Here is a 71,012-nt window from a genome sequence, read left to right as displayed (position 1 = left end):
ATCTCCTTTTGCCTCCCAGCTGAACTTCCTGCTTCCATTTTTGCTCTGATATAATGTATTTTACATACGTGTGAGTTGACTAGAGCAACAAATCCAGGAACACTCGTGTGTGTGTAAGAGAGAGCTTTACATCAAAGAGTAATTGTATCTTAAGAAAACAGCCCAGCCCAGATCAAGTCCCTAAGTCTGGCATTTGTCCCTATGTCAGATACCAGTCATAATTTCCTCTTCAGACTCACACCACACATGCAGTGATGCCAAATGCAGGAAGATCACAGGCCTGTGGGTGGGAAGTCTTGTGGATCCAGTGGTGGCGGAAGTATTTCAGCACTGGCGTGGGTCTCCATGTGGCTCCTCCAACTCCAGGGCTCTGGCTGCCATCAGCTTAGCTCCATGTGGCTTGTCAATAGGAATAGGAACATGAAGGAGAGAGAGAGAGAGAGAGAGAGAGAGAGAGAGACCCACACCCACCTCTTTTGATGCCAAAATCAAGAGAGAAGTTCCCAGAATCCTCATGAGAAGGCCATGCCCACAAGGAGGGATAAGTCAGGCTGTGACCTGATTGACAGGTGAGACTCCACCCCTTCATTCTATTTATCAGGTTGACATGAAATGATGTTAACTAGCACAACATGGAAGCCAGAGGGACTTTTAGAGCAAATCTGGTCATGCCAGTACACTGCTTAATGCTTTAGTAGGTTCCCTCTGTCCTCAAAGCGAAGTCCAAAGTCCTAAACATGGACTAGAAGGCTTATCCATCTCTTGTGTCTCTGCTCAGGCCTCCTGCTCGGGTCCCGTCCTCCCTACTTCCTTCACACCACCACACACTGTAGTTCTACACTAGGCTCCCAAATGCGCATGTGACGGTCCCACTGCTGTCTTCTACTTGGGATCCTTTGCACATGCCATACTCCTGACCTTGAATGCTATTCCTAGCCCCCTTTCTGATCACTGTTTCATCTTCCAGGCTTTTCCTAATGACACTTTCGCAGGAGGAAAGTCTCCGTAGGGAGACTAGCTTAGGTCCATCTGTTCTCATGACACCTGGGAAGCCCACAGGTCTTCATAGAATGTTTGTTTTGAGTCGGTGACCATGAGGGCATTCTATCTTTGATACAGAGCATGAGTGCCATGAGGTGAGACTCCTGTATGCCTCGATGGCTCTATGCCTAGCAGAGGGCCCCTTGCTTACTAAGCGCTCCATGAACTTTGCTGGGTGTGGAAACGACTCTCCTGGGGGCGCAGAATGCCGGAGTTGGCAGTGGTGGGGTGTTCCTGGGGTACAACTTAGACTTGCTGTGGGACCTGGAAGAGAAGTCATGTTAATTTTAGAAGAAAGTCCTCACCATTTATAGACCTGGCTCCAACCTGGTCATGCTGGTTGCCAGCCCAATGGGCACACCATCTGCGATGAGTCTTACAGCTCCGCCCGTGGGCTCTGCTGAATGTGAACCTGGAGGTGGCTCCGTTTCTTGCTCTCGTGAGAGGAGATACCCTGAGGCTTGTAAGCAGTAACCATTTCTCTCTTTCTCTGTCTCTTCACATTGTGGTCTTTGAGCCTCTCTTGACCTCATACTTGGAATTGTGAGTTTGGGATTTAGACTGTGATGGTAGCGATTTTTAAAAGTAAGTGACCACCACACTCTCTGGTGAGCCCTTCTTTGGGGTGTCAGTCCCGACTCAGCAAGTCCATGGACAGCAGAACCACACTGCTTGTTCCTGAACCCGCTGCACAGCTGGTCATGTTTGAGCCCACAGTGGCCCCACTGTGTGAGGTTCACTCCTGAAAGCTCCCCTCTTTCACGGCCCCTCCCACTTTACCAAGCAGCCGTCCTTTTCCAGGGACTGGTCTCTCCTGATCACTCCAAAGCATGTGAGACGAAGTCTCCCCAGACTCCCTTCTAAGGAGCATTCTGTCTGTGCTTTATCCAAGACAAACGTGTCCCTCCTTCTGCCAGGCCATGGTTCCTTCAACATTCCTAGCCAGCACCATCGTTCAAAGGCACCGATTCTTTTCTGGTCTTCTTTATTCCGTGTCCAACTCCCACAATGCGTATGCGGTAACTGAAGATACTCGGGCTTGGGGCAGGCGCACCTTACTCCTCAAAGTGACCTCCATGGTGGTGCCGTGGGTCACATACACGTTGGGCAGTTAAGCACAAGGTCAGCAGTTTGAAACTACCGACATCTCTACCAGAGAAAGATCAGGCTTATCTATTTGTGTAAACAGTTGCAGTCTCAGAAACTCACAGGGACAGTTCTACTCTGACGTCTGCAGTCCGTTTGGGTGGGAATTGACTCAGTGGCTGTGAGTTCTTTGTGGTAGGTGTATATTATCTCAGATCGGCTGCCAAAAATGCCAGGTGGCCGGTGATTGTATTCTTCCCCTAGGTCGTCTCTGTAGGAGAGACAAAGCACCTTGTTCAAGCACGCGTTGTAAGTCACTGGTAAAGCCGAGACTCCAACTGGCATCTGCCTGGCATTGGTGCCCACACTCTAGCCCTGTCCTGTGCTGCCAAGGGACTCTAGAATGCCGTAACCGATTTCTCGCCATCTGACGGTCGTCTGAAACTGTGTCTCAACTTGCACGTGAGATGGCTTTTCAGAGGAGGCTGCTCTTTGCAGCTCTCATCAAAAAGCCCATGTTGGAGTCAACGTCGGTCTTGCTCCAGACTTTCTTGCCTTTACAAGGGCATTATCAGGAAGCCAAAACACCCACAGGAAATCCCTTTGATGACATCAAGGAAGCAGCATGTAAAAACAAACAAACAAGCCTCTGCACATACATTTAACTGACAACACCATATAAAATGTTTATAGAAGCACGATTTAATCTTATAGAAGAGCCCCAGTGGCATAGCCGTTAGGCATTAGACTGCAGTCCGCATGGTTGGCAGTTCAAAACCACCAGCAGCTCTGCAGGAGAAAGACTGGGCTTTCTATTCCTGTGACCAGTTAGTCTCAGAAAGATAGAGGGCCCAGCTGTGAGTCAGCACGGACTCGGTGGCAGTGAGTCTGGGTTGCATTTTGGTGACATCGTGGGTTTTTCGTTGGCTGCTACTGCAAGATCAGCAGTCAAAACCACGGCCACTGCAGGAGAAAGATAGGCTTTCTACTCCCTTGGAGACTCGCCGCCTCAGAAACCCACAGGATAGTTTTATTCCATGGCAGTGAGTTATTTCAGATGATCACCTCCAAAAGTTTTAAGCCTGGCAAATGCTTGTCAAAGAGGGCAGGCTTTAGAATACAGTCCACATGGTGGAGACAGTGGAGGAAACAGGTATCTAAGTCACTCAATGAGAAGCTTCTCTCTCTGCAAGACAGTCTTCTGTTTGTCTGAAACCAGCTTACCAGTCACAAAAGAATCCAAGTCCAGCCCAGCTTTACTCCCCTCCCCCTTCTGTAACTGCTCAGACCACCGTTTAGTTCTGATCAGGAAGGAGTATGTGTGTGTGTGTGTGTGTGTGTGTGTGTGTGTGTGTGTGTGTGTGTTCAGGCTGTGATCTTTCTCTCTTGGAAAAAAATTTTAACTTTTACAAAAAAATTATTGATGTCCAAGTTTTCCTCTTGTTTGTGGGATATCATACAGACAAATAAAGGCGTACTCTCTGTAGATGCCCGGTCCATCTCATCAAATCTGTGACAGTACCCCACTGAGCCTCCCACACATTTCCTTATTGTTTTTGGGTGTGAACAGAACCCTTTTCCCTTTCTTTACAATAATGATGTTAGAAAATTGTTATCTTTATGAAATGGTCTAACTTTGCTGGGCTTAATGTTCTCTACGTTTGCCTGTGTCTTAAGGTGTTTGACGACCCTTTCGTCATTGTTTTTAAGGATGCATACTGTTCCACTGTATGAATGTACCAAGGTTTGTTTATCCATTCCTCTCTAGTTGGGAATTTTGGCTGCTTCCAATTTTACTTTTTGCTCTTACATACCTATTATAGAAATGGCTGCAATAAACATAGGTGTGCTCTCTGCAACATAGCCTTTTTTCTTTTTAATGAATTCATTGTTAAATAGTTTATTGGATGCCCAGCTATCAATCAGATTAGTGTCTGGGGTCTCAAGTGCTTGTATTCAAACAAGCAGCCATCTATACAATGAGTCAACTAAGTCCACACCACAAGACGCACACCAGCTCGTGTGATCCAAAGACAACAATAACAAAATACAAATATGACTAAGAGAAATCTCTCTCTCTCTCTCTCTCTCTCTCTCTCTCTCTCTCTCTCTCTCTCTCTCTCGACCAGGCTTTCCACCCCGGTCCACAGTCACAGTTTTGGAAACCCACAGGGGGTGGCTGTGAGTCAGCACTCGATGGCCGTGAACCTGGATTTTGGTTTCTTATGTACGACAGAACAAGACACTGCCAGCTCCTGCGCCTTCCTCACCACCGTCGATATTTTCGATCCCACAGTGGCTCTGTTGCAGCCCCACTGTGTCAATCCAGCTTATCACTGGCCAAGACCCACCCCTCGTGGAAATCCTTAAATTAGCAAACCAACTCCATGCAGGCTTCCCGCCATCAAAATTATTCAAAACCCAACTTACGTGACATGATGTGCTTCTTGTTCATCCTTTACCCAAATTAACAACAGAATCCCTCTGGGAGTTCCCCTTGTAGTTGTTAGTGCCATTGAGTCAGGCCTGACCCCCCAGGGACCCGGTGTCCCACCGTCCTGAGTCATCCTCACAATGGTTGTTAGGTTTGAGCCACGGGGCCAATCAAATGTGCGGGACGAAGCCTGCCACCCGCGCTTTCAAGGCGCATTCTGGCTGACCTGCAAACCTAGACGCGTGTTCTCTTGGCAGCCCACGGTACTTCCCGTGTTCTTCGCCAGCACCACAATCCAAATGCATCGATTCTTTTCTCATCTTCTTTGCTCAATGTCCAACTTCCACATGCATATGAGGCAATTGAAAAGAACAAGGCTTGGGCCTGGAGCCCCTTAGTTCTGAGTGGCATCCTTGCTCTTGAATATTGTAAAGAGGCCTTGGGCAGCAGATTTACCCAAAGGACTGCATCTTTTGAACTGTCGACTGCTGCTTCCATGAGGTTTCATTGTGGATCCCAGCAAGATGAACTCCTTGACAACTTGAATCTTTTCTCCATTTAGTGTGATGTGACATATTGGTCCAATTGTGAGAAGGTTGTTGTTGTTTTATACTCTATTTTAATCTATCTTGAAGACTAATCCTTGATTTTCTATCAGCAAGCAAGGCTGTGTCCTCTGCATATCACGGGTTGTTAATAAGCCTTCCTCCAATCCTGATACCACACTCTCTTCAGATAGCCCAGTAATTTGCTCAGCATACCGATTGAACGAGTTTAGTGAGGATTCAACCCTCTGTACTGGAAACATGCAGTATCCCCTAATTCTGGTCACACGGCTGCCTCTTGATCTAGGTACAGGTTTTTCATGAGCACAATGAAGTGTTCTGGAATTCCCATTCTTCTCAAGGCCATCCAGAAAAGGTTATGATCCACATAGTTGAAAGCCTTCATGTGGTGAATAAAATGCAAGTAAACATTTTTCTGGAATGTTCTGCTTTCAGCCAAGGACCGTCTGACATCAGTAATCATATCCCTTGTTCCACATCCTCTTCTGGGTCCGGCCTGAGTTTCTGGTAGCTCCTGTAGATATGCTGCTGCAACCATTGTCGTCTGATCTTCGGTAAAATCTTACTTGCGTGTGGAATTAATGATCTTGTTCAATAATTTCCACGTTCTGATTGGTTATCTTTCTTTGGAATGGGTACAAATATGGGTCTTTTCCAGTCAGTTATCCAACCACCTGTCTTCCAAATTCTCTGGCATGGAAGAGTGAGTGCTTCCAGTACTTCATCTGCTTGTTGAAACATTTCCATTGGTAATCAATTCATCAATTCCTACAGTCTCAATTTTGCCTAATGTTTGAACTTCTCCCTTCAGCACCATTGGTTCTTGCTTATACGCTACCTCCTGAAATAGTGGAATGTCAACAAGTTCTTTGGGGTCCAGTGACTCTGTGTATTCCTTCCATCTTTTGATACTTCCTGCATCATTCAATATTTTGACCATAGAATCTTACAATATTGTAACTTGTGACTTAAATTTTTCTTGCATTCTTATAGCTTAAGATATGCTGAATGTATTCTTCCCTTTGGGTCTTTTGTTCTAGGTTTTTGCACATTTCATTATATTTGACTTTGTCTTCTAGAGCAACCCTTTGAAATTTTCTCTTCAGCTCTTTGATGTCATCATTTCTTCCCTTTGCTTTAGCGACTCTCTGATTAAGAGCAAGTTTCAGAGTCTCTTCTGACTCTACGTTGATCATTTATCTACTTTGATCTTTTTCACTTGTCTGTCCTTTTTTTCACAAACAAGATCTTTTATTTATTATCTTTAAAAGTCTGAATTTTAAACAGATTATTGAACTGGTGACTCATAGCCATCAACTCATGCCACTTTAGCACCTGTCTCATCTCTAGTAGTCTTTCCAGAACTGCCATCTTCCCCCATGACGCTCCATGAGTCTTCCCAATTCAAACGGGCTTCTTCAGCATTTTTACTTTTCTGACAAACACATGCTGGAGAGGATAGGTAGACTGGCCAGCCTTTTCTGTGTCTTTCCCAATGCTGTCTGAATCAATGTATTAACCGCTTCCTTTGAGTCTTTTGGCTGCACCTCTTGAGCCGTGATTTCCATCATTTTCTTTCAGATTTGACCGGCCTGTTGGTGCTGAATCTGATTGTTACATTTCTTAGTAAAACCCACACAGAGCAGATAAGAGCCCACAGTAATGTTGACATCAACACAAGCTTCCATCACGGCCTGCCATTTTTGGACTACAGAGCACATCTTGTCCCACGTAAGACCCATGCCAGGGAAGGTGGTCAGGCAGGTTTTTCCTCGAACGGCCCCAGTGGTTAGCTTGAACTTTCTAAGTAAACCTCACCATTTTGCAGCTCAGCAAGGCCCACCTCAAAAACTCGACCCTTGAGGCCATCAGATGCAACTTTGGTTCCTTGAGTCCTGGTGACTAGCGTTTCCCCACTGTTCCTTCTATTGAGCATAGCTGGGGCCTTTACATCATACCTATCTTTCTTAGAAACGGATCAACCACTTTCTCCTTATCTCCTTTTTGCCACTTTTTGTAAGGCGCTTGTTCTTGCTGACTGCCATGGTGCTGCTCACAGAGCCTAAAGGGCCTTTCCTGTCTTTCAAATGACCTTATGCTTTTGGCTTTGCCCATGAATGATGTTCTTGATGTCCTCCCACAGCTCATCAGGTCTTCTGTTATTAGCATTCAATGTGCCCAACCTGTCCTGGAGATGTTCTGGAAATTCAGGTAGAGATCTTACAAAGGTCTTGGCTTCATCAGTTTGTTGAACTATTTCAGGTGGTTTTCCTGGAGTATTGGTTTTTGCTAATACCTTCAGTGAAACGTGGACTTCTTCCTTCAGCGCCATAAGTTCTTGATCACATGGTACCTCATGTCATGGTTTCATTTCAACCAGTTCTTTTGGGTACAGTGACTCCGTGCATTCCTTCCATCTTCTTCTTATGCTTCCTCCATCGTTTAATATTTTGTCCATTGTAACTTTCAATATTGCAACTCAGGGCTTGAATTTTTTCTTCAGTTCTTTCGGTGTAAGCTATGCTGAGTGTGTTCTTCCTTTTTGATTTTCTAATGCCAAGTCTTTGCAATGCCAAGTCCTTGTAGTGACTTACTTTGTCCTCTTGAGCTGCCCTTTGGAATGTTCTGGTCGACTTTGAGAGACAAAGGTAATGGGTTATTGAAGTAGGAGCAACACCAGCAATCAGTTGATACTATCAAGTTATGAATGACATCAAAAAGCTTCATATAAATGGTTCTCAAAGTAATATCATAGTTTTTTTCATAGACATTCTGACATTCTATTTGTGTCTAATAATTTCACAGAGCAAGTCATTTTAAGGATGAAGGATGTGTTTTGGAGCCCTGGGAGAACTGAGTTCTCACCGAGTGTCTGCATGTGCAGTTCTGTGAGTTTGGGCCATCATTTAACATCTATGAGTTCCCGTTTCTTTAACTGTAAAATGAAAACAGTAATAATGCAGCCCAAGAAAAGAAAAAGCAAACATAAGAGAGAAAAAGAAGGTGGTGGATTTTTTGATTCACATAACTAGGAGCCTATTTGAAAAATCCGAAAGAACTTTGATCTACAGCTCCACCTTTGGTACTGTATTGCGTTGAATGACCCTTCCTTGACCTTGAATTTTGTGAAAAGAAAAACAGCAATTATTAAGTTTATCAGTTTACCATAAATTCATAGTTACCAAGATGTCTACAAAATCATTTTTTAATAAATCATTTTATTGGGGTTTCTTTTAAAAAAAAACGTTTTATTAGGGGCTCATACAACTCTTATCACAATCCATACATACATCAATCACATAAAGCACATTTGTACATCCATTGCCCTCATCATTCTCAAAACATTTGCTCTCCACCTAAGCCCCTGGCATCAGCTCCTCATTTTCCCCTCCTTCCCTCATGAACTCTTGATGATTATTATTTTGTCATATCTTTCCCTGTCCGACGTCTCCCTTTACCCACTTTTTTTCTGTTGTCCGTCCCCCAGGGAGGGGGTCACATGTAGATTCTTGTAATTGGTTCCCCTTTCCAACCCACCCTTCCTCCACCCTCCCAGTATCACCATTCTCACTATTGGTCCTAAAGGGATCATCCGCCCTGGATTCCCCGTGTTTCCAGTTCCTATCTGTACCAGTGCACATCCTCTGGTCTAGCCAGATTTGTAAGGTAGCATTGGGATCATGATAGTGGGGGAGGAGGGAGCATTTAGGAACTAGAGAAAAGTTGTATGTTTCATCGTTGCTACATCATACCCTGACTGGGTCGTCTCCTTCCTGAGACCCTGCTGGAAGGGGATGTCCAATGGCCTATAAATGGGCTTTGGGTCTCCACTCCGCACTCCTCCCCTCATGCACTATGATAAGATTTTTTGTTCTATGATGCCTGATACCTGATCCCTTCGACACCTCATGATCACACAGGCTGGTGTGTTCTTCCATGTGGGCTTTATTGCTTCTGAGCTACATGGCCGCTTGTTTACCTTCAAACCTTTAAAACCCCCAGATGCTATATCTTTTGATAGCCAGGTACCATCAGCTTCCTTCACATTTGCTTATTCACGCACTTTGTCTTCAGCGGTTGTGTCAGGAAGGTGAGCATCATAGAATGTTATTGGGGGCTCTTACAGCCCTTGTAACAATCTGTACATCAATTGTATCAAGCACATTTGTACATATGTTGCCATCATCATTTCCAAAACCTTCTCTTTCTACTTGAGCCCTTGTGAACCCTTGATGATTTATAGATTATTTAAATTTTCATATTTTACACTGTCTGCTGTCTCCCTCCACCCACATTTCTGTTGTTCATACTGGTTGACGGGTGGGTGTTGTACATGGATCATTGTAATTGGTTCTCCCTTTCTCCTCTTCTCCTCCCACCTTCCCCCTACCCTCATGATATTGCTACTCTCATCATTGTTCCTCAGCGGTTTATCTCTCCTGAATTCTGTGTGTTGAGAGCTCTTATCTATACCAGTGTGCATGCTCCAGTCGAACTGGATTTGTAAGGTAGAATCGAGGTCATGATAGTGGGGGGAGGAAGCATTAAAGAACTAGAGGACTGTTGTGTGTTTTGTCGGTACTATACTGCACCCTGACTGGCTTGTCCCTTCCTTGTGACCCTTCTGTGAGGTGATGTTCAATTGTCTACAGATGGGCTTTGGGTCTCCATTCCAACCCCCTTCGTTTACATCGAAATGGTTGTTTGTTTTAGGTCTTCTGATGCCTGATACACGATCTCATCAACACCTGGTGGTCACATGGGTTGATGTGCTTCTTCCATGTGGGCTTTGTTCCTTCCCTGTTAGATGGCTGCTTGTTTACCTTCAAGCCTTTAAGACCCCAGATGCTCTATCCTCTAATAGTCTGGCACCATCAGCTTTCTTCACCACATTTGCTTATGCACTTATTTTGTCTTCAGGGATCATGTCGGGAATGTATCACAGAATGCCAGGTTATTAGAACGAAAGTGTTCTTGCATTGAAGGAGGGCTTGAGTAGAGGCTCAATGTCTGTCTGCTACCTTAATACTTAACCTATAAATATATGTACATAGACCCTATTGTTATATATTTACATATGTACATGCCTATGTTTATACCTCTATAAATGTCTTTTGCCTCCTAATTCTTTTCCCTATTTCCTTTTATTTTCTGTCTGTTCCACTATTATGTTCGACCTTCATTCACCTCTCTGCACTTCCTCTTGGCTACATTGTACTTGATCCACCCCCACAAGACATTCGATGCCCTCCTTGCCATTGATATTAGATCTTTTGTTGTCCCTTTGTCTCTGGGTTTGTTGGAAAAATCGATCTTTTATGTAATGTATTAGACTCAGCGGAGAGATTATCTAAAACTCCAGCAAAGAATTCTCTGTTCGTATGTTGACTTGATGTTCCAATAATTTTTGGCCAATAATTAGTGGAAGTAAATTAATCAATCAAATAATTTACTCTGGTAAAATCATCAGGACTGGTTTTACTAAAACCTGCTATTCCAGTGGGAGTGTAAGGTTCTGGAGTGGGCCAGACCTCACTTCTTGGCTTCTCATGATGAAAGAATTCATAAAAATCCAAGTGGATTTTTATGAAGAATGGGACAAGTTTCAGGTCGTACAGTCTCCAAGGGTTCACAACTGGGCCTGAACAACGATGGGGAAAAGAGCACCCACTTGTGCAGAACTGGGGGAGGCAGGGAGAGGGGTGGGAATCCCAAGAGGCAAGAAGCCCAAGAACTCTGGAGGCTGAGAGCATGTGGGTGCAGAAGCCATGGGCCCGGAGTAGGCCTGGAGCAGTCACATGCTCACCCGCATGGTGGAGGGAAACCCTCCCCCCCTCCTGCCTCTGACCAGGAGCAGGGCAAGAGAGTGTCCCAGAGCGTGTTCCCTGCCTTTATTCTAGCCCACCCCCTGGCTGGGGGAAGTCATGGTTGATGAGTACCATCATGGGGTTGACCCCCTTGGCTGAGTTAGGCCCACGTGGGTGATGTCATGAGCCTGGGCCTAGCTTGGCCCACCCAGGTGTACCTCCCACCTGACTCCGGAGCTTAAGTATGGGCATGCTCAGTTTGGGGTCTTTATAGGTGTTTAATGGTTGCCTGAATTCTTTCCAACCTCCCCTATGGGGACCATTGCAGGCATGGGAGAGACATCCCTCTCTCTCTAAACCAGCTACCTAATAGGAGCCCCCTCATCAAGTCACTGCTTCTAAGTCAAAGAAATCATCTTCAATTATTCCTATATTGACATCCTTGAGCTATTTCTGAGACAAACTCTGGCTGCACCTGAAAACTTATTGTTGGCTCAACTTAGCACAGGCACAGCTGAGGAGAGAAAGGACATTTTTAAAGGAACAAACACACACATTGTATTAGAGCTTAACTTCTAAGCCTTGGTTTGTGGAAGGCTACAGTTTACAGGGAGACCGTGGATGTGATGGATTGGCGTAGTGCTTTCAACAAGGAGTTCAAACATGCCAGTGGGGAGATGGTGCAGGACAGCGACGTGCTTCATTCTGTCGTCCGTAGAACTGCTGTGCGTCAAGTCCTGTTTGATAGCACCTAGCTACAACAACAGTAGTCTATAGTAAGAACCCACTCTATTTGGGGTTCTATGTCCTATGTCACTATGACCTATCGTCAGCCTCCATTCAAACACTTTGCCCTCAGGCAGCGTGCGTTTGAAAGTGGGTTACTAGGATTTCCCTAGCCAAACTAGGGAGGGGCAAGCTCCACCTCAGGGAGATAGTCATTTCTGAAACAGTCAACCACGTCCAATCAAAAGAGCAGCATTTAGCCAGAGATAAGTTCAGAAGACAGGAAGAGATAGGAAAGAAGACTGCTTGGCAACGGGAAACATGGGTAGGAAGTGGGGTGACCACTGTGGCCAGATGGAGATTGTGATCAATGGTATGAAATAAAATGTGTATGAATAATTGATTGGACATTAATTACACTTCCCTGTGAACTTTCACCCAAATCATAATTTAAAAAATTAAGGTACAGAAACAAAACCAGAGGAAAACAAACGAGTGCTGCTTGCCATACAAAAATCTATTTCCTCACAGTTTGGGCAGCTAGCGGTGTGAATCCAGGGTGTGGGTTCTCCGGAAGGATTTCTATGTCTGTCTTCTCATTGGGGATCTTCTTGCGGCATGACGTTGACCTTCCCTCATTACTGTGTGGGTTTCTGTGTTTGATCTACTTGCTTTATACCTCAAATGTGATCACTTTAACATACACTGTGTCATAACAAAGAAAACACTCTTCCCAATTGGGCTTACATCGACAAGTTTAGGGTTAGGATTTACAACACGTTAAGAGGGGGGGATACAAGTCAATCCATAACACTCTTTGCAAGCAACGCAGGAAACAGACCCCCGGAGACCATCCCAGGAACTCTGTCTGACACATTTATACGTGGGTGAAGAGTGATTATTAGAGAGATGATTGATAAGTAATGGAATCTCTCCTTTCTTAATGCTTCCCTTGGATGGAAGAAGGAAAGTCGGCTATTATATTGACCACAGGTAGCAACATTTCTCATAGGGAAGGAAATGCATTGTTTGAATCAATTGTTTGCCCAGTTCCTCAAGTTCGGCACTTTTGTGGTTATTTGCCTTCAGAATGTTTTCCGTCCCATTTTCTCTTGAGAACTCTCATGTCGTTTAGGCTACTGGAAGGTGTCTTACAGATCACCGACGTTCTCTTTTAGCGCGTTCTCACCCGTTTCTATTTCACATAGTTTCTATTGATCTTTCTTCAAATGCAGGACTCTTTTTCCCTTCTGTAATGTTCAATCTGCTGTTACTCTCATCCATTATATTTTTTAAAAACCCACCTTTTTATTGTGAATTAGGTCTACATTTCAGAGCATCATTTTTGTTCTCAGTAAGTTAAAAATGAATTTAACCTCCTAATTACTTGCCCTGGTCTCCCTGCACTTCCCCCCTCCCTTCCCCCTCTTATAAGACATTAATTTCTCTTTCACTTAAGTTAGCACCTACTCCATCCAGTGTATGTTTATCTCTAGATGCACGATTTGGGTGCTTTATGCTTTTACAATGACTTCTAAACATATGGAACACAGTAATAATAGTAATAATTTAATGTCCTTGTTTACCAATTGCAATATTAACATTCCTATCTGTTTGCTTGGGCCGATCGCAATTGGTGAATCACTCCCCTCCTGTGAGTAAGAGTTGCCTGTGTCTTTGCATGCCTGGTCCTCTTTGATTGGATGCCAGCCATTGTGAAGTGTATCTTGTTCAGTGGTGGATATTTTTTATATGCTTACAAATATTCTCGGAAGCAGTTAAGTTACTTGGAAACAGTTTAATTTCTTCCAGTCTTTTTAAAGATCCCTGTGGGAATAAGACAAGGCTTCTTAAAAAAACCCCAACTTTTTAAAAACTAGTTACATTGGCTCTCCTAAAGAGCGGCCGTCTTGGAAAAGCGCACTGGCAGGTCTGCTCTGTCCTACAGTGCCACTCTGAGTGGGAATTGACGTGACGGCAAGGAGGTTGTTGGTTTGGTTTGGGGTGTGGTTTGGTGGGACAGAAGTGATGTGTTGGGCTTCTAACTGCAAGGTTGGTGGTTCAAACTACCATCTGCTTCACAAAAGAAAGATAGTCTGTCTGTTCCTATAAAAATGTGCAGTCTCAGAAACCCTTTAGGACAGCGGCTCTCAACCTGTGGGTCACCACCCCTTTGGGTGTCGAACAACCCTTTCACAGAGGTCGCCTAAGACCATTGGAAAACACATATTTCCGATGCTCTTGGAACCAAGACACCGCTCCTCTATCCCTCTGTAGGCAGGTCCACCTACATGCAGATACACCCACATATGAGTACCCAGTGTAAAGACTGTTACCCATGCTACACCATGCTTCAAGACAAAATTTCATTTATTTGTTATTAGATATAAATATTTCACAACATATAATTACATATTGTTTTTGTAATGAATCACTATGCTTTAATTATGTTCAATTTGTAACAATGAAAATACATCCTGCATATCAGATATTTACATGACGATTCATCACAGTAGCAAAATGACAGTTATGAAGTGGCAACGAAAATAATTTCATGTGCTCACTCTCCCGACACAATGGCTGGAGCCAAAGTGTGTGAACAAGTAAATGTGGTGAAGAAAGCTGATGGTGCCCTGCTATCAAAAGAGATAGTGACTGGGGTCTTAAAGGCTTGAAGATAAACAAGCGGCCATCTAGCTCAGAAGCAACAAAGTCCACATGGAAGAACACACCAGCCTGAGTGAGCGAGTGGTCCCAAAGGGATCAGTTACCAGGCATCAAAGAACAAAAAATCATATCATTGACTGCACACCTCCATGATAGGATCGCTGAAGACAAATGGGTGCATAAGCAAATGTGGTGAAGAAAGCTGATGGTGCCCGGCTATCAAAAGAGATAGTGACTGGGGTCTTAAAGGCTTGAAGATAAACAAGCGGCCATCTAGCTCAGAAGCAACAAAGTCCACATGGAAGAACACACCAGCCTGAGTGAGCGAGTGGTCCCAAAGGGATCAGTTACCAGGCATCAAAGAACAAAAAATCATATCATTGACTGCACACCTCCATGATAGGATCGCTGAAGACAAATGGGTGCATAAGCAAATGTGGTGAAGAAAGCTGATGGTGCCCGGCTATCAAAAGAGATAGTGTCTGGGGTCTTAAAGGCTTGAAGGTGAACAAGCGGCCATCTAGCTCAGAAGCAAATAAGCCCACATGGAAGAAGCACACCGGCCAGTGCGATCACGAGGTGCCCAAGGGACCAGATATAAGGCATCATGCAAAAAAAAAAAAAGATATAAGTGTGTATATGTATGTGTATATATGTGTATATGTATATATGTATGTATATATATGTATATATATATCATATTAAATGAAGGGGGAAGTGCAGAGTGGAGACCCAAGGCCCAAGTGTCGACCAATGAAGATCCCCTCATAGAGGGGTTTAGGAGAGGAGATGGGTTAATTAGGGTGTGAGGTAGTATCGATGAAGAACACAGCTTTCCCCCGGATCCTGGATGCTTCCTCCCCCCAACTACCATGATCCGAATTCTACCTTGCAGGGCTGGATAAGACAGAGGCTGTACACTGGTGCATATGAGGGTTGGAGGTACAGGGAATCCAGGGTGGATGATACCTTCAGGACCAAGGGTGTGAGGGACGATGCTGGGAGAGTGGAGGGTGAATGGGTTGGAAAGGGGGAACTGATTACAAGGATCCACATGTGACCTCTTCCCTGGGAGAGGGACAGCAGAGAAGGGGGGAAGGGAGACTCCGGATAGGGCAAGATATGACAAAACAACGATGTATAAATTACCAAGGGCATATGAGGGAGGGGGGAAGGGGGAGGGAGGAGGGGAAAAAAAGAGGACCTGATGCAAGGGGCTTAAGTGGAGAGCAAATGCCTTGAGAATGATTGGGGCAGGGAATGTATGGATGTGCTTTATACAATTGATGTATGTATATGTATGGATTGTGGTAAGAGTTGTATGAGTCCCTAATAAAATGTAAAAGAAGAAAAGAGAAAAAAATGATTAGGGCAAAGACTGTACAGATGTGCTTTATATAATTGATGTATGTATATATATGAACTGTGAAAAGAATTGTATGAGCCCCAATAAATTGTTAAAATTTAAAAAAAAAAAAAGAAAATAATTTCATGGTTGGGGGGTCACCACAACATGAGGAACTGTATTAAAGGGCCCTGGCATGAGGAAGGTTGAGAACCACTTCTTTAGTGGATTGTTGTTTTTTTTTAAGTGGGGGCAGAGACATGGCCATGCCTGCTTCCTGGCAGAGTGATGTTTGATAGACGCTTTTGATCACCACAGTCCAGAACGCCCGTGTGAGCATCAGCTGAATGAGGCCAGACATGCCTTGACCGGGAGCCTCTCTCCTGGCTCTGGCAGCATTTCAGGAACAGGGCGAAGGGGGGATTACGAACTCGTTGGATCATTTGGAGGGCTAGGATGTCGACTTGTGGATTTACACTGAGAACATTATGCTCTATATATGCTATATATATATATAGACACAGTCCCGTGTCACCCTCACAACTGTTCCTAGCTTTGAACTCCTTGATGCAGCCGCAGTGTGGATCTGTGGCTCCTCCTCTTTTTCACTGGCCTTCTATGTCGAGCAGGATGCCTGCCGGGGACTGTCCACAGTAAATGGAGTCTCATCGTCCTTGCTTCTAAGGAGCAGTCTGGTTGTGCTTCTTCTAAGGCATGTTTGTTTGTTCACCTGAACATTCATACAGTCCATTTAGCTTTTGTTTGTTTGTTTGTTTTGGTCAATACCATCATTAACATGCACTGCTGATGCAGTCTTCTTTCTCCACTGTCCAGGTTTTGCAGGCAGATGGGGCCATAGAGAACGCTATGTCTTGGCTCAGGTACACCTTAGTCTTGGCTCTTTGACATTTTAAAGAGGAGTCTACAGCAGATTTGTCCAGTGCACTATGTTGTTTGGTTTCCGGACAGCTGTTTCCCTGGATGTTGATTGGGAATCTAAGTAAAGTGAAATTCCTACCTCCGATTATTGTGATAGTGCATAGTGTCCCGGTTGAGGAATTTGGTTTGCTTTATGCTGAGGTTCCATTGATACTGAAGTCTGTGGTCTTTGAGCTCCACGAGCAAGTAAGGTGGGGCTGTGTCACCTGCACACTGCAGGGTGCCGACGAGTCTTCCTTCAGTCCTGAGGCCATGTTCTTCTTGGGGCAGTCCAGCTTCTTGAATGTTGGCTCAGGATATGGTGAACACGTACAACTCTGGTACTACATTTCCTGATTTTTAAACCATACAGGATCCCCTCGTTTTGTTTAAACAACTGTCTCTTGGTCGATGTAAGTCTTCTGAAATTCCTTACCCCCCCCCAATTTTGTTCATAACTTTTGATGACTCACAGAATCAAATGTCTTAGCATAGTCAAAAGAAAAACTTTTTCCCCCCATAGTATTCTCTCCTTTCAGCCAGGATCTGATATCCTTCATGATCTGCACCATTCCTGTCGTCTTCTGAATTTGGCTTGACTACCCGGCAGTTCTCCATATAACCATTTCTGGATCATCTTTGGCAAAATTCCATTTGTGCCTGATAGCAATGCTGTTGTTAAATAATTTCTGTATTTCATTGGGTCCCCTTTCTTAGGAATGGGTACAATTGTGGTCTCTTCCAGTCAGTTGGCCAGGGAGCTGTCTTCCAAACATATTGGCCTAGATGAGTGAGCCCCTTTGCTGTGAAATGAGCTTCTTGAACTATTTCAGTGGGCGCTTGGGCTGCTTCCTTCAGTCCCACCAGCTCCTCATCATGACAAGGTTGGACACTGACCGTTCCCTTTTTGGTACCAACTTCACTAAAACTCACTGCGATTGAATTGAGTCTGAGTTTTCATACAGTGACTGTATACTCTTTCCATCTTCTTTCGACGTTTCCTAGAATCCCTCAATATCACAGCTCGTGGCTTGGCTTTTTCTTTAGTTCTTTCAGTTTGAGAATGCCAACCGTGTTCTCCCCTTTGGGTTTTCTACCCATAGGTCTTTGCGCACTTCATCATCATACCGTAGATACTGGAGTATAAGCCAACCCGAATATCAGCCGAGGCACCTACTTTTATCACAAAAATGGCATCAAAACTGTGCTGGAAAACTCGGCTTATACACAAGTGTATTGGACAGGGTTCTCTAGAGAGACAAACCAGATTGCTAGTAATTATATATAAATATATTTATAAGGATAGATATATAATTCAAGAAATAAACCGTTAAATAATATACAGATAGATAATACAAGAAATTAACAGTTAAATTTTAAAGCAGTGAGATACTAGCAGTCCTTCAAGTTTTGAGAGCTGCCAGTTGCCAGTCCCCTTCTGTAGAGAGAGCTGGGCTATATATACCCAGGCAGCAAACAGCAAGGCAGGTCCCCAACTGTCATAAACTGTCAGTCCCCAGCTCCCGAGATGAACATTCCAATCGTGTGGGCTTAAAGGGACCTCAACTTACAGCGACAGAGTCCACAGGCTAGGCATCCCACAGGTAGTGTACCCCTTTAAACTGAGGCACAGAACAAGCAAGCCATTTATCCCTCTGCCCTTCAGTTAATCCTACTGTGTTTATCGGCCGGGCTGGCACAATAAACTATAGCAACAAGTATACACGGTACTTTGTCTCCTTAAGCTGTCGCTTGACATCTGCTTCGTTCCAGGACACTGGGATTTTTTCCTTCTGCTCTAGGCACTGGACTTTCTGGAGGAATTGCAGAGTCTGTGTGACGTTCAGCTTCGCCTTGTCTTCTTTCCTGACTTTGGCAGCATGTTTCGTGTCTTCGTGTGGGATGTCTCTGGTGTCAGCCCCCAACTTGTCTCGTCTGCAGTGTCTGATGCATCAAATCTATTCTTGAGATGATCTCTACCTTCAAGTGGGAAATGTGTTCAGGGCTCTTGTGGGCTTCTTTTAAGTTGCTTCTTGCCTTGCGTACGTCCATTGACAACCCGCTGCCCAGTCATGATGGCGGTGGCCCCTCTCCACACATGGAGTCTGTTTCCTCCTCTGCACTCCATCTGGGTATTCAGTCACCATATCTGTTGTTGAGAAAAACATCTGCGATGAATAAGTTGCTAGTCGTGCCAACTTTTCTCTTCAGTGTCATTTCTGTCACCAGGGCCATGTTTTTCCAACTTTTGTATTCCAGACACCAGTATTTATCAGTGCATCTTGATTCCTTGTTTTATCAACTTCAGACTACCAGAAGTTGGTAGAAATATTCAGTTTTATTTCTCTCTCTGTCATTAGTGATTAATGAACTCTTCTTCCGTGTAGGCACAGAGATACTATTCTATCACAGCATTATACTTCAGGATAGATTTTGAAATGTTTGGTTTTTGTTTAGTCTTTGTTTAGTTTTGATTTTTGCCCATGAGTACAACATTATTCCTCTTAAATTTGTCATTCTGGCTTGTAACCATAAAATCTTTTTCAAGTGGCCGATGTCAGTCCATTTCTGCTTACTCATGTCCGGGATAGCCACCTATTTTTTTTAGTGCTTTAACTTTTATTATTTTAAACTTAATTTATTCCCGAGCCATGAGTTTTTGCTTCTTCAGTTTCTTCTGGGAAATCTTTTTCTTCTGTGCAACCTCCTCTTCTGGTTTGGGAACGATCTGTTCCTTCTCAGTCAGGGTCATCTCAGTGTGGCAGGGGGAGCTCATGGATGGGTTGATCCGACCATGGGCTCTGTAAGTCCGGCGGCGTATCTTAGGGGCTTTGTTCACCTGGGTGTGCTCAGTGACCAGAGAATCCACATCTACACCCTTCAGTTCAGCATTACTTTCTGCATTTTTAAGCATGTGAAGCAAAAATTCAGCACTCTTTTTGGGCCACCGACCCTGGGTCCAACCCCATTGCTTGGCCTGGGCACACCTGCCAACACCACCATTGTACCGTCGGAAAGGCACACACTGCTTCTGCAGAGTGACGTCTTTCAAGTATTTGGTGGCTTTCCGGATGTGCATGCCTTTGATGGCCTGGGCAGTTTCACGGGTGTTCTTGAAGTGGACCCGGACGTTCGACCCTCTTGATTTGCAGGATTTTGTAGGGTTTTCTGGGTCGAGTGAGTAGCGAACCATCTTGGCAGGTCACCTCAGGCCGCTACAGTTCGAGCGATAGCCACCTTTATGCATCCTGCTTCGTTTCTGACAACTTCAAATTTCCTTCACTTGTAGTGCAGATATTCCATATGCTGCCGATGCATGGATGTTTGCAACGATCTCACTTTGAGTCATGCCACATCAGCAAACGCAGGTCCTGGAAGCGTGACTCTGGCCACGGCCTAGAGGGCACTCGGCTCTGGGGAGGTAGCTCTTCCCACTCATGTGTTCAGGAACGTCCAGCTGAAGGGCTCATCTTCTGGCTCTGAATCAGGACAAAATCCCACTGCTATTCATAATGGTTTTCAGTGATGAATTTTTCAGAAGTGGAGTGCCAATTTTTCTTCCTAGGCTGCCTGAGAAGTTGTACTAGAAGAACATTGAAGTTTAATAAGGTAAAGAGATGGGCTGGTCCCCACACTTTGCAAGCGGTGGACACAGGCGGTACTCAAACCACCGCACTTCCCCGGCCTTGTGTCGACTCTCCTGGAGCCGCAGGACAGCAGGCTGGGTAGATGAGAAGGCACTCTGGGATTCTACCCTCCCTGGCATCTCACTAGGCAGAAGGGCGCTGCTCCCCTCTGACATGAGTGGGTACCTCCATGACACATCCGTCTCCAGCCTCTTCATTAGAATCCGGAGCTCCCTTTCTGGGTCTGCTTCTGCCCCAGCTCATCTCCTTGCAAAATCTCTCTCTCTCTCTTTCTGGCTTGACTTGACAAACAAAATATAAATGGAGCTAAGAACTTATACCACAAAAAGGGCAGAGTGGTGAATATAAGCAGCAGAAGGAGCCCAAGGACCAACTCCGCTCACACAGAACAAAAGGAGGCTTTGGGGAGAGGATGCCAGGATGCTTGTCTCGATTCCCTGGGACTCCCCGGGCCTCCATTCCTGAGCCCTGGACTGCCTCAAATAGGCAACAAACAGAATGGCTCGTTGCCTTTTGCAACGAGTAGAACACGGGTGGGGTTAGGGTGGGCTTCCCAGTCCCAAGCTGTCCTTAGTACCAGAGGACTATTACTTAGGATCAAAGTCCCCCAGTGGAGCAAGTGGTTAATGTGCTTGCCAGCTAACCCAAAGGTTGAAGCTTCGGATCAGCCCAGAGACTCCTCTGACAAAAGCAGCCATGGACAACCCACGGGTCACAGCCTCACTCTGACATAGATGAGGTCACCGGGAGTCCAAGTTGACTGGACCGTATGTAGCTGCTTGGTTGGTTGGATTACCTTGGATAACCAGATATTGCCTCGGCCGACATGAAAATGAGGTATCAGGCATTCACATCTTGGGATGGGTGAGCTGAACTCGCCAACTCCGATCAGGATGCCCAGGGGACAGCAAGGCTGACTGGCAGTGGGAGGGAGGAGAAGAGAGTGGACCATGGTGCCGCTGGTTGGTGTCGGGCGCTGGTGGTGGCCGGAGGACATTCTGGCAGCCGTAAAGCACGCTGTCTCTCCCTGCAGGGGAGGACTCCATCAGCACCTTGGGCCTGATCCTTGGGGTGGGCCTGTCACTGCTGCTTGTGTCCATCCTCGGCTACAGCCTGGCCAAGTGGTACCAGCGCGGATACTGCTGGGACGGTGAGTGAACATTGGACCCCATCACCCACATGGCGACCCAGCCCCTCTACTCCCGAAGCAGTCAGCCGGGCTGGGCGGGCCTGCTAGCTCTCAAGCATGGCTGCATGCAAAGTCACTTCCTGTGGCGGTTGCAGTGGTTGAAGACTTCAGTGGGTGAAGGGGGAGGGGGTGGGGTGGGTAGCAGGGCTTTTAGCGAGAAGAGGTGACTCCCACACCAGAAAACAGCTAGGTTTTCTTCCTCGGGGTTCATAAGCATCCAGCCCAGAGGCCTTTGCGGGTCGTCGGCACATGGCTGGGAGGGGGACGGCTCCAGCTTCAGGTGGCCTCTTTTTCTGGCTCCTGATGTTTCTCCTCCTCTGCCCATGGGGCTTGTGGTACAGCTTCCCTGGGTACCCCCAACCGTGGGCATACCTTCCCCTCTCATGGGACTCAGGGGGTAGTGGGCGGGGAGCCAGGAGGGCACACAGCAATGCTGAGTGGCAGAGAACATTTCCTCGATCTGCAACAACATCAACAGGTTCTGTGACTACTAGGTGTGCACCCACCCAGTGCCATGCATTCTGCTGAGATGATTTCCCCCGAGCTTCCATGCAGAGAAGAAGTGATCATAGCCTCCTTTTTTGGGGTTTTTTTTTCCTAGCTGAGGATATGGGGCTAAAATCACAGGGTGGGCAAGTGGTGGAGGCAGGACTCAAACTCAGGACTGTCTCCTCCCCCAAGGACTCAAAGCCCTTAGGCCCAGGGCTCCCTTGCGGCAGAGTCGGCATGGGTGCGAGGCAGGGGGCAGATATTGAGGGAACCTGGGAGCCTTCACAGCATCCTGAGGCCAGGCACCCAGCTCCTTCTAGACAGGGTTGGGGTGGCACAAATGTCCCCAGAAAGGGAGTGGGCAGCACTCTCTAGAGCAGAGGTTCTCAGACCCTTTCACAGGGGTCACCCATTCATAACAGTAGCAACATTACAGCTATGAAGTAGCGACGATATAATTTTATGCTGGGGGTCACCACACATGAGGAGCTGTATTTTAAAGGGCCGGGAATTAGGAAGGTTGAGAACCACTGGCCTAGAAGTTCTAATTTCTCCTTTTATGTTGTCTTACTAGGGCCGAATTTTGTCTTCAACTTGTACCAAATCCGGTGAGTAGATCCAGGGATCAGATGTGGTTTGGGGCTGGCAGGAGGGCTGGGTAAAATTGAGAGCAAATCACAGACTGAGTCAGACCTTAGCACTGCCCTGCCACAGGTCCTCCCCATGCAAATAGCAGTAAAGGGAGGAGTCAGAGTCTTCCAGAAAACCCTGGAACATAGGCATGGCCAAGAGAGCCCTGATGGCAGGAATCCTCTTAACCTCCCCCGTCAGGCAGGGAACACTCAGCCACTCACTCAGCCATTCACCATTTATTCAGTACAAATGTATGGCAGGAGGTACCATGGTATTAGGCTTTGGTGGTGGTGGGGGGGAGATCAAAAGATGACTGTGCACATCCTTTGTCTTCAAGCAGTTCACAGTTGGTGGTAGAAATGGGTCTGAATAGTAATAATGTCATTTCAGGCACAAGGTGGTGTCAGGAGAGAGGGGGGCAGGTAAGGACAATTAAGGAATTCAGAGAGCCAGCAGCATGAATCAGAAAGGGCTCTTGGGGATGCCCATCTGGTCTACTCTGCTGTGGGGCAGGCCGGCTCCTCCTCTGTCTCGGAGAGATGGGGTAACCCCTGCTCTGGGAGATCCACCAACGAGTTGGTCATCTACAGATTCCCCCCCCCACCCTGCCCCCGCCAGAGGGATCATCTCATGCTCGGCATGCTCTGATCCAGGGAGATGGGCTCCTAGGGAGAGTCTAAGCCCTCAGCCCCCCAGTGTGACTTGGCGCTCTTTCTCAGGAACCTGAAGGAACTGGAGGCAGGCCCACCCTTCACCATCAGCGGCCACATCAGCAGCCCCGATGGCAGCTACATGAGGTTCTCAGACAGGCCTGTCTGAGGGGGAGCCACAGGCGTCTGGAGCCCCAGAGACGAGCGCACACCGGTGGGGTTAAGATCACGTAACAACCGGTTAAATGCACTGCCCTCATGACCGTTTTATGAGTAAGTATAAAAAAGTTACAGTGCAATAAACGACCGAAAGGTAGTTTATTATTTTAGATACTTAATGCCTAACTAGAATAGGAGGTACACAAAGCTAGGTTGTTATAAGAAAGAGTTTTTAAATGTTAATGAAAAATATTAAATAATACCTGCCTGGAAAACAATAAAAGTGTTACTTAAGATTCTTCCATGTTGCTTCTTTTTTCTTTCTTTCTTTGTTTAATCATTTTATTGGGAGCTCGTACAGCTCTGATCACAACCCATACATCAGTTGAATCAGGCATGTTTATACATGTTGCCCTCATTCTCTTCTAGACAGTTACTTTGTATTGAGCCCTCAGTACCTGCTTCTTTGCCGCCATCCCCCCTGACCCTCATACCACCCCCCTCCCGATAGGTTGTATATTGTTGTTTTCATCTCTCACATCAGTTGCTGTCTCCCTTCCCCCATGTTTGTTTTTTTGTTCTTCCCTCTGTAGAGGGGTGGATGGTTATGTGTCGATCATTGTGATTGGTTTCTCCTTTCTTCCTTCCTCTCCACCTCTTCCCCCCTACCCCTCCGGCATCACCATTCCCACTGCTGGATCCGGTGTGTCATGAGCTCCCATCCCTCTCTATACCTCTGTACATGTTCTGATCTAGTCTGAACTGGGAAGCAGCACTGGGTCATGGTAGTTGGGGGTGAGGAAGCCTCAAGGAACCCGAGGAATACAGTGTGCTTCATTGATGCTTCACTGCACCCTGGTGACTCATCTCCTCCCTGTGGGGCCTCTGTGGGGAGATTGTTCTACTATCTACAGATGGGCTTTGGATCTCCGCTCTAGCCACCCTTGTTCTCAACAATATGTTTTTGTTTGTTATGTGTCTGCTGATGCCTATTACCTGGTCCCTATGACTCCTCATGATTGCACCAGCGGTGTGCTTCTTCCATGTGGACTTGTTTCTCTGCTGAATGGCGGCTTGTGTAACTTCAAGTCTTTAACACCCCAGATGCTCTATCTTTTAATAGCCAGGCACCATCCGCCTTCTTCACCACATTTGCTTATGCATCTGTTTTGTTGGGAGGGTGAACATCTCAGACTGCCAGTTGGTTAGAACATGTGTTCTTGTATTGAAGGAGGGTATGAGCAGAGGCCCAAAGTCCATACCCTACCTCAGTGTATTGCATATAAATAATATGTACATGGGCCAATACCTCTATTTTTTTTGTTAGTTCAAGGATCGTTTGTTGGCCTCTAGGAGTGTTTTCCAGTCCAGTCTGTTGGGGCACCATGCCCTGGCCCCAAAGTCTACCTTTAGCATTCCCTGGGGACCTTGCTGCTCCATTCCCTTGCTGTTCCACTGCACTCCCCCAGTGCTTTGCCTCGGTGTGGTGGGATCAGGTCAGGTGCAATTCCCACACTGTGTCTCCGGTGCTGTCCCCCACAGGGCCATGGATCAGTGAGGGGCGTCATGTCTCATAGTGAGGCTGGCCATGTGGTCCTTTCTGTGGACTGGCTGCTCTAATTGGGGTCATCGGCCTCAAGGCCTGATGGGAAATACCTCTATTTTTTTGGATTAATGTATTTACAAATGTACACCACTATGTCTATACCTCTATCCATTGCTTTGCTTCCTTGGTCCTTCCTCTGTTTCCTTTTACCTTCCTCCGGCCCCATTGCCACTTTCCTCTTATTTCTGCCTCTTGGCACCTCCTCTTGGCTAGTTTGCTGTTTGGCATACTCATGTACAGTATTCTCTGCTGTTATCTGAGCATCTCCAGCCGTGCGATTTATCCTTGGCCAGCTTGTCCCTGCCGGAGTAGGATCCCTTCCCTTTAGAACTAGGCCAAGTAGACCACAGTCATTGTGCTTGTGTAAGAACCAGATAGCTTCTCAGAACATATTGTGTTCACCTCTGGAAACCCCTTTCTGCTTCTGCTGGAGGTACAGCAGTGGTTCTGACAATATGTTTAGCTCTTTGAACACTTTCAGGAACTGCCTCATTCACTCCTAACACCTCGTGGGAATTTGGGGTGTGACACAGAGCTGAAAAGAATGACAGCGTGTCCCCTTCTGGCTGTTTGACCCTTTCCCTCATCACATTCTATGTTTGTTGACTGAAGTAACAAGCACAAGGGACTAAAAGCGTAACCTTTCTTCAAGATGAGGTATGGAATATGAATAAGCACAGTACCATCCGTGGCTCTGTCTGTTTTCTTGTACCTGCGGCTAGAGTGAAGATTACCATGGGTGCTTCGAGGACGCTGTTGAGCAGAGGAGGGTTGAAAAAAGAGTAAGGAGTGCAAATTTGTGATTGCCACATGGGGGGGGGGGGCTGCCCGGATGCCCAGCTTAGAGAGAACTCTGATTACAAGTGTCATTTTAACAGCCAAACTCAACCACAAAAAAACTTAGGTACAGGTTCTGCCAAACCAATGGGAACCAGCTGAACCCCACCACTGGGTTAGTGGGGAGATTGGCAAGTTCCTGAGCAAAGCTGATGCCCAAGTAACGGCCCGTGACAGTCCAGGCACCCAGGTGCAGCCCTAGCACCTGTCCAGGACCCAGAGAGGTTATTTGGTTCCAACCTGCCCTCTGGGATGCATGTGCTATAGGAGAAGGTCTTAGCACTGGATTGCTCCTTCTCAACGTGTGACCCAATCCATGCTCCACCTCTCTTTCCAGAGGAGGTTCTGTTTCTGCTCAGACAGAAGTTTCTAGAACGTACAATTTTAGATCACTCAAGAAGCATCACAGCAGAGTGGAGGATTCTGAAGTCTCCACGCCCAGGATTCTTCCCTGCTTCATGGCTGACAACGTCTTTGGTCACTCTCCCTTCAGCCCCTTTAACACCTTCCCCTTTCTGCATCTCCGTTTCCTCTCCCCATGTAGATATTTCTTCCTTCCTGTAGTCCTGAATACTCCTCCCCTTCCCTGTATATTTTTCACCTCCTCCCTACAGGACATCTCACCCAACTTCTCTTGCGTTTCTGCCCCTGCCTGTCTCTGTGGTCCAGGAGCAGTCTCCATCAATGAGATGGTTTAGAGCAGCAGCTCTCAACCTGTGGGTCACGACCCTTGGCTTTGGGAGTCAACTGGCCATTTCACAGGGGCCACCCGATTCATAACAGTAGCAAAATGACAGTGATGAAGTAGCAGTGAAAATAATGTTATGGTTGGGAGCGGTCACCACCCCATGAGGAACTGTATGAAAGGGTCATGGCATGAGGAAGGTTGAGAACCACTGGTTTGGAAGACTCCTGTCAAAGCCTCACCCTCTCTTTTCTGTTTCTGCAGGATGGGGCTCTGGGCTCAACTGCTCCCCGTCTTCCAGGGCTGACACCATCCCTTCGGAGTGGAGAACGAGGGATCTTCTCTGGATGTGCCATCGCTGCATACAGGACAGTGCTGGGGAGAGCCAGGCTTCTGCCCCCACCCCCCGGTCGGAGGATCCCTAGGGATTTCTTCACAGGAAAAAAACAACACCACCCCTTGGGTAGGAAGGACTGATTCTCAGGAGGACCCGAGGCCACAGGAGGGGTGATCAGAAGAGCATGGCCCTGCCCAGCTCAGCGCAGGACGCCTCACTCTAGAGGCACGTTCTTCGTTTGTATCTCAGTCGCTTCTCCTTTCAAGGTGGCACCATAAGCTGGGAATCCAGGAATGTCTTCACAAAGGCAACGTCATGTGGGAACAGTGGTTCCAGATGTGGATTTTCACGCAGCGAGCCGAAGCCCACGGCCCTCTGTGAGCTGAGGACTGAACTTGGGGCCACGCTGTTCCCCCCACATCTGAACCAGGCTCTGCAGCGTTGTCACTCCCTGGCACGCCTCTGCTGCCCACCTGGGACTGGTTCTTTTTCCACTGCTGATCAGCCTTATTGCCTCAGCAACATGGCCCCCTCCCAACTGTGACAGATGGGCATGGATGGCACAATCTTGGAGAAGGTTCTGGTCGGCAGTCTTCTGTCACGGGAAGGCGGGGTGGGAGTTACACTCAGCCAGGCTTGGCCTCGCCCGTGCCCACTGCCCAGTGGCCGAGACGAGACGGTGGGCCCGGCCCAGTGGGAGGGTGGAGAGGAAGCCAGGGGAGGTTCAAGCAAACCCAGACGATACACAAGGGGAGTCAAGAATCAGAAGTGGCTCGGGGACTGTAAAAAGAGTCTTCTGTGAGTTATCATTTCCTCCAGCCCACACCCTGTGGACTGGTGCTCACACCACCCTGTGGAAGTTGCCGGCTTAGTAACTAGGTGCTTAGGGCAGCGTGGTTCCATCCAGAGAAACAGAATTCCTGAGGCAACTGTCAATCAATAGGGCCTGAGAAGGGGTCCCTGACACTACTGAAACTTGTTGGTAGACCTCCCAACTCTCTCTCTCTCTCTCCCTCCTCTTCCTCCTCCTCCTCCTTCTTCTTCTTTCTCTCTCTCTCTTCCTCCTCCTCCTCCTCCTTTTTCTTCTCTATCTCTCTCTCTCTCTCTCTGCCAGGTCCGTGCACCAAGGCGAGCAGATGCGGAAGCTCAGGGCCGTGTTGGGGAAGGTTTCTCAGGTGAAGAGACAGGGGCAGCTGCTGAGGGCTGGGAGACTGCAGGGTATTTCCCATCCTTAGGAGCGGAACTGAGACTGGGCAAACTTCCTCTTTCAGGGTCTGCTGACGCACTCCCTTCCCCCTTTGTCTCCTCCTCTTTTTTCCCTGACTTCTGCAACCCTCCTGGCCAGCAAGCTTTCTTCATCCTTGGCCCGAGGCCTTGCCTGCCCATTTTGCTCTTCTTGCTTTGCCCAGGCCACACCTTTCATGGGCCAAGTTCCCCTAGCTCTTTGGTGACCCTTCACCTTGCTGTGCTCATGAGGTCCCCGGGGGGCGCGTTGTCTGAGTAGAGAGAAGTCCTCAGCAAGACCCCCGGGAGTCAGAGCCGCGCACAGTCTACAGAGCACCATGCATGTTCAAGCTCCGTGGTGTGCTTGAGCCTATGGTCACCTTGTGACACGGGGGTTCTGATGGGTCCCATTTTACACTTTGGGAGAATGAGGCGCAGACAGATGACGGGGTTAGCCCAAGGCTGCACACGTAGCCACTGGCTACACGGTAGCCTTGGCAGTCTGCTGCGTCCTGATGCAACCGGAGTTTAGGGCTCAGTAGGCGTCGGAAAGGAACACAGTTGACTGGGGTCTGGCCTTGGCTCTGCTGTGCTCTGCTGCGAGCCATGGGCTAGTCATGCCCTTTTCTGGGCATCTGTTTCAGCTGAGAGATCGGACTACTTCTTCTCCAAGGGTCCTACCTGCTCTCACTGGAGAATTGGAGAACAATAACTTTTATTACTTTGATAAAAATCTTTATAACAGCAGTTCTCAACCTGAGGGTTGTGACCCCTTTGGGGGGGTCGAACGACCCTTTTACAGGGATCGCCCAATTCATAACAGTAGCAAAATGACAGTGATGAAGTAGCAACAAAAATAATTTTATGGTTAGGGGGTCACCACAACATGAGGAACTGTATGAAAGGGTCGCAGCACAAGGAAGGTTGAGAACCACAGCTTTATAGTCTCCGTGCTTAGCAAATGGGCAAGCATACAGTAAGTGCTCAGTAAAACAAAAGATGCAAATGAAAGTGTGGTTGTAACTTGCACATATAGGTGGTTGAAAGGCGGTTGCTGTACTTCATTTAGATCCTGATCATCTCAGCTTCTCACTGTTACTCAGCTTCTCCCTGGTCTTGGCTATAGCTGACAAGTATCTGCGACTGAGCCATTCCCAAACACTCCACGCTTGACCCCGGAGATGAGATGCTGAGGCTTGCGAGCACATAGGAGAGCAGGGAAGGGGCACGCTGTTCACACACATTGCCTCCTCACCATGTCACAGGCAGGAGAACAGAGGCTCAGAGCCCAGTGAGATGATGGCCTCTTGGTCACGCAAGACTGTTTTCTTTATACTCACTCCTTTGTCTGCCGATCTAGGTCCGGTCCAGGCTGGAAGCTTCCCAGACGCTCTCCCATCTCCTTCCTGGGTTGTCCAGTGTAGAGAGTAGGGATTTTTAGATCCCAGGCCTCCTCAACCCCACCCTCCCCTCTAAGTGGCTCACAGATCCACTCCATCATTCATTTATTTTTATACCCTCAGCGACAGTTATATGCTTTAAGTCCACTGAGGAAGCTACCTCAGAAGAAAGGTCTGCTGATCTAACTCTGAGTACTCAGCCCCTGGAGACCCTATCTCGCTCTCTGGCCCACATGAGGTCACCGTGCATTGGAGTCCACTCGATGGTCCTTGGTTGGCTTCTGAACCATCCAATGCTGCCCATTCTTCTGACAGCTTTGCCAGGGAGTCTGGACATCTTGTTCTCCCGTGACCTTTATGGACAGATATTGTCATGACTTCAGGATGGGGTCTTTCCTTGTGCTCATTTTTGATCCATTGGGCTTCTGTAATGTGCTAGGATCTTGGCTAAGCACGGTGGGGCAGGGGGGAAGAGGGGTGGCTGGACCCAGCATCTCTTGAGTTGATTCATCTTGTCTCCTGTTTGATGGGCACGTCTTACAGGGAGAAACCAGGTCTTACATGTCCTCTGGGTTCTCTGTGGTCCCTTGCACCTCCAGGAACTACTCAGGAAATGTTGAATGATTACTCACCTTCTTTAGGACATCCTGGGCTTTGCTTCACCACTTTTCCAACCCATTTTTCAGAAAACCCAAACTTCTGAATTTTTCTCCCACCTCAACCTCATGAGCAAAGTCATCGACAGTTCTGAATACAGGATGCTCACGGAAGGGGATCTTGTCTACTGTGTCCTGACTAGGAAACTAAAAGCAGGGGGGCCCCGTGGGGAAGGGGTGCGTCTTGATTTTAGGTTCTCTTCAAGTCTTGTCTTCATAGTCGTTTTTTTTCTTTATGTTACTATAACAGAAATACCACAAGGGGGTGGCTTAAACGAACAGAAATTTATTTTCTCACAGTCTAGGAGGCTAGAAGGTCAAAATTAACACCCTGACTCCAAGGCAAGGCTTCCTCTGTCTGCTCTGGAGGGAAGCCCTGGTATCCCTTCTCTGGCATTCTTCCTGGACACCCTTGGAGATCTCCGCAGGGCTGGTGTGCTGCTGGACCTCACCTGCTCTCTTATTTGTCAAAACTGATTGGTTTATGACACACCAAACATGGATACAACTCATTAACATAATGGAGGGAACCCTATTTCCAGATTAGATTATATTCACGGGTAGAGGGGTTAAGATTTACAACATATACTTGGGGGGCGGGGGCGGGGACACAATTCAAACCATACAAGGACCCTGCTCCATGCCAGTGGCAATGGAGGGGGCTAAGTGACCGAATTCAGGAGGCCAGAGTCTATGGTATCCGTTTTTCTGCCACCGGTATCCGAGGACCTTAAAGTGGGAGCAGGTGTGCATAGCCTTCATATCTCTTTAAAAAATACTTAGTGATCAAAACTCATTTCTAAGCAGTGATGTTTGCGCAGATCTGAATCAAAACAGGAAGCCAGTGGCCTGGTGAATTGTCACATTTGGGGACCAAATGTGAAAATATCCTGCCGGCCCAGAGTGTCAACAGACCTGAAAAACAGCAGCTGGGGCAGCGCTGGAGGCAAGGCCACCGTGGATCCCACGTCTCTTGGCGTTTTACCTGCAGAACCATGGTCTCGGCATCCCAAGGTCTAGGATGAGTTTTCTCACATTCAAACAGCAGTCACTAGGGGAGAAGGGCCTGAAAAAATGTCTCAGGTTCTTTGCTCTTGAACTTGCAAGCTCTGGGACCCCGTCTCATGGTGAGGCTGGTTCAGGGTCTGGGAAAGGAGGGCCTGCTCCGGGTAAGTGCTCCGTGGATGTTCCTTGAAGCGTTGAAGGATTGCACTGTGGAGTGTTTTCCTACTTGCTTCCCAACTACATCCCTTTACGTTGGTATGCTTTGGGTTGAGTCTGTACTAAGCATTGTAGAGTGGGGACAGCAGAGGAAGGAACAATGATGGTGTTGTTTGACTAAATAAAAGAGATGCAAGCCTGATCAATGAAATGGAGAATCGTTTTGTGGAGAGCCTGCTTTCCTGTGGTCTCAGTCTAAGGCCTCTTGGGGTCTGTCAGTCTCGGTCACCATTGCCGCTATGCTCATCCTGTTTGGATGCTGTCCTCCAATTTCTTTGAGATACTTTCCCCCGTGAGAAAATCCACTTAAGTACTTGTTCATTTCGTCCTAAGAATTTACAGAGTCCCTAACACTAAGTACCAAGCTTTGGTTGGCCCTTGGGATACGGCGATGGATCAAAAGGAATTCTTTCTCTGAAAGAGCTCACAGGGAAATGACAACGGAATACGGTACATTCAGTGACAGCACTATGTCCAGGGAATTATGGGAGAAATCAGGCTGAGGATTACTCTCGCCACTTGACACAGGAGAAAACTGAGGTCTGGAGTTGACACGACAAACTCGTGTCAAGGGAACAGATAGGGAAGGGACTAAGAAGAGTGAGCTAAAACCCAAACCTCCTGAGGACCATTCAAGTGTAACATTATTTCAGCTTCCTGGCTCCACCATGTCTTCCTGTTGTTCTTGGAGTATTAATAGCACACAGCAACTGTGGTGGACTGAATGGACTGCCAGACACTCTCTCAGTGTGTGTGTCAGCCTGGGTAGACTAGAGAAACAAATTCATAGACACTCGTGTGTATAAGAAACAGCTTTATATAAAGAGTAATTTTATATTAAGAAAACATCCCAGCCTAGTTCATATCAAGTCATTAAGTCTGATATTAGCCCATATGTCCTATACCAGTCTATAAATTCCTCTTCGGACTCACGCAACACATGCATTGGCGCTGAATACAGGAAGATCATAAAGCAGTGGTTGGAGAGTCTTGTGGATCCAGTGGTGGCGGAGCATCTGAGCGCTGGTGTGGCCCCTCCAGCTCCAGGGCTCTGGTTCCATCAGTAGCTCCATGTGGCTTGTCAACAAGAATGTCAAGCAGACAGTGTGTTCCACTTCCAGGGAGGAAGACAGGAGTTCCCAGAATCCTCAGGAGAAGGCCATGCCCACACAGAGGCCTGATTGGCTATAGTCTGATTGACAGGCAAGAGTCCACCCCTTTGCTCAAGTGTGAAAGCCCTTTTCCCAGTCCATTGCAGCATACTTACTAGTGCTTGTTCTACTACATCTGCTGTCTCTGCCTCCGATTTGAATGGCAGACTTGGTGCTTATAATGCCTGCAACAGAACCTTATTAATGAGTCTCTTGAATACCACTTAACCATAACTTAATACCTCACAAGTTTCACTGTTCTCTTTCAACCAAATTCAGTCCAACCAAAGTGCATTGAGCATCCAGTAGGTATCTGGCACTGGGCTCAGCAGAGGGGGCACCAAAGGTGGATATCACACTTACTCTTCATTCTTCGGAAGCAATAATCCTGGATACTAAAATGCTAGGCAGGGTAGGTTCCCTATTAGATGCATGTGCAGAATCTGAGTGATCCAGAAACACTTCACGGGGCATGATGGTTAGGTGTGCGGCATAAAGGGAAAAGAGGAAGTTTAGGTTGGTTCTTCGGGCTTTTTGTGGGGATGGGGCAGGACCTGGCAGTGCTTTGTTTTGCTGTTCGTAAGGTCACTGTGTTAGGCCGGGTGGACTAGAGAAACACATACGTGCAAGAAAGAGTTTTACGTCAAGAAGTAGTTATGTAGCAGGAAAACACCCCAGTTCATGCCAACCCAAGCCTGTAAGTCTTGTACTAATCTGAAAGTCCCTCTTCAGACTCACACAGCCACATCCAACGGAGGTGGTGGCATCACAGGGCTCACCCAGGTGTGGCTTGTTGGCATGAAGTTGAAGAGAGAGAGAGAGAGAGAGAGAGAAATGGGACCAGCCTCCAGAGAAAGGTCATTGACAGACCAAACTCAGCCCATATCTTCTTACAGGTGCCAAGTTGGCACCCAAACACCAAACTATACATTGCAATGGATTCAATGGCACCTCATGACAGCAGCAACAATGTAGGGTTTGGGCCTGACCTGCTGGGCGAGTGGAGTGCTACTGGTTCCGGTGGGGTGGGGGACAGGAGGAGGAGGAACCGTGCGGGGAAATCCAGAGCTCGCCGTAAGACTTGGTGCTTTTGAGATACGTTAGACAAAGGCGCTGAGGCGAGTTGCGGGGTGGGCGGGGTGTGAATCTGGTTGGAGATTTGGAAGCCCTCGAGGAGACGCTATCATCCAGGCAGCCGTGGAGATAGTAGGACTGCTTTTCCTGGACTCTATGGCAAATCACCAAGTTATCTCCTGGAGGTGTGCAGCTCAGGCTTGAGCGCCTGTCAGCATCAAGCCCCACTTGGGAACTAGCCCCCGAGCTTTAGGGTTGCAGAGTGATCGCCCCCCCCCAGGTGATTCTGATGCAGGGCATAAATATGTGTAGATACTACTTTGAGATATTCTGTCCTCGGGGATAAGTAGACAGATGTCACGGCATTCCGGAGAATATTGGTCCTCTCCAGGCCTTCACCTGCGCCAGGCCTTCCTTCCCTGTGAAGGGTGGGGGGTGGGGGGGTGGCATCTGGAGGTAGGTAGCATCCATACCCTGGGTCTTTGCTGATCATGCTGCAGAGCAAAGCTGGTTCACCAATCACTTCAGAGCCCACCAGCCAGCTCGGCTTCACGGATAAGTCACTCAAAGGGAGGCCTCAGCTGTACCCTTGGTGAAGGGCTGCCAATGTCTAAGGGACAGAGCCCAAGGCTTTCACTTCTAAATGCCCAGCCCTGGCCCAGTACCAAGCCTCCCCCGCTGCCGCTGCCGAGGGTCTGGTTCCTCGTGTCCAAGCCAGAACCTGCCACCTTGGGACGCCTGTGTCTCCCTCCACGTGCACACGCACCTTGTTTCATGTCCAGGTTTGAAAATGATGACCGCTTCGGAGTCCTCTTCCTCGCCCCTCTTCTACTACAGCCTGCCCCTTAGTTCTGGCGAGTCTTCCTCAAAATGCCACTGAGTGAGTCCCTTCCTGTTCCGCTGCCCTTAACCTGAATGCACATCATGTAAGCCTCCCCCCAGGGTCTCTGCCTCCTGCCTTGCCCCTGGAGTGAAATAACACTTTCTCTCATGGTACCTCTCACGGTACTTGCGATCATGCATTTGTTTGTGCATTTCTTGGCTTGCTTTTTCTCTCATCACCACGTAGCACACTCCACAAGGCTATGCCCATTTTGCTCACCACCCTGAGCCCAGGCTGATCCCTGTGGCTGGCACCGAGTAGGTGTTCAATAACGTGTTTGCCTGAAGGCTGACGTGACCAGTGCCTCCGGTATCTGTGGCTCTCCCTCCTCTAGTGATTGGCTCATGTTTTACCAGCAGCATCTTCTACATGGGCTTCTTCCGTGTCCACCTCTCCTTGTTGGCGGTGCTCATTGGGTCCCACCTCCCTTTTGAATGCCGGTTGGGAGCTGTTTGAAGTTCAGCGCCAGCCCATCGGGAGCAAAGGTCATTGATAAAAAGGCAGAGAATCTAAAAGTGTGGGTTTGCCCCAATAAAAACCTCCAGGCCCATGAGCACGACAGGAAGTATGAGTCAAAACTTCCAGGAACCTACTGTTCCCAAAGTGGGACCTTGATAAAATCAGCCTTCACCGTTTGAACCTGCCTCGCATACTTACCAATATTCAGCCCAGACAGGTGTGAGCCCACAGCTCCCCCTTTCAGGTGCTCACCTGATGAGTTCAGAGCCCTTACACCTGGGAGTAGTGCAGCATGGGTAGGGCAGGGCTGTGGGTGAGATTCCACCTTGCTTAGGGGTCGGGGGCATTGTATGTGTTGTGTGTGTGTTGAGAGAGAGAGAAAGAATAAGCGAGGGAGTGAAGGAGTGGGTAGGAACAGAGGTTGGGATATCTGGGGAAGACAAGGCCAATTCTTTGACCACAGCTATTTATGGTAAACTGAAAACCAAGTACGGTAGAATTTCTTGGGCAACCAACACCGGCCAAGTTTCTCTCTTCTTAACCAAGAGGAAGCTCCGTTTGCTCAGGGAAACGTAGAACTACATAGTCTTCAGACTGGAAAAGCCCTTCGTGGCTCAACTTCTGAATCATCAAGGCCTTCTAGCGGGGACTTAGAACCAAATTCCCTACAAGTCTGGAAGTGTCTCACCCACCCTGCTTGGACAAACTCTCTTGATTCCTCCTGTAACCCTGGCTGGTAAGAGAAGTTCTCCTAAAGCCACGGCGAACTATCTCAGATTGGAGGGCGTCACACTCTTGTGGAAGATGCAACGGATGTTTCCATGACCTCGGTGGAGCCCTGTGATGCTCCTCCTGAGAAAGAGGGACCCCAGGGCCCTGACTAGCTATCTGCTGGTCAAGTTGTTCTCCTCCTCGTCTGTTCCAGCGGTATCTGCTCCGGGTCCTTCACCCAATCCTGCCTCCAGTGTCCTCCCCTAGGGGAGAGCCACTTCCAGCACCTCATTTCCAGGAGAAAAGGCTGGCCCCTGAGCCTGTTCCCACCCTTGACGAGAAAGTCAACATGGCAAGGGTCAGAGCAGGTCCACAGTCGTGGGCCTGGTGGAGTTTTCTGCAGGTGAAGGTAGGCGGAGGGGGGGGGGGGAGAGTACTTTCCCAGAAACAGGGTTTTTCTTAGAGTGGAAGAGGGAGAGGCAGTGCAGATGATGACACAGGGGAGAGCTGAGGGGTTCCCAGTCCCCGCCTCTGGGTTCCAGGCTGGGACAGAGTGGAGTGGGTGGTGATCTAGGTCACTGGCCGGCCAGGCTGGGGTTTGCTCAGCCCACTGGGCTGAACTCTGAATGATTCAAGGCCCGTGTGGCTTTTCATGGAAGGAGCTGGTGCCTTTAGGAGAGAACAAAGCTGGCTCTCACCCTTCAGAGAAACACCCTTTGGAAGCCCACCTGGGCCCCAGGGAGAAGGAAGTGGGCTCCAATCGTCGGAGGTTATGCACGAGGCCGCCGCTTCCTTTGCAGCATTCTGCAAGAACCCATCCACACACTCCTTATCTCGCTTTTCACAGTTTCTACGAAAAGCGGCTCACTTCCCTTCTCAGCCCTGATGGCGAGGACAGCGTTGGAACTCATGACATGCCCCACGAGGCGCTCTCATCCCTGTGGGACCCGGGACTAACCTTCGAGAGGACGGGTGACTTGCCCAAGGTCACAGACCCACACACGTTGGCCCCGGGTTTGTCAAGTCCTTGGTCTTGCTCCTCTCCCACCCCCTAGTCACTGTCACGCCCAGTGACTGCTCCAGAATCTCTCATCAGAAAGTAAGCTGATCGGTGCCACACAATCCCTGCGTCCTGACAATTTATTGGGGGGCGAAGGGGGGATACACTGTGCTCAAGCACACTCACACCCAACTTTCTCATGAACCGGGCAAGTCGGGTTGGTGCCAGTATTACAGATGTTCCCGCTGGGGCTCAAAGAGGAAAGGTGACTTGCCCCAACGCACATGGCGGCCGCCGTGGAGTTTGAAGTAGCGCGTGGTCCTGTTGCGTCTTCAATAAATAAATGACCGAAATAAATACGTAAACCTTTCAGGGGACCCTGAGGAACCTCCCCTCAAGAATTTCAGAGGTCAGTTCTCAGACTGTACCATAGAGTTTTGTGGCGGAGGGGGCGAGACCTTGCCGGGACAGAGAATCACAAGACCACGCCAGGCCCTGCCGCCTCTCCCAGATGCCATGCCCCTGGCTGTGAACTGAGTTTGCTTTCGAACGGATTCTAAGCTGACGACGGGCAGTAGGGTCCACCCCTGCCCATGCTGGACCCCTGGGCACAAGTGGCTCTCCTGCTATGTGGCCCAGACTTCTGTGGAAGAAGCCACACAGACATGGTCGTACAGTTCACATCCTTCCAGCTGGGGGCCCCACGGCATTGGGATGTCACCCAGGGACCAGCTTGGTAACCCCAGGCATGGCAGGAGACCTGGAGACTGCATCCTTATTTCAGAGGGGAAACTGGGGCCCACTGAGACCTAGCTGGCCCCAGGTCATCCTACAGACCAGTGGGGCTCCCTGTCCCCGGGGATAAAGCTGGGTGTCAGCAGTACACAAAGGGGGAGGTCCCACCTCCGACCCGAGGGAGTGTGACCAATACAATCAATCAGGGCTCTTCTGGGGAGTCAGCCAGGTGGCGAAGGTGCAGATGGTGAATGCCCTGGCCACTGTGGGGGCCCTGGGGGCTGCTGTACTTTCTGGGAAGTGTATGTGTAGGGGGGTAGTGTCTGGAGGCAGAAGGACTGCTGAGAGCCAGGAGCCCCATTCTGGCCTGTCACATCATGCCCCGGAATCTCCTCAGTACTGTGCAGACGGATTGGCTGACCCAGGCAGACACATACCTGAAGGTCTTTCAGGGACGACCTCTCTGCTGGCATCAGCTGCCTCCTGTTTCCGGCTGGAGCTGGAAGCCCAGAGGTCTCCCCGCCTTGTCCTCCAGCCTGTGGGGGCCCAGGCCCCTGGGCGAGGCCCGGGTGCAAGCTGACTTCAGCCTGACGGCCTCCCCACAAATCCAGAAAACCCCAGGCAGGCCATTCTCGCCGAGGCAGCAGAGTCCCAAGGGGGAAGGGGGCCTCTGCTCGGGTCCCCTCCTCAGGCCAGAGTCCCTCCGTGAGCGCTACTCCAGCCGAACAGACCAATGCCACCGCCTGCCCGGCTCCAGTCCCACCAGGTCGCCTCTGCTCGTGGGCAACGTGGGGTGGGTTCTTACGAGGGCTGGCACTGCTGGTTTTCAGGTAAGTGCCCAGCCTGGCCTTACATTTCACCTCTGATCTCCCGGGGACGCCGGCTCCTCTGTCGCCTCCTCCCCGCCAGAGGGCCATCTTTGTCCAGGGTGACCCAGGGGCGAAGCACACATGACTGAAGTCCAGAGTGTTCCCTTAGCCGGGGTCACTCATTCCTATGGAGGCTGGAGATCAGCGGCAGGGCCACCAGGTCTGAGTCAAAGCTGCCCAGGAGGTTCCCTGGGGTCACCACACAGTCCGGGGGAGCCAGATCCGGGAGAACAAAGCTCCAGTGAGAGGGTCCCAGGGCGCCACAGGTGGTCAAGTCCAGGAGTGGGCACTCCTCGGTCGGTTGGTCCCACTGTCCAGCTGGGGTCCCTGAGAGGAGAGCCACTCCTGGGGGGTCCTGTTTCATATAGCCTCTGGCCAGGGCTGGAGGAGGCCACCCTGCCTCAGCATCCAGGCATGTCGGGAGCTTGGGGCCCAGGGTGTCTGTTGAGGAGGCTTCTCCGCTGAGGCAGCCGGCACTGCCTACCTTCTCCTCTGTGCCTTCTGGCTGCTTCAGGTAGCCTCGGCACACCACGGCAGCCGGGCCTTCGTCTCCAGGTAGCTCAGGCTGTGGGGTGCTGACCTTGCTCAAGGCCGAGCTGCCCAGTGTGTCCCCAGGCGGCTTTGCAGAGTGGTGGACGAGGCCAATGCCACTGTCGTCTTGGTCCTGCCTGTCCGCATGCAGCTCCCAGCCAGGCTCTGGGCTGGTGCTTACTCTGGGCTCCTGCAGGCAGATGCCACTGTCTGTGCTGTCGCCACTGCCCCCCGTGCAGCCGTTCTCCAGCCCTGTGGGCTCCCCCTGTCCCGTGGCCTCACCAGCCAGGGAGGGGGCTGTAGAGAGGAGAAACTGGGGCTCTTCAGTCTGCAGGGACGGCTTGCCACTGCCAAAGCCACTGTCGGTGCTGCCGCGCAGTTCAGAGTGCCGTAGCTCTGAGGACACCTTCGAGAAGCCCTCCTCGTCCAGGTGGTAGATGATGTCCAGGACCTGGGGGTTGGGGGGCTGGCTGAAGGGGACAGGCTTTTTGAAGACCTAAGGAGGAGAGACGAGTGAGAGGGGTGGGAGGATCACGTGGTCGCGTGCAGGCACCCAGCCCCATGCAAGGTCACAGCCATGGCTAAGAGGCAGCTCACAGGATTCTGCTTGGGGAAAAAAGTGGGGGGCTGCAGATCACGGGTCACACGGAGACATGTCTCCCTTTAAGAATCAGTTTTCAAAAAACAAAATCTGTTTTCCTCCTAATTCAGTTCTCAGTTTGGGTCAGGCCAGGTAGACTGACAGGTGGGGTGAAAGCCTGCTGGGGATGGGGGACCTCTCAGCTCTTCCAGCCCGAGAGCAGGCCAGGCCCTTCTAGAAGACATCAAGTTAGTTTTTAAAACCATGACCCAAAGCAAGAGATACCTTTTACATGCTCCCAACCCCAACTCACTGCCATCGATGCTGACTCGCGGCGATCCCACAGGACAGCGGAACATCTCCCTGTGGGTTTCCAAGATGGGAACTCTTTATGGGAGCGGAAAGCCTCGCCTTGCTCTCTTGGAGCAGCTGGTGGCTTTGAACTGCTGACTTTGCCATTAGCACCCCAACGCATAATCCACTACACTACCAGGGCTCCTACATTTTACATAATAACTTACACACACGAGAGGATTTTTGGATATTGGGGGGAGAAACCCATTACCTTTCCACCCCACTTCTCCAGGAACTTTTTGAAGTCCCCTAGTAGGGGTATGCGTGTGTACAAAATTGAGATCCATTTCTTAAAATAATATTTACCCCCAAATGAACACACTCCCATCAAGTCCACCCCAACTTGGTCCAACTGCCCCTGTGGGTTTCCAAGGCTATAACTCTTCATGGGGGTAGAAAGCCTGTCTTTCTCCCTTGGAGTGGTTCTGAACTGCTGACCTTGTGGTACGCACCCAACTCCCACTGCCATCCAGTCGCCTCCCACTCAGAGACACCCGGTAGATTAGAGAGGAGGGCCTCCAGGGTTGTGTATCTTTCTGCCCCAGCTGTCTTCTTGTCCCTGTGCCCCAGCCACTCTGGTGACTTTCTTCCCTGAGAACAGTGCTGTCTCAGGACCTTTGCATGGGCTGTGGCTTCCACCCTTCTCTCCACACGGGCTTGGCTGTGCCCTCCTCCGGGTTCAGGTCTCAGCCCAGAGAGCTCGTCCTCCCTCTCCACCCTTTCCACATGAACTTAGCTGACTTCTTCTTAGCACTGGCTTTGTGGAAACTCGCTTTTGCCCCCCCCCCTTGTTGTGCCCCCATAAAGACGCACAGTCTTGGAAGCGCTATGGGAAGTCTTAAAACAGCTCAGCAGTAGTGGGAGGGGCATATGAACCCTGGAGGAGACAAAACTCCCAGGACAGCTCCGTTCTGTGACCCCGACCTCCAGAAGGGACAGAACAAGAAGTGTTGGCCACCTTCCAGGGGACTTTTGCACGTCTGTCTGTTCACTGAGCTTGGTATCCAAGTGAGCAGTTCGCACGTGGACTGCCTCACAGAGCTGTCACCAAACTCCGGGGGAGCAGGGGCCGCACGGATCAGATTCTTCCCTGACAACATTTCGCATGCAGGAGGCGCTCAGCACTTGCTTGACTGTTCACTCTTTCTAGATGTCTTCCCTGAACCTTAACTTCAAATCTCCCCATCCTGCCTAGCAGGACCTCTCTTCCTCCACTCCCTCTGCTCTCTAGAGATCTCCCTCGGTCTCCCCTGCCGAGGGCAGGCTGCATGCATGTTTAAACCACCACTACCCATAGCTCTCGTGGGCGCAGGGCAGCCTCAAAGCACGTGTTACACAGGCCAGGGTACATGCTCTCGGGACTGAATATCCCCAGCACAGAGAGGACAGAGCGCAGATCTCGTTTACACAGGGGAAGAACCGTAACAGTCCCTGAGGGATCTCTACTTACTTCTCTCCTGGAAATGGGAGCATGGTTCCTGTGTTACTGGACAAAACCCTACCTGGGCCAGGTAGGCCCCCCACTGTCTCGTCATTTCAGCCTCTGTGTGTCTCTCCTTAGATTGCTGAGAGAGCTCAGGGGCTCTGTGGAGGCGCCCTGCCCACCCCTGAGTTTCCCTGGGGCTCCTGCTTCTCTGGCTGAGCTGGGTGCTCTCCAGCCAGGTCCTGAACCATCACACCCCAGGGACAGGCTGAGGTTTGGAAAATGGGGCTCAGCTCTTGCCTAGTGAGTTTGGAGGCCTGCTGTCCAGGGGTGCAGCATTTGTCAGCATTGTCATAGCTGGAGGAAACTCAAGACCCTCACCCTGTCTAGGAATCCCACCTGTCCGGAATCACGCCCCCCCCTGGCCCCATCAGCACCCCTAGGGCACCACTTACAACCTCCTGTTCTCTTTTTCCTCAGCCACTCAGGGCCTGGGGTCCAACCCAACCCACTCTCCCTGGCTGTGTGACCTAATGCATGGAGCAATCTCCCTGTGCCTCAGTCTCCTCATTCATAAGAGGAGAATCATCACTGTACCTATCCCATAGTCATGAATGCACAGGGGCTAATCCAGGGCCCACTATTAGAGCAACAACAATGTGGAGTGGGGAGGTCTGGGATTCTTCAGCCCAAGTCTTATCCAGTCCACCAGCAAGAGACACTCTCAAGAAGGGAATTTGTGTTTATGTCCTCGCTCTCTGCCCACGGTGCCCGGTGAAGCCAATGGCGAGGGTGGGGGGAGCTGTCGGAGTGGGTGGGCTTTCCCCAGGGCTCCCTGCTTAGTGGGACCTTGGTGTGGTTGGGAAGGATGGACAGTAGCCAACTGTGACACTCACCAGGACAGTGGGCAGCTTTCCCGGACGCCGCACGTACAGGTGGAGGGCCAGGCAGTAGGCCACGATTCCACAGAGGAGCAGCACAGTGACGGAGGCGATGCTGAGGATGGGCGGGGTGAGATCTGGAGGCCCAGAAAAACGCGTTGGTGACCTGGCATTGTGGGACTCACCAGACTGTTCCCAGGGGCTCCCCCGCCACTCTCAGGAACCACCGAATGAGTCTCCAACCCCTGCCCTCAAGGTGAGCCTCATCCGACACGGTGGCTCTGTTTCTAGGCCTCTGCAAACCACTCACATGACACCACCAGGAGCAAGGAGCCCAATGCCACCGCAGTTCAGCAAAGAGGTTTTGGGGGCAGCCAGACCTGGGTTTAAATCCCAGCTTCACCACGTATGAGCTGTGGGCCTGGGGGCTAGATACTTAGCCTCCCCGTGTCTCATTTTCCTTGTCCATACAAGGGGAATAAAAATGACTATTTTAATTATAAATAAAAATAGTATTATATATTATATTATATTTATTGTCAATAAACATGAAAGTCGTCATTTTTATTCCCACCTGATCAGATGGTTGGAAAGGAACAATGATAGTAGTTAGAAAGTCACACGAACTTCGCTTCTTTCACTTGCGCCTCATAATAACCTTATGCTGTAAGTACAAGGTGCGGGTGGGGGGGGGGCTCCAAAATATTTGCAGAAAAAAGGGGCTGGAAAGTCAACGGAAGACTTTCCACAGACTTTGTGGAGCACCTGTTAGAGAACCGACTACTCTGTCGCCATCTGTACAGATGAGGGGCCTGATGCACAGAGGGGCTGAGCACCGTGCCGAGTGGGTTGGAACCCAAAGCTGGCCAACGAGCTCTGATATCCATGAAGCACGAAAGCCAATGTGCCAGTGCAGGGAGGAACAGCTCCTTCAAGCTGCCTGCCACACAGGGAGCGCCTCCATCTGTCACCGGGCTCCCACAACAGGGGGCTCGAGAAGGTGCTCCCCACACTGGAAGTTACTGGCAAAAGGCAAGGCCTTTCAGAGAGCTTTCCACAGGGTCTGGCTGGTGCTTGACCCAAGTCGACCTGAGGGACTGATCAGGGATTTCTCTGTGCAGGCTCTGTCCCCAGCAGGTGGTAAGGCTCTCTCCTGCCCTCACCACCCCAGGGCTGTGAGTCGGAGGGGCTTGGAGCGGCTCAGTCCTGCTTCCTGCAGTGTGCGATGGGTCTGTGTGGCCTGGGCAGAGCAGCAAACAGGAACTACTGTCTGAGGGCCACCTTGGGGTGGGGGGGGGGCTTTCTGGGATGCACAGCTGTGCTCACGTGAGAGGCCCACGGAACCAGGCGACCTCAGCTGCCACTGCCCAACTCCTCACGGGGACCCTCAATCACTGTCATTGAGTCAGTACCGACTCATAGCAACCCTATAGGACAGGGCAAAACTGCTCCTGTGGGCTTCGGAGACTGAGTCTTCATGGGAGCAGAAAGCCTTGTTTGTCTCCCTCCGAGGGGACCTAAGAAGTTGCTTCTGCATCTCACTCCCCTAACTCTAAAAGGGGCTAAGAGGGGCTACATGGTGAAGAGTGCCTTGCGCCCCCCTGGCCCCAGCAGCCCTGACTGATGCTTTCCTGGGTTGTGGGAGGTCCTTTTGCCCCCCACCCCCACGCCACCCTGACCCCCTGGTCGGACTTACACTGCCTGCTGAGGGTGATGCACGTCTCCTCGGACCACACACCCTGATTTATTCGGGACTTGATGGCTGGCTTCACCTTGACACAGAACTCTCCCACGTCTCCAGAGGTCGGGATGCTGAAGTGTTCACTGGGGATCTTGTTTGTGGACTGAAATGCAGACAGTATCATAGGCACAGTGCCCTGGTTTCGAGGCACCGTGGCAGGGCAAGCTGAAGCTATGGGCTTCTAGATTGATCCCCCAGCCCCGCCCCAGCAACTCCCACCTTCTGCTCCTACAATCACCAATGCAATGTGCTGTGTGTTGAAAGAGAAAAGGGTGTGTTTTCTAGACGTTGGGGCCTTTTCAGAAGGGCTGGAATTCACTGAGATGGAGAAGAGAGAAAGTAGGTGGAGTTTGTGGATAACACGCACACACACACGCATGCACACACATCAAACTCACTGCCATGCAGTGATCTCCGACCCTTAGCAGCCCTGTAGAACTGCCTCTGCAGGTTTCTGAAACTGTATTTCTTGACAGGAGTAGAAAGCCTCCTCAAAGCTGGTGGTTTGGTTTCAAACTGTTGACCTTGTGGGTAGCAGCCCACTGTGTTTCCACTATGTCACCAGGGCTCCCATTTCCTCATCTCTAAAACGAATCAAATGTCTACCTGCAAGGGAACCAGCACTGATAGCTACAAAGTGGCTTACAGGGTGCCCAGCCCCTAGCAGGCACTCTTAGGACCGCAGAGTGGAAGGCTCGGCTCATTCCCACACACCCCTCCATCCATCAGCTGACCCCCATCCCAATCCTGGACCTCTCTCAACTCTGCCAGCAAAGACCCCCCCCCTGCACTTCCAGCCCAGGAGACAGGGGCACCCAGGGAGCGGCTTACCGTGTAATTCGCAGGCACCTTGCGAATAGCGATCTCATACTCTTCGAAGATATTGACTTGTTTGTACATTTCATTTTGGGGCGCTATCATCGGCTTGGGGGGCTGGATTGTCACCAGGATGGAGCCGCTGCGTGTCTCCAGTTTCACACTGTCCACCGTCAGAGTCACTGAGAGGGAGGGGGACACCATTAGGCCTGCAGGCTGTGGAAGGCTTCCACCCGCCCACATGCCTCTTCTCCAGAGGGCAGCTGCGTCCACTCTGAGTCTTGGGCCAGATGGTTTCCAACCCAACGGTATAAAAAGACTTCCTGGAACACGTGTTAAGAAATACTAGCACCAGAAGGAGTGGCTGTCTAGAGATAATGAATGATGTGTGGGTTTTTCAGGGGATGTAGGGGTAGGAACTCGGGAGATGGGGCCGGTGAGGGGATTTCAAGAGCAAACAATGAATTCAGGGGTGGGGTGGAGAGGGAACTCATTGTAAAAGCGATTTAAACACAGGGAAGAAATGTTCCAAAATTGATTGTAGTGATGACTGTACATTTATTCTTGACATGATTAGACTATTAAATTGTATGATATGGAATCATGTGCCAATTAAATTATTTTTTTTAAATACTAGTGCCCCAGGCCCACTCAAGACACAGTGGATCTGACCGTCTGAGACTGGGCCCTGGCAGCACGTTTAAAATACACTCCCTATGGCATAGGCTGTTAGCCCATTGGGCACGAGCCTGCAGACAGGCACCTGGGAGTCCCTGGCTTCCTCCGACCTTCAGCTCATACGTCTGTCCCTTCAGAGCAAGTTCTACACACACACACACACAAACACACACAAACACACACACACACACACACACACCACCAAGCTCACTGTCGTCCAGTTGATCCCATCTCACAGTGACCCTAAAGGGCAGGGTAAAACTGCCCCTGTGGGCTTCTCATATTGTATACTTCATGGGAGTAGAAAGCTTGATCTTTCTCCCTCAGAGGGGCTGGTGATGCAAACTTTGCCATAAGCAGCCCAGGCATAACCCATGACCCCACACAAACCAGACCAGTTGTTGCCAAGGCAATGCCTGCCCATGGTGAGCCCATGGGTCTCCAAGTAGAACTTCCCGGGCAGGGTTTTCTTTTATGGAAGTGGATCTCCAAGCCTGTCTTCTGAGGTGTGGCTGGGACGTTCAGACTGCCCGGCATCAGTGATTGAGCACAAACTGTTTGGGGACCTTCCCATAGAGCATGCTCAACCCCAGGGGGAGGCATGGAAGAAGCCCGTTGCGGTTGGGGCTACCCATTTGTCTTACCCCGCAGAGAGAGACCCCTTGCTTTTCTTCCATAGAGGCTCTGCTGCAGTGCCTCAGCCCGACCCTGGAAGGTCATCCCTAAAGGAAGGGACTGGATCCTAAATTCTGTCCACTGCTTCCTGCCTTCTGCGGTGCAAAGCGGAGCGCTTGGGGACTCACTTCCTCTTCCCCAGCCCTTTAGCCCCCGGGGTGGCCCTGGTGACTCAGCCTGCAGGCCCCCCCTGACCCCCAACCTCTCTTCTGTAGAATAAGCAACTTTAGTTCCTTTTTAAACCCCCCATGGCTCTGGCTACTCTCATCTATACTTTTTCCAAAGAACTGTCCTCTCTAGTGCAGACCGCGAGGCTCCCAGGCCGGAAGCTTGGTAACCATGAGACAAGAAGGCTGAAAGGGGCCCCGACTGCCATGTTCTAGGCTAAGGGGAGAAAGGGTACCATCGTCCATGGTGAAGCGAGTGTTGGATGAGGTCCAGTTGGAGCACCTGCTGCCATCCACTGCCCGGACTTTGACCAGGTAACCGGCGGTTTCAAGGTGGTACAGGTCTAAGGTGTGCTCAGTGAGGTCACAGGACTGGGCCAGGATCTGGGTACAGGCGGGGATGGGCTCCCATCTCAGCTCTCCATATCTGTAAACACACTCCAGTGAGGGGAAGAAGAGGGACTTGTGCTCCAACCTAACCACTCTCAGAGGGAAACAAGAGACTAGAGGCAGACGCTGGCCCAGACCTCAGGCCTCTTTGCTAGGAGTTCTCCCAGACCTGTGCCAGTTTCTCCGTGGCCCAAACACCGGGATACCAGATTATGATTGGTTCACGGCCTAGCTCCTCCTCCAGGAAGACTTGCCACCCCTGACAACACAGCCTAATTTTGCTTTGCCTTGGTGGCACAGTGGTTGCACATTGCATGCTAACTGCAAGGTCAGCAGTTCAAAACCACCAGCGGCTCCTCAGGAGAAAAATGAGGCTTTCTACTCGGGTACGGAGTTACAGTCTCGGAAGCTCAAGGAGCAGTTCTGTCCTGCCCTGTGGAGTCGATATGAGTTAGCATTGACTTGATGGCAGTGAATTTTACCTTGGTTTCTTTTTAATGACTCCAAAGATACTTGCCATTGTTACAGCTGCCCGAGCCTCCAACTAGGTTGTAGGCATTTTCCCTGTTTTTCATTGAGATGAAAAAGCCTGGAGGGCAAAGACCCTCAACCTTGACCCTTCAACTCTGAGCACCCAGAGTCCCTCTGGGCACATCACAAGGTTCATTGAGTGGGTTAATTGACAGAGATAAGCCAGGGTCCCTTCAGGTGTCACTTCAACAGGAAGACTCTGGGTGTCTTCCCTGAGCCCGAGGGCAACAGGGCTGGGTCCACCACTCCCTCCTTCCTGCCTCTGCCCCTCCTCTTTGTCCTCACCTCTTCAGCTCCACTTCATAGCTGGTGCTTGGGGACTCCTTCAGGATGGGTGTCCAGTGGAGGACGTGGTGGAAGAACTCTGCTGTGAACCACACAGACGAAGGACTGGGCAGCTCGGTCCCTGGGGGGAAGAGTGCCAGCCGTCAGCCCGTCTACACGATGGTGGGGGGCCAGGAGGAGAACTTTACTACGAGGACTCCTGGCGGTGTAGTGGTTACACATCAGGCTGCTCCCCACAATGTTCGCCGTTTGAAACCCCCAGTTGTTCCTGGGGGGTGGGGGGGGGAGGATGAGGCTTGCTACTCCCGGAGAGCTGCCATCTTAGAAACCCACACAGGGGCAGCTATCCTGGCCTACGGGGTCCCCACGAGTCAGAATTGAGTTGGTGGCCGTGAGTGTGGGTTTGGTTGGTTGGTTTGTTTCACTATGAGCCGATCACTGTGCTAGGTGTGTTTCAGTTAGCACAACAGCCCGATAAGGTGAGCATTCACTCCATGTCTCCCCAAGAAAAATAAGCGGCTCTGAGAGGTTAAGTGCTAGGCCCAAGGCCAGTCTATTCGTAAAAGGCAAGAGGGGGGACTTGAATCCACCTGTGTCTGGTCCTACAGCTGGTGTGGCACCCTGCAGCACTGGCGAAGGCTCTCTGCAACTAGAGTTGACTAGGAGGAGCTGAACTGGGTCCAATGAACCCCAGGGAAAAGGCAGAGGCTGAGGGCTAAGGTACATCAGCCAGGAGGTCTCAGACGACCTGGCTGGTCCATTCCCCGTCCCTGCTCCAGCTCCAGCTCCAGGGCTGGCCCCAGCCTCAAGCCACCTCTCTGGATACACAGCTTGCTTAATGACATCTGTCTCTTTCCCCTCTTGGCTCTCCTGGGCTACCCTAAGCCAAGTGCTATCCCTTAGCTCTGAGAAAACCTTTTTTCTCTAGCCTGATGCCCATCTCAGTCTGTGAGCACAGACGGTCTGAGCCAGCTCTGGCTCCTGATGGACCTAAGGCTGCTTCCACACAGAAACAGCCCAATTCCCCATCTCCAGCCCCCCATTACCATTCACTTGAGTGAGACAAATGACAACCTTGCTAAACCCGTCCCTTCATTTGTAAGAGTGCCACCAAAGGGCTTCCTTGAAGAGCCTGGGGATGGTAGTGTGCACAGTCCACCCTGTGTCCCCTCCCTCAACCTTTCATCCCTCAGATCGACAGCCCCCCAGCTCCTGGTTCCCTCCATCTCTAGCCTCTCTGGATCTCCAGAACATGTCTGAGCACCACCACCACCACCCCGTCCCCCCCACCCCCACCACCCTCGCTCCGCGACACTGTTTTTAGAAAACATTTCTGTCCCAGCCTCTTGCTTTCATCCTGAGCTTATCTTCCATCCTTGGTCTTAATTTCAAAACATTAAACGGAAAGTGAGAAAGGCCGCCCATCTATGTGGTGGTTTGGATTTGCACGTCAACTCTGCTCTCGGTCATGTGAGCGTGGCTACGTGTTTTCTTGGCTGTGGAAGCAGTTCCAGTCTCTGCTGCGCCCTGGCTCTTTCATTCTCTGTAAGGGTTTATTCTTCTCAAGGGGCTAAACTGTCCCTGGAGAGAGGGCACATGGTGAGCCTGAACTGAGGGGCTCGGGTGCGGGAGGGGCAGTGGGATGAGCTGGTGGAGTAGAAATGGTCAGCCGGAATGGCTGCTGGGACTAGGGGACAAGGTAGGAGCTGTGGTGTGTGTGTGTGTGTGTGTGTGTGTCTGTGTGTGTGTGTGTGAGAGAGAGAGAGAGACAGAGAGAGAGAGACAGAGAGAGAGAGAGAGAGAGAGAAGTTAATAATAACTGATGAATGGGTGAGGGGGGGTGGAGTGGATGAGGATTGAGCTCATGGATCAACAAGTGAACCTATCTCGAGAACTAGAACAAAACAGCTACAGAAAAACGTATGGCTTGTCCTAAGCAGAGTGTTCAGTGAGCTGGAGCAGGTTCGTTTCTCTTTACCACCAACACACATGCACACACGCGCAGAGCGCACACATCAAACTCAGCCTCTCCAAGTTCACCAAAGGCGAGTCAGGGCAGCGGTCTCTTGAATGCAGGTCCGCGGCAAAGAGAGGAACCCAGGGAGAGGATGCAACGGGCGCCCCTGTGGTTACGTGCCGGGAGAAAGACGGGACTTTCTACTCCCCTAAAGAGTTACAGTCTCGAAACCCCACAGGGACAGTTCTTCCCGGCCCTACAGGGTCCTAAGAGTCGGCACCGTGAGGTTTGCGTTTTGAGTCCCCAGAGGGCCAGCCAGGAGGGCTGTACTACGGGACGGGACGCGGAGCTTTAGCGTGGTGACCGAGGCGAGCTAGCTGGAGCGAGCGGGGGCCACGTCTGGCCGCCCCATCAGCTGGGCGGCGCGGAGCCGCCATCCTTACCGTGCGCGGCCGAGCAGAGGCGCAGAGTCCAGAGGGCCCCCAGCGAGGCGAGGAGGCGCGGCAGCATCCTAGGCGCGCACCATCGCGGCCGCCAGGACCAGCTCCTCCCGCGGACACCGAACCTTCTGCCAGGCCACACGCCCCGCCCCGCCCGGCTGACGTCGTGGGGGCGGGCCTCGTGACGCCCCGCCCCCGGGCCACCCGGAGGGGCCTGGGTTCTGCTGGTGTGGGTGCAGGTGGCCTGGAGCCCTTTTCCTACCCCTGTGCTTGCCAAAAAGCCCACTCGCTTCCCTGGAGTCAACTCCTACTCAACGCAGCCCTGTAGTGCAGGGAAGAGCTGCTCCCTAGGGTGTCGGAGACTTCTCCCTCCCTGCAAGCCACTGGTGGATTTGAACTGCAGCCTTTAGGTTAGCAGCCCACGCCTAACCCACTGCGTCCCAGGGCTCCCGTGCTTTGCAGTCCCAGAGCCCCGCGGTTGGTTTGTGTGGGCGGGCAGAGGGTGGGGGAGGTGGAGAGGGGCCGCTCGCCCTTTGGGGTGCAGAAAGTATCAGGACTGATTTTACCTGCTGGGACGGTGGGGGGAGGGATGGGAATGGGAGTGGGCGTTCTGGTTGGGGTTGCAACTGCGGTCCTGCTGTCAGCGCTCCTGGGGTCTGGGAAAGCTACTTCTTGCAGCTCCAACCTCCAGGGGAGGCGGGGCAGCGTGTTAGAAGGAGCCAGTACTCACTTGGTACTCAGTACGGGGGTCGGGGTGGGAGTGGGGTGGGGGGGGTGGCTTCAGAAAATTCCCATCATCTTTGAATTCAAATTTTCCACCAGCTTTCTAAGGTCTGCTATGTAGGGGGAGGGAGGAGACTGTGCTCAGCTAATGATAGATTGGGGGGTCTCCTGCTTGGCCGAATCTTTTTGGAGGAAGAGGTGCCCATGAAGTCATTTATGGCTTTTGAGCTTCCTCTGCTGGCTTGGAACCTCACTTTTGAGGCTAATTTACATTGCCGCGGACTAGGGAGCACGTGAGCCCCTGTCCATCACTCAAACTCTGGGCGGCTGGCCTCATCACAGATTTCACCAAGGATGTAAGGGCATAAAAGTAAAACTGTCTCAATTTTTGATGGAGGACATATGTGCCTGGTGCTGTGTGTGTGCGCTCAGATGGATTTTCTGTGGGAGTGTGCTTACCTGGGATTGGAGGAGATCATGGAGATTTGATGAGATTGTTTTGCCAGGGCTTTATCTGTGCCTGGTTGTGTGTGTGTGTGTGTGTGTGTGTGTGTGTGTGTGTGTGTGTGTGTGTTTCTGAAGTGCAAAACCCTTTAACCTTTCTCTTGTCCTCAACAGGCAGAGGGATTAAGAGGGTGACTGCCGTCCTGGGCTAGTCTCTCCTTGCTTCTGGGAAGTTTCCCTGGCAGTAACCACTGCCCACCCTGAAGGTGTATCAGTGGTGTACTAGGTGGGTTGGGGGCGGGGTGGGGTACCAACCACACTGGGTGACACTGACTGCCAGAAAGAATAACTGTCTCTAAAATCTTTGTGCACTGTCTCAGCAGAGACTCATCAATTTAAGTAAGCCTGGTTTACAGGTGTATCTACAAGGCTAACACTCGAGGCTAATTTACTTCTTTAACCTTCTGATGTACTCAGAAAGAGTCCTGATGATTCTGTGGATGGCGAGTTGGGCTGTTAACCACAAGGCCAGTAGTTCAGAATGACTGGAGAAAGATGAGACTTTTTACTCCTTCTTATGGCCCTGCTTTTAAGAACCCAAACACTATTCCTTCTGTTAGCTAAGTACCATCTAGTTCCTCCGCCACACGTTGCTATAGCACCCCTCTCCTCATGGTATCACTATTCCCATGACTGTTTCCGATGAGTTTATCTGTCCTGGCTGCCTTGTGTTGAGGGCTCTTATCTGTGCCGATGTACTCCAGTCTAGCAGGATTTGTGAGGTATAACTGGAGTCACGATAGTTGCCGGGGGTGAGGAGGGTGTAGCATTAAAGAACCAAAGGAATGTTGTGTGTTTCTTCAGTGTTACGCTGCACCCTGGCTGACTCGTCAATTATGTGTGACCTTTCTGTGAGGGAATGTCCAATTGTCTGCAGATAGGCTCCGGGTCTCCACTCTGACCCTGCTCCTTCACATCAATATAATTGTTTGTTTGTGATCTTCTGATACCTGATCCTGTGGACACCTCATGATCACTGAGGCTGGTGTGCTTCTTTCATGTGAGCCATGTTGCTTCCCTGCTAGATGGCCGCTTGTTTAACTTCAAGCCTTTAAGACTCCAGGCACTATATCTTTAAATAGCCGGGCACCATCAGCATTCTTAATATTTGCTTATGCACCTATTTTGTTGTCAGTGATCATGTTGGGAAGGTAAGTAACACAGAGTGCCAGGTTACTAGAACAAAGTGTTCTTGTGTTGAGGGAAGACTTAAGTAGAGACCCAAAGTCCTTCTGATACCTTAACAATTTAATATATAAATATATGTACATAGAGAAAAAACCCTATCATTATATATTAATATATTTACACATGTACATTCCTATTATATATATACCTCTATATATGGCTTTTGCTTCCTAGATTTTTCCTGTTTCCTTTTACTTTCCTCCTACTCCACTATCATGTTCTCAGTAATCCCTTCATTGGGTTCCCAGTAATTCCTCTCAGCTACATTACAATTGATCAAAATCCACCAGGCATTCTACACCATCCTCCCCATCGATGTTAGATTCTTTGTTGTTCCCTTGTCCCTGAATTTGTTGGCTCCCTGATCCCTTTCCCGGCTCCTCCTCTACCATGCCCCCACCGCCACCCCACTATGGGTCCTATAGCTTTCTCCTCAGGATTGTTTATCCTGCCTTTCTTATAGATAGACATATTGATCCACTTTAAATTTGTTCTAGTTTTTAATATTTTCTACTTTCTTTTCAGTTGAGATTTTTCTCTCTTTTACTTTGTTATTCTTGTTAGGTTTTTCTAAAAACATTTTTCTGTATATACGATTCTGGATAGGTAAGTCTATAGAGCCAGTAACTAGATTAATGATTCCTTGGGGTTTGGGTAGGGGAAGTTGGGGGGAATGGGGAGCTAATCAGGACAAGAATGAAGAAAATGTTCTAAAACTGATTGTGGTGATGATTGTGCAACTCTTCGTGATGTGATAGAGTTATTGACTTGTATGATACGTGAATTATATGCCAATAAAACTGTTGTTGTTTTTTAAGAAAGAGGGCTACAGTCTTGGAAGCCCCCAGCGACAGTTCTCCTTTGTCCTCTAGCATCCCGATGAGTTAGATTCAACAGCTCAATGACAGTGAGTGAAGTGAGCTCAGGACAGAGCTGCCATTGTTACTGAGTGACAGCGATGCTTCTAAGCATGCGGTTTTGTCTGCACACACTGAGGACGCACACTGTTGTTTATATAGTTCCCGATTTTGTCCACTTTTCTGTGACAAAATTTTAGTGACAATATTATTGTAATTAGCATTTGTGGCCCTGTATCGATAACTTTTCTGGGAATGAAATAGTAATCTGAAGGAACAGAAGGAGAAAACCCCAATAAGGTTTCTGCCCAGTTGTTAATAATGTAACTAATAGAGTTATAAATCAATGTAGAAAGATTTTACAAAACAATTTTGTTCTTAGTATAATTTAAGAAATAGTATTCTTAAACCATTAGAATTCTATCAGCACATCTACTTCTAGAATTAAAATGGACGATAAACACCACTAAGGATTCTGTGTGGCCTGGTGCAGAAGGAGGTCCTGCAGGACAGCGAGTCACTGCCCAGGGCAGTGATGCTGACACGAGGCGGGATGCTGTCAGCGTGGTAGGCGGCGGGCGTGGAATCCTCAGGGCACCGTGTGTTAGGTGATGAACTGCGAACACAAAGGAGTTGGCATTTCAAACCCACCATCCCATCAGAGAGAAAAATGAGAGCAGGTGGGATGGAGAACCTCATGTTTTTAATACAGGAAGATATGTTTTTAATACAGGAAGATGATATGTTTTTAATACAGGAAGATATGTTTTTAATACAGGAAGATATGTTTTTAATACAGGAAGATGATATGTTTTCGCACTCTCGGCTGCTCAACTTGCTCAGTGGAGAGATTAATTCGATTGGCAACTTCCTCAGGAGTACCCAGGCATGACCCAGAGGGTGTGGCTGCCTTCTGAAATGACTCCTTAGTTCCCATCGGGCTTCTCAGGAAAACATCGCTGCACTGTTTCTCTGCAGTTGGCTTTTTTTCTGCTCCTGTTGCGGCTGAGTTGTAAGAATTTCAAAGCGTGATCCTATCATGCTTCTAAAGGAGGATCACTCCTCCTCAATCACTCGACAAAAATCCACACTCACTGACAACAGAGGGCAGTGCTGGTTCAGGGGTAGAATCCCCCCCTTTCATGAGGGAGCCAGGCGGGCTCCATTCCCCGCAGTGCAGCCCCCACCCTTCTACCCGTGTGGGGTTGTGCGTTGCTATGATGCGGAAGGAGTCTTAGCAGCGCTCTCAGACTAAGATGCACTAGTCCCTGGTGTTTCAGTTCTCTGGTGCTGCTAAAGAGACATACCACGAATGAATGGTTTTAACCAGCAAATCCATTTTCTCCCAGTGCAGGAGGCCAGAAGTTGGAACTTGGGGTGCTGGCTCTGGGAGCAGACCATCTCTCTCCGTGCAGAAGGCCCCTGTCTCTTTGGAGCCTGTTTCTGGGTGATCTCCATGTGACTCGGAATCTTTCTTCCTGCATCTCTGCTTCCTGGCTCAGCTGGTTTAATCTCTTCTCTAATCTCAAACAAGATTGACTGGAGATACACCCATACTACTCCTGCCTCATTTTCGAAACAAAGACAACCCGTGCCCAGTGGGATGGCAGCCATGGGCATGGAGGTCAGGATGCAAAGCACATATTTCTGGGAGACACAAGCCAACCCACAGCACCTGACAACCTACGTCCCCAAACCAGCCAGTGAAAGCCCGGAAACCTGTTGGGCCTCAGGTTGCCCCAAGTGGCAGCTAATCATAACATCACGAACCAGGCTCTGGGGACACCACCATGATACAAATGAGATCCTTCCCCTCAAGAAATGCACAGTCTTCAAGAGGGACAACAGAGACCCTTGTGAGGGTGGGAAGTGTTTGGGTAAGGGGGCTGGAGGTGTCTGGGGCACAGGGCCTATGAGGCAATGGACCACACTGCGTGTTGGGGCCAGGAAAGCGTTCCCGGAGGAGGTGACATCTAAGCTGAGACTTGAGGGATGAGTAGGTGTAACGAGGTGGGCAGAAGAAGAGGGGATTCACAGAGAGTGGGCACACCTATGTTTGGAGATGAGGGAATTAGCATCCCTGCCATCATAGGTTCATATGGTGCCTTGCATGGGACAGAGTCATCTAAATGCCAATGATTTCCAAAGTCTTCTGCTGCCCCATGGAGAGCACCTGGACCAGGGGCTTTAACAGGCATGGATATTAAACTCAGCACCAAGCCTACTTCCATTGAGTTGATGCTGACTCATACACACCCTACAGGACAGGCCTACTGAGTTTCCGAGGCCGTAATGCTTGTTGGGAGTAGAAAGTCCCGTTGCTCTCCCTCAGAGCAGCTGGTGGTTTCAAACTGCCGACCTTGGGGTTAGCACCCCAAGGCATAACCACTATGCACCAGGATCTGACCTTTATTATCATTATTTTTTAAATGAATATCCCTGGTGTTCTGGGAAGACCACCCTAAGGTTTGGTGACTTCTGGAATTCACACACGTGTGGGGACAGATTGAGAATCCTGGTGATGCGATGGTTAAGAGCTCAGTTGCTAACCGAAAGGTTGGTGGTTCAAACCCCCCAGCCCCTCCATGGGAGAAGGATGGGGCAGTCTGCTTCCATAGAGATGGCAGCCTTCGGAACGCCAGGGCCGGCTCTGTGCTGTCCTGCTGGGTCACTGCGAGACACGATGGCCCCAACAGCACCAAGTTTGTTTCATCTCGTTTGCTGGTTGGTTTACTGGGACGGATCGTGGACGGTGATTATAATATAAGGCAGACACCTGCCTGAGAAGAACAACTCAAGTGTGTTCCAGTCATATGAATGGAATAAAAGTAAGCCAACTGCCCAAGGCAGAAAATGTGGGAGACCTGGAAAAGTCAGGCAGTTCCGTCAAGCTCCAACTCGCACAGGTTTTACTCAGAAAGCTAAGAGTGTCTCCATGTCAATCAGTGGATCTCCACCTTCCTCACGCCGAGACCCTTTCATCCAGTTCCTCATGTGGTGGTGACCCCCAACCATAACATTATTTTTGTCGCTACTTCATCACTGTCATTTTGTTACTGGAATGAATTGGGCGACCCCTGTGAAAGGGTCACTTGACCCCCACAGGGGTCTCGACCCACAGGTTGAGAACCGCTGGTGAACATTTTGTTTACTGAGCTCAGAGTCCCTGTCAAGGGCTGTCCTGATGCTGTCTGCATTGTGATCGAGACAGGAGATGTTTCACAACCCCGCTTTCCCTTCCCTGACAGTTCTGTGGACCCCTGGGGTGAGAAATTGACTTTGATGGGCGCTGCTTCCAGACCTGGCCTCTAACTCTGTTCCTGTTACTTTAGTGCCCGAGGGAGGGAGGGGTCTGTGGAAAACTCCAAGGAGATGGCAGGACCGTGGGCCACGGAGTCACCTCCTAGGTAGAGGAGACTGTGTGGACAGACATTCCAGCTGTATCATCCTGCACCCTGAGTGGAAAGCGAGCCCTAAGACTCGGGAGCTTTTGTCACAGAGGCTAGGATGAACTGCCCCGATTCATACACAGACACCGTCTCATTTAAGATGTGTGACCTCCCAGTGAGGTTGCTGTCATCATCAGTGTTTTGCAGATGGGGAAGTAGGGAGATGGGGGGCCCCTTGTCCAAGTCAGCCAGCCAGTAAGTGGCACAGTACATGTTCAGCCCAGGTCTATTTGCTTCCAGAGCAGTGCTTATCCCAATTTTGGAAGACAGGTGTCAAGGGAGTTGACAAGGGGTGGGGAGAGGGGTGAAACTTCTTAGTCCTAGAGAGTACTGTAGGTGGAGGGATGAGCCTCCGCGGCCTGGGACCTAGTACAGCGGGGCCTATGGACAGAGCGGAATAGACGTCTCTGTAGTCACACTGGGGGATTGAAGGTGGGTTTTGAGCCCTGCGTGGTCCCATTGTCTGACTCCTGCTTTTGTTTTTGGTCAGCTGGATGGTGTGTTTAGGTGGGGCAGCACAGGGGGTGGAGGGGGAGGAGAACACGGCGAGGGTAGGAAGTCAGTGGTGCAGTGTGGTAACAGACAGGCACAACTTCCAGTTTCTGTCCCTTGACTGGTGATTAGGGAAGTTCCCAGGCCCTGTGACCACTGGGTGGGAGAGAGCCCAGAGGGAAGCGACTCCTAGGAGAGGACAGAGATGGAAACTCCGTGGGGAGCTCAGTGGCCATTGGGTGGTGGAAAATCACTGAAGCCCAGGGAGCTGCCTGCTCAGCCCGGCCCAGCCCTACGCGGACCTGCCTTATTTGCAGACCCTGGGTGGGTAATGTCCATCCCCCTTCTCCAGCAAGAACAAGAAATCCCTTTCTGAATTCCTCTTTACTCTGACTAGGTGATGACCCAGGAATGAGTCAGAGAGCCCTTGGGTCCAGGACTGACATCCTGGAAGGCTTCTGTGCAGAAGGACCTGGTGAATAGAGAGAAAACCTGGAGTATCAAGGTAACCAACTAGCCAGGCCAGGGGTGGTGGTGGAGGTGGTGGAGGTGGTGGTGGTGGTGGTGGTGGTGGTGGTGGTGGTGGTGGTGGTGGTGGTGGTGTGTGTGTCTCAAATAGTTGATGGCAGAATTAAAATTCTAGTCTTCTGACTGAAGTTCAACTCTCTTTGCTAGCCACTACTGTACACCCGTTAAGCTGGTGGAACTGCGAAGACTGCCCGTCAGCCTTGGGGGAAAGGAAGGTAACTGATCCTCCAGGTGAGGGGCCGCCCCTGCTGATGTTTTTGAGTCCACAGATCTAGAACATTCTCACTCCTGTAATTTGCCTGGGACACCATTCTTGGCCAGTGCCCAAGGTCACAAGACTGGTTGGTGATCTATTTCCCCAAAAACAGTTATTGAAAGCCCGTGGAGCCCAGTTGTGCTCTGATATTCATGGAGTCATCATAGGTCAGAGTCTACTCGATGGCAAATGACATTGGAACGTTTTAGCCCTGGTTCAGCCATGATAAGTCATGAGGACGCCTGCTAGTCCTTATACCTCTTTAGCCACTGGGAAGATGGGCCACTGATAACCTTCCTGGGCCACTGTAAGGCCAGATACAAGTCTTCTGACAGCTGGTCCATAAGTTCCTGAAGGAGAAGGAGTGTGGTTGGCAGAAATATTCAGCAGAAGGTGCCTCACCAGACTAGGAGCCTGCCTCTTCCTTTGGCCACCTGCATCTCTACCTGGTCTCTCCAGGCTGTGGGTTTCCTGAGCCCTAACCCCACTTTTTTTTGGATGACTGGAGCCTTTGGCTTGACTTGGTACCCCACCATAGCAATTCTTATAAAAATGAACTGGTTAAAAAGGGTGAGCACCCAGCCCATCATCCTTGCTTGGTGAAGTTGGAAGCAGGAAATTAAGTTACAATCAGAAACAGAAGATTAGGAGATACATCACCAACCATTTCAAGAAACAACTGTGTCTGCCTTCTGTAATCTAGCTAGATGATCTCAACTTCTCCAGTTGGAGGGGTGTCATTTCCTTTGATTGTAACAGAACAAAAGTCTTCTGTGGCCCAAATAAAGAAAGTCCATTCTGTGCTTCGGTTTCCATTCTCAGGGATCTTCTAGGGTTCCTCAGCGAGGTCTCACACAACCACCGAAGCCACCGACGTTTCTTGAGGATTTCACAAGCCACCTTCTGGTGTTTCACTCAGTTTCTGGGCTGCAACGGATATGTCTAAGTGTGGGACAAGCATCAAGACATGTGACACACACTTCCCACTCAACAACCCGGTTAGGTGCCAAAGACCGGGTTCTCAGATGAAAATGGAAGATGATCACATCATCACATAACTGTCAAACCGCTCCAGTTGTGGCCTAGGCAAGTTGATGCATGCCCTTAACCAGGACAGCAAGAGTGGCTCTCGCCTTATACCTTCGTGTCCATTGTCCATTGTGCCATCATGCCATGTCATCAAGGGACAAAGTTTTACTATTGTCATGAAATGTGAACCATCTGATAATGGGGAAGCAGGTGCATTCTATTACTGTATTATTGTGTTTAGAATGTTTTGGTATCTCAGAAGTGTTCCTTATATCTTTGTATTCACAGAAAGGCACATTATACGCAGCATGCTAAGATAAATCCTTGATTAACTGATCTTAGATGCAAACCCTACCTAACTGTTCTGAGTTAAGTACAAATTTGACCGAAAGAGAGACTTAAGCTCAAAATGTGTTCGTGTTCCAGAGACTGCCCACCTTGTTCTGGTTCTTTGCATGGCCTTGATCTCCTTTCTGTCCACTGTCAGGCCAAACTTGACCAGCTCTTGCCTGGAAACCTCTTCTCTGCACCCCACACAACTCCAGAAGATCTCTGGGTTCCCTGAATTCTTACAAGAAGAGATCAGTGAGCTTACTCACACCCACTGCTCTTTCCAAAACTTTCCTCAGGATGTATGGGAAGTGCACTCTTTCCTCTTTTTTAGAGAGAGTGACAAATATACAAGACATCACATTTCTTGAGGTCAGCGGGGGTGCTAACAGCACGTGTACGGTGGCCTGGCACACGAGAGAGAGGACGGGGAAGAGGGAAGCACTCCAGTGAGAGGGCGGGTTGAGCTTCTTTTAATTTATAAGAAAACAAAACCCAGAAAGGAAGTGCTCATTCAGATAATGTCAGGTTCACACCTCACACCTCACCCCCAGATGAGTTCTGTGGCCACCTGACCTTTGGGGGACAAAAGAACAAGTCACTCAATGCTCTTCTCAGGGTCCTTCCAAACTCTTTTGCACAAGTCAGCAGCGGGGCGACTGTGACTTGGGAGAGAAGGGAGCTTGCTCTCTTGTTTGGTAGCCAGTTGCCAACTCTCCTGCTGCCTTCTCTACCTTCCCTTCTATCTCCTCACCCCCCCTCCCCCGCCAGCCTCTTTGCTGGGTCAGACGTGAAAGAAACTTCAGCGGAAAGTCATGAGCGTGCAGAAGAGCAACATGAACATTGTGAAAATAGATTCTTAGAAGTCTTTTACACTTCTTAAACCTGCTAGCATTCGGGCTCAGGAAATAAATGTTCAGAAACACGTGAAAAGTTTTATCTGATTAAGTAATTAAATGTCAGAAATATCTTTTATTATCATCAACGTTTTGATGTACAGTATAAAGTTCACAATTGGTGACTCATGCTCTTTATGACAAACCTAAGCCTAGTTTCTTGCAAATAAGTGCTCAATGTTCCTGAAACCCTGCTAAGTGGTCACCATTTGTGTCCACATTCATAAATGAACAGGAAGGTGTCCGTGTGACTGACAGGCTCCCGTCCATCAGCCCAGCAGCTGCTCCCCGTCCAACCACATAATCTGTTACTTCTTCTGACTCTTGGTTCCACCCTCTTTCCATTAAACCACATATCTGAGCTAATTTGTTGAACACTGGAATTGGAGTGAAACACTGTATCAATTGCCCCTGCCCTTCATTTATTTTCTCCTCCAGACCCACCTGGTCACCACGCAGTAAAGCTTCCATCTCATAGTTCTTCCAAGGTCCCGGTTTGATGGCAAAGTCCCTAAATTCCACACCTTCCTTATGACCCTCTTTCTTGGCTCAACAGCTCAGATCCACAAGCACCCATTGGGTCTTCCCTCTGTGTCCAGAACGGTGCTAAGCACCGGGCAGTGAAATAGTGAGACGATCGCAGCTAGCCGTGGACGGTGTCTAGCTGGAAATTGCGAGGGAAGAGAAACAACATTTACTACTGTGCTGGGTGGTTTGCTCCCATTACCTGCATTTGCCCCTTCGAGGTAGGCATTAGCTTCTCATTTTACAGGAAAGGCAGTCTCAGCGAAGTTATGTCATTTCCCCCAAGATCACTCCGTATGTGGTACATTCCTTGCCTCCTGGTTGAACAATTCCAATACCAATCCCCCATCTTCACATTACCTTCTTATGTGTTCAGTGTCTTTCTGCATTTTTCTTATACAAGAATATGTGGTTGCATTTAGGCCCACCCTGATACTTTCTTTATGCTAAGAGCTTGAAGTTAATCACATCTGCAAAGACTCTATCTCCATATAAGGTAGCGCTCACAGGTTCCAAGTATCATTGGTATTAAATGTCATTGAGTACACTTTGACTCACAGCAATGCTGTGTCCCACAGAACCAAACATTGCACCATCCAGGAATTCCAAAATACCAAACAAACAACAAGCACGGTTAAAAAAATTAACGATCGCAACCCACTGTCATTGAGCTTGTTCTACCTCATAGCAATCCCATAGGACAGACAAGAGCCTCTTGGAGTTTCCAAAAGTGCAAACCTTTATGGGAGAAATACACTCTTAGTTCTCATTAATGCAACACTATTTAGGGGCAAATTGCAGACATTGGTAAAATCTTCCATTTAAAAAAAAAATTCTTTGCAATAGCACTGATCAAGCTCTCATTCAGCCAGAAATCTGCAATTTGAAATTGTTGGGGGGAAAATTGGTGAGTCGCATACAAAAGTAAGGAACGCAAGAAGGGTTGGCAGTTAAAGAATAAGTCACTGGTGACAGAGACAATGCTGGCGGTCATATGAGTGAATTTTGTAGGATCAACAACTTAGTCACTGCAAATACCTTTGTCAACCACGTTGACGGTAGCTATTCACGTGGACCTCACCCGATGGATCGACTACATCTGTGGAAAGACATGATGGAGAAGATCATTCTTGTCCGTCAGAATAAGGCAGGCTATGGGATGAACTGGCAATTGTCCCTAGCAAGCTCATATTGAAGCTGAAGAAAATGAAAAACAGGTCCACGAATGCCAAAATATAGCCCCGAGCACATGCACCTGAATGCAGAGACCATTTCAGTAATAGGCTCGACACACTGAACATTAATGACTGAAGGTCACATGGATTGTTGGGTGATATCCAAGACATATGTAAGAGGAAACAAAGAGGTCATTAAAAAGATAAGAACAAGCAGGTTGAATGGGTTTGGGAGGTATAGTGGGAGTATAACCATAAATAGATATAGGTTTGACAGGGCATATTTGTATACACATATTTATACCTCTGCTGCAAATATTTCCATGAATGGGGTGCAGCATGTGAGGTACAAAGTTATGAAAACTGCTAAACATACCCAAATATTTTGAAGGAATGAGTTTCTGGACTATAGTCTCAGGGGACACAGAGACATAGTGTAGTCCACTAAGACAATGTTCTACATCTTACTTTGGTAAGTCATGACTGAGGCCTTGAAAGCTCAAGAACCACCATCTGTGTAGTTCTATAATCTGAAGGGGTGGAGTCTAGCCTGCCAATCATTGTAGAGCCAAGGAGGCCTCTGTGTGGGCATGGTCTTCCCCTGAGGGTTCTGGGAATTCCTGTATTTCCTCCTTGGAGGCGGGAGACTCTCTCTCTCTGCTCACTCCCTGAGAGACCCTCTACTGACAAGACACATGGCACTACGCTGATAGATTCCATGCCCTTGGAACTGGAGGAGCCAGGCAGAGACCCCTTCCAGGGCTGAGATGCTTCTACTGCCACTGGATCCACAAGACTTTACACCCACTGGCCTGAGATCTTCCTGGATTCAGCATCATTGCATGCGTTTCAAAGAGGACTTTAAAGATTGATATCAGACATATGGGCTAAAATCAGACTAATGTACTTGATCTGGTCTGGGCTGGGACGTTTTCTCAATGTTCAACTGCTCTTGTATATAAAACTCTTTCTTATACACACGTGAGTCTCCCTGGGGTTGTTTCTCTCGTCTACCTGGGCTAACACACCATCCAAAGTACAAATTTTGGTCTCTCCTCATTCAGAGGAATAAGAGTGATGAAAATAAGACACAGGGAAACAATTAGTCTTGTCTGTTAATGGTCCCCTGCAATTATTAGTTTCCAGGGCCTGGAGACCAGAAGAATTATGCCTGCTCCCATGGCCAACTGCTCTGCACAGGATCCCATTAGAAGTTGCTGATCAGAAGGAGAGACAAACATGGAATGCAACTCAAACCCATAAAAGAGGCCAGGCTTCTTGGTAGGACAGACACCGGTGGAACCCAAGATTGGCCTCAGTTACACTTCACATCTGGAACCGAGCTCCCCCCATGTTGCAATAACCAACCATTCTAAGCTCACCAAGGAAACACTCACCCGGGACAAAGGTCACAGGGTGAAGAATGAAGAAGGAACGGAAAGAGAAAGCACAGGGAGGAAGTGGGACGAGTGATGGTGCAGTGAGGGGATTGCAGCAGATAAACTGAAACAAAATGTGTACAGATTGTTCAATGTAAAGCTCATGATCTCATCTGCAAACTTTCACCCAATTCATAATGAAAAGGTTTTAAAAGCAAAGGAAAATACAAGCTCTTGTGCGTGGTCACCATTCCCGTAAATATTTGCAGACTGGATTACCTTCAAGATAGAGGGCACGATTCCCATTTTCCTGAGATAAACAGTGTGACGCACGAAGGCTCCGAAACTTGCAGAAGATGACAGAATTAGTAAGTGGGAGGGCCAGGATTTCTAATCTGGGCAGGCAAGCTAAACTCATATTTGTTTGTTTATAAATACCCTGCCTCCTCTGACTCCATTTATAAGGCTTTGAAAGTGCCCTTGAATTTGAACTGGACAACTTTCTGTCTTATTATATTTGTGATTTTGAGTGAATCTCTTAATATCACTGTAATTTGTTTTCTTCTCACAGATGACTAGGTAGTGTTGATGGTGACTAATTGAGAAACTGAGAGAGATTAAGTTACCAAGTGGCCAAAGTCTCATGGCTGGTGGGTACAAGAGTTGCGATTTGAATTTAAGTAAGATTTCAAGCTCTTAGCTTCTGTGAAATCCAAATAAATATTGTACTTAGTTGTGTTCTCCAAATATTCATGTTCATGCAAAACCTGTGAGTGTGACTTTATCTGGAAATAGAACCTGGCAGATGCAAACAAGTTAAGATAAGGCAATATTGGGTTAGGTTGGGCCCTAAATTCAATACAAAGCCCCAAATCTGAAAACAGCGAATCCCCGGTTTATGACATATTTGAGCTATGATGAACTGTAGTTAGGGCTAGTCGTGATCTGCAGCAGAGCCTCTTCCTAAAGGAAGGTACAGGAATAATTCAGGTTGGGGTTATGGCAGGGGGCGGGATTTCTGAGTATTGAGAGCATGCGCCAACCATTAAATCAGGACAATATGCTGGAAGAAACAGGTGGAAAACATTCACATGACAAGAGAATATTGAATGTAGGACTTGATATTGAAGGAAGAAACACAAATCACAAAGAAGAATAGACATATTGGGACTTAATGGATTTTGAAGAGAAGGAAATGCTGAAAAAGAAGGAAGGAGGAAGGAGAGAAGTTGTTGAAAACATTCCGTGAAAGGATTAGCTGGTGCTGTTTTGGTCTATACTAATCAGGGGGTTCAGGTGTTGAGAATATGGACCCCAAAAGCTGATTGCTTGGAGAAAGTAGATAGGCAGATTTGGGAGGCAAGGAGGTATTCTGTGAAAAATGAAGGGGTGAAAGGAGCCCAAAGAGAGAACCGTCACTCCTTCTCTGACTAGGAATGCCTTCCCCCTTCCCAAGGATGATCCATATGATCCAGAACCTTCCTCAAGTGCAGTTATTACTGTAACGGCAAAAAGACCAATGTGTCTCATGCTCCTTAATTTCCAGGGTAAATTTTGGGGAGTATAGTTTTAGGTGCATGGAACTTAACATCTACGGGCACATGTTCATCTGGCATGTTTCCAACCCTCAAGGACAACTGAAGTAGCGCTTGTAAAGATACTGATAATCAAAGACAATAATACTGAAAAATGAAGGGGAAAAACCCACAAAAACTTGTATTCAACTTACATCAGAAACTGGGCCTCCTGTGGAGTCATGGGAACCGAGCCCCAGCCTCAGTGGGCAACTACATGAATGTGGTTCCATGATAGAATTCCTGCTTTTTGTGTGGGACAGTCTGGTTTGATTCCTGGTCAATGCACCCCGTGTGCTGCCAGCACCATCTGCCAAGGGAAGCTTGTGAAGGGCTGTGACTCTGAATAGATTTCAGAGGAGTGTACACACAGGAGTCTGCGAGTCACTTCCCAGAATCAGGCCAGGAAGCCCTAGGCATCACGGGGCGCCGTATCGCACCGTATTTTGTCCCAGTGTGCCTGGGAGCTCGTGAACGTGTACAGATGTACTGACGGCTAACAACCACACAGACCTGATATGACCAGTACTTTATACGAAGAGGGACATGTGGACGTCCAGACACAGAACAAAGAAGTTCATGTGAAGATAGAGGCAGGGGCTGGACTTCCCAGCGATGCTAGTAACCACTAGAAACTAACGAGTCAAAGAAGGATTCTTTTCGAGAGAATTTAGAGGGAATACAGCCCTCTTGAAACTCTGCTTTCAAATCTCTTCCCTCCAAAGTTGGATACATTTTGGTTGCTTTAAGAAAAAAAAAAAGGCAATAAAGAAAGGACTCACATGGAGGTCAGAAGAGAATCTGAAACTTGCCCTTGAACATAGAAAGCGAAAGGATTTCTATGAAATAAAAGAGTTGAACAAAAGATTTTAAAAAGTATTGTCAGAATGTGCAATGACCTGGAGCGAGCCAACCAAAAGGGAAGAACATACTTGATATATTTTTTAAAAATACCTTTATTGGGGACTCACACAGCTCTTATCACAATCCATACATACATCCAGTTTGTCAAGCACATCTGTACATATGTTGCCATTTGAGACCTTGGTATCAGCTCCTTATTTTCCCCTCCCTCCCCCACATGTTTGCTATTTCTCAAGCCCAAAGGACCGAAGAGAAAAATTCAAGCTGTAAGAACATTGAATGATGCAGGAAGAATCTAAAGAAGATGGAAGAAACGACAGGTGGAAAGATCAGGGATAAAGGGGGTCGTCTCCACCAACTGCCTACCCTAGAAGAACAGTAGCTGGCCGGGCCACAAGAAAGGGTTTGGAAAGGAAGCAGGTGCACATTGGACACGGGTGGGAAATCCAGAACTGAGCATGCGCAGACTACGGTCACCTAGACACAGGTGAAGGTCAGCCTTCACAGGTCAACACCACAGGTGCTCCTGAACTTAGCCACGCCCCCTCAAGAGGTGATAGAAGCGGGGGCCACGGGCTCCCCACTCAGGTTCCGGGGCCCCTGGCACGTGGTGTTCGCACTCCCCGGACGCGGCCATCTGTGGGCCTTGCACACTTTCCAGAGATGGCGTGTACTTTCTGAGCCTGTCCCACCTGAAACTCCCCTCGCCCTCATCAAAGTGACTGGACTTACAAAAGCGCTCCTGCCGCGGAGTTCTTTCAGCGCCGAGAAGCAAGAACGGGAGAACCCATGCCAGAAGCACAGTTATTGTGCTAAAAAGAATTTGGCTTTGTTCAATCGTGTCAGGAGATGGGATCTGATCAAGAATCAATGACAGTAAAAGAAGAAGCCCGTGCCATGCCGAAGGCCTTGGCAACAAGCAACGATGCATCCAGGAACTGACAGGGAACCAGTGGAGATGCACCAACAAACAGAAGCAGTGCTAGGACTGCTCATGGCCCATGCCCCAAATTTGGAGGGCCTGGCCATTCCAGGGGAAGATGACCCAACAGGATGTGGAAGTTATCAAACAATATTATTAATATCAACATATGTAAAGTTTCCCGAAAATATTAAGACACACACACACACACACAAATGCACATGGAGCTTCCAGAATTTCAAGCCAGATTCTGAAGTCTTGGAATAAGGGATATCACTGCTGATGTCCCGTGGATCTTGGCTGAAAGCACAGCGTATCCTAAGATGTGTTCTCCTGTTTCATTTTCTTTCCAAAGGATTCAGCTGTGTAGGCCACAAAAAATTATGGACAAGATTATGTGAAGAAGGAGAATTCCAGAACCCTTAATTATTCTTATGAAAAACCTATACATAGATGACAGAAGACAAAAGGAGAGTGCCTGGTTTAAAAATCAGAAAAGTTGTGTCTTAGAGTGCAAGCTTCCTCCTGATACACACCCTGGATTAGCAAGAGGCTCGCAGGCCTCAGGACTATAAAACCCTGCTGTTGAAAACGCAACACACTCTTCTCCGGATAATGGAGAGGGGTCCCCTGCACTCCGCTTTCTGTCTTCTCTTTCTTCCAAAATTGTACCATTGCTCCTCAGGACCCTGTTCGACTGTGGGGCTGGACCCCACAATGGAGGTTGGGTTGATGTCATTCAGCAGACCATATCCCCAAGGAAACAAAGGGTGATGACTTGGTTCCCGCTCTCTACGAAGGTGGAGACTGAATCCCACCTTAACTCTGTCCATTAGGGTGTTAGCATGGGGAGACTAGAGAAACAAATCCATGGACACACATATGTGTATAAGAGATTTTTATACAAGAGCAACTGAACATTGAGAAAACATCCCAGCCCAGCCCAAGTCCATAAGCCCACTACTAGCCCATATTTCCGATATCAATCTATAAAGTCCTCTTCAGACTCATGAAACAAATGCAGTGATGCCGAATGCAGAAGATCACAGGCCAGTGGGTAGAAAGTCTTTGGATCCAGTGTCATTGGAAACATCTCAGCGCTGGCAGGGGTCTGGTTGCATCAGGGTAGGTCCATGTATCTTGTCAGCTGCAATGTCTCCCAGGAAGCAAGAAGAGAGAGATGTTGTCTCTCTCCAAGGAGGAAATACTGGATTTCCCAGAATTCTCAGGAGAAGACCATGCCCACACAGAAGCCTCATTGGCTATGATCCGACTGACAGACTAGACTCCACCCCTTCACTCGCAATCCTCTCAAATTGACACCAGATTAGGTGACTACCATAGCATAACAGAAACTCATTCCAAAATGGAGTTCTAGCTACAGGCAGAGCCCAGAACTTACAGTACATCGCTTAAGGAGAAGGACAATATTAACTGATGACATCACACAGGGTTACATCCTTTCACATATTCAATTGGTCTACAATTAAACGGAAACACTGGGCTTATGAAGAAACGCCGAGATTGGGAGGAGATGTAGGACAACCTACAGCTGATGCATAACCAGATGACACAATCTGGTTTAGTGAAAATGAAGAGGACTTAAGGCCCTTACTGATGAAATCAAAGACTGCTGATATCAGTACAGGCTGCACCTCAACATACAGCAAAAACCCTCAGAACTGGTCCAGTACACAACATCATGATAAACAAAGAAAAGATCGAGGTCGGTAAGGATTTTATTTTATTTTATTTTATTTTATTTGGCTCCATAGTTTTGGAGCCCCGGTGACTGAGTATTTACGTCTTGGGCTGTGATCCCAAAGGTCAGCAGTTAGAAACCACCAGTCACCCCGAGGGAGGGAGCGGGGTTTTCTACTCCCATCGACAGCTGCAGTCTCAGAAACTCACAGGGCAGTTCTAGGAGTCAGCCTCGACTAGAGCGCAGTGAGCAGAACCACAACCATCGTCCACAGAAGCAGCAGACAGGAAGTCAGCAATGGACTGCATTTACAAAATCTGCAGCACAAGAACCCCTCGAAGTGTTGAAAAGGCAGCTATCACTTTGAATTTTAAGATTTGCCTGACCTGAGCCATGGTATCTTCGGTCACTTCACACCCACGTGTGAATTGGCAACGAATAAGAAAGATCACAGAAGAATCGATGCATTGAGTTATGGTGTTGGTGAAGAATCTTAAATATACCATGGGCTGCCAGGAGCACAGACAACTCTGTTTTGGAAGTACAGCCAGAATGCTCCTTAGAAGTGAAGTGACAAGACTGGGTCTTTCGTGCCTTGGACATGTCCTTAAGGGGAACCGGCCTCTGGAGGACAGTGTGCTTGGTAAAGCAGGCTATGAGAGAGGAAGACCCTCCAAGAACTGGACTGACACAGCTGTGGCGACGTTGGGCTCAAATGCAGGAATGTTTGTGGAGGTGGTGCAGGGTTGTAGTGCACATTCTAGCGTACCCAGGGCAACTGTGTGTTGGACGGAACTCAATGACACCCAACAACTCGACCAAGTGAGGCTATAAGTGAATCCCTGCTCTGCCATCCTCCCAGGACTGTGTAAAACTCAGATCAGATCTGTCTCTGAAGCCTGTTTCCCCCCAGTGTGGTGCCCAGAATGAGGTCTAGGGGCGATGGTTGAGAGGAGAAGCATTTTGAGGGTTGAATAGTTGAACATCTTACCCATGACTCTTTTTCTAGGCACTATTTTGGGGACCGGTGGATTAACGGTCCAGAACTTGTTTGGTTTGATTTTCCAGTCATTGTGGGTTTTTGTGTTTTTTTTTTTAAAGTTTCTGACTCCCTCCTTAGCCTTTCAACTTTAAACATCTGGGTGGGGGATTTTTGCCCAGAGTGTGAAACAGGCTTCCTAAGTGTGAGCTGTTGTCTCTGCCCTTTGGTGGTGAGCAGAGGTGTTAGGCTGTAGCCCCTCAAGCCATGGGGCTGTGTGCTGGCCAGGGTCTTGTAGTCAGTTTGCCCCTCAGAGTTCAGACACCCTTAAGAATTCATGGAACTTGATTCTGGAGTGGGCTCTGAGTAACTTGAAAGTGTCCTAGTTACTACACTGCTGGACCCAATAGGGAAGACAGGATGGGCAACCTCAGATAAAAGGTGAGAAGCGTGTGAACAATAGGATTTTGAGCAGGGCTCAGCTGAAAGCCCCAAACCCAGGTGAACAAAGAGTAAAAGGAAATTTATTCAAATTTTTAAGATATAGTGTGCAAGACACAGGAGTACGTGAGTTAGCAAACAGTGTTATTTTCTGAATCTCAATGCTTTTTCAGACGAAATGAGAATAATAACTTTTATTGCATAAAGTTTTTTCAAGGATTAAATGAAATACAGTAGATGAAAAGATTTTTATCCCAGGACATGGCATATAGTAAGCGTGTTAGGCTGAGAGAAGCTAGTGTGAAGCACACACACACACACACACACACACTCATAAAAATATAAATGGCTCAGATGAATTGAGAGGCTGGAAAGTCTCAAATCCATGGGTCAGACATCAGGTTGACAATCTCTTCTGATGCGAAGAGGTTGATAAACTCAAGGTCAGACAGCAGGGACTGCTGAGGGTGGTGAAGCTAAGATTGGCAGGTAAGACCTAAAGCTCGGGCTTAAGGTCAGAAGGCCACTAGCCAAATTCAGGATACAAATCAACTAAGAAGCTAGAGATCTTTGTTAGAATGTCCAGATATCTTGGATGCAGGCTACATCACCAAGGAAACCCCCTTTCAACTAATTGACGGTTTATAGCTTATCTTATCAGGCTGATGACATGCTAACTGCCAAACCATTGAGAATCATGGTTTAACGAAGTTGACACCTGCTGTTAACATCACAGTCAGTGTCCAGCATGTTAGATATGGCAAGATCGAATCAGGTAAGGATGGAACAGCTTGAATTAGAGTCATTTTCCAGTTGATAATCCTAAATATAATAATGAAAAACACTCTTATAAGAAGATGAAAGTGTATATTATAAAGATTTAATGGACTAACAGAAAAAGGTGTTGAGGCAGTTGCAATACACAGATCCTTTACAACAAGGACACAAGAAACGAAATGAAACCAATTTAGGATGATAATCCTGGACCCCCAGTTTCAGAGGAAATGATAGAGAAGTCCACTGGATGCCAATTGGAGAGAAGCTGGAGAAGCTGATCGAAAATGGGGAGAGAGGAGACCGACAGGGGAATTGTCAGCTGACGTGCCGTAGAGTGTCTGTCATGAACGTTTGCAAGCAACCCCCTCTCATACCGCCAGCTGGTGGTGAGAAAGCTCGTCCTCCCTCCTGCTTCCTACCCTGCTGGTGACTAGACGCACGGCCAGACTCCACTCTCTCCCCAGCACCACCTCTGCTTCCTGAGGTTAGAGCCTCCTTCTGGTGAATGAAGCATTCGATGGACCTTGAGTCTGGAGATGTGTGAACTCTGACTCACCAGACAGAGCAGCAGAAACGCAGTGCTGAATGAGCGCACTGTCCTTGGCCATCCCAGAGTGGACGAGAATGCCGCCTGTAACTACTTATCGTGTCTCCAGCAACTCTCTGGGCCTGCAAGAATTCCTTCAGGGACCGAGTCCCCGCGGCTACCTTTAAGTTGTCACAAATTGCTTCTAGATCAGCTATCCAGACTCTAGACAGCTAAGCTGA

At 49.0% G+C, this 71,012-nt stretch overlaps 2 protein-coding genes across 2 annotated transcripts; one reads left to right on the top strand and one right to left on the bottom strand.

Moving 5' to 3' along the window:
- Positions 1-21,063: 21,063 nt before the first annotated feature.
- On the top strand, positions 21,064-23,367 carry SMIM35 (small integral membrane protein 35). The gene is made up of 4 exons (XM_075547831.1): positions 21,064-21,074; positions 21,251-21,387; positions 22,490-22,523; positions 23,268-23,367. Exons 1-4 carry the CDS (start codon positions 21,064-21,066, stop codon positions 23,365-23,367), a joined length of 282 nt encoding a protein of 93 aa, XP_075403946.1.
- A 14,504-nt stretch (positions 23,368-37,871) lies between these two features.
- On the bottom strand, positions 37,872-49,724 carry IL10RA (interleukin 10 receptor subunit alpha). Its single transcript, XM_075548778.1, has 7 exons — positions 49,658-49,724; positions 47,258-47,378; positions 46,288-46,478; positions 44,547-44,713; positions 43,671-43,818; positions 41,990-42,111; positions 37,872-39,232 (listed from the first exon to the last, which is right to left on the bottom strand). The coding sequence occupies exons 1-7, from the start codon at positions 49,722-49,724 to the stop codon at positions 38,321-38,323; spliced, it is 1,728 nt and encodes a 575-aa protein (XP_075404893.1). The 3' UTR covers positions 37,872-38,320.
- Between the last annotated feature and the right edge of the window lie 21,288 nt (positions 49,725-71,012).

Source organism: Tenrec ecaudatus, chromosome 4, assembly GCF_050624435.1.
Source record: "Tenrec ecaudatus isolate mTenEca1 chromosome 4, mTenEca1.hap1, whole genome shotgun sequence".
NCBI classification, from domain to species: Eukaryota; Metazoa; Chordata; class Mammalia; order Afrosoricida; family Tenrecidae; genus Tenrec; species Tenrec ecaudatus.
The sequence above is the reverse complement of the archived record's forward strand: the minus strand, read 5'-3'. Positions and strand labels throughout refer to the sequence as shown.

Excerpts from the sequence above, each read along its gene's own strand:
- SMIM35 (XM_075547831.1), top strand. Across the intron at positions 21,388-22,489 it reads GCGCGGATACTGCTGGGACG|GGCCGAATTTTGTCTTCAAC; the intron begins GTGAGTGAACAT and ends TTGTCTTACTAG. Across the intron at positions 22,524-23,267 it reads TTCAACTTGTACCAAATCCG|GAACCTGAAGGAACTGGAGG; the intron begins GTGAGTAGATCC and ends GCTCTTTCTCAG.
- IL10RA (XM_075548778.1), bottom strand. The coding sequence starts at position 49,724 with ATGCTGCCGCGCCTCCTCGCCTCGCTGGGGGCCCTCTGGACTCTGCGC. Across the intron at positions 47,379-49,657 it reads CCTCTGCTCGGCCGCGCACG|GGACCGAGCTGCCCAGTCCT; the intron begins GTAAGGATGGCG and ends TCTTCCCCCCAG. Across the intron at positions 44,714-46,287 it reads TCGCTTCACCATGGACGATG|TGACTCTGACGGTGGACAGT; the intron begins GTACCCTTTCTC and ends CCTCCCTCTCAG.